Source organism: Ambystoma mexicanum, chromosome 1q, assembly GCF_040938575.1.
Source record: "Ambystoma mexicanum isolate Mex_15411 chromosome 1q, UKY_AmexF1_1, whole genome shotgun sequence".
Classification (NCBI taxonomy): domain Eukaryota; kingdom Metazoa; phylum Chordata; class Amphibia; order Caudata; family Ambystomatidae; genus Ambystoma; species Ambystoma mexicanum.
In genome coordinates this window covers 475,110,951-475,183,039 of record NC_090922.1, presented here as the reverse complement: position 1 = coordinate 475,183,039, position 72,089 = coordinate 475,110,951, and the positions used below count along the sequence as shown (strand labels likewise).

Sequence of the window (72,089 nt, the reverse complement as noted above, 5' to 3'; positions counted from 1 at the left end):
AGATTGTTTGGAGAAAGGCAGATAATTGTTGGAGAAGGTTAAGGGAGATCAGAAGAAGTGGGATGGAGAACCGTTGATAGGGGTTAGGAAAAAGCCAATGGATGAGTTTGAAACTGATTGGTGGAGGCAGAAGAATTGTTGGGGGAGGATAAGAAAAATCAAGAAGAAGGGGTTGGTGGTTGATTGGAGGAGGTTAGATAGTTGTTGGATGAGATTAGGAAAGATCAGAAGGAGGTCGTTGGAGTATTATTGGTGCTTGGGAAAGATCTAAAGGAAAGAGGCAGATTCATGGACCAGGTAGTTGGCCATTATCAGCTGGAGAAAGGATGTGCAGAGAAGGAAGAGGCAGAGCCAAGTGGGAACAGGCTGTGCCACAGCAGGAGGAGGTACAACTACAGGAGGAGAAAGGAGATAAAGACAGGAAAGATGGTGGGGTTAATGGACAGGCAGAAGTGATACAGAAAAAGAGGAGTAACATGAGAGACCAGGAAGGAAGGCACCCAGGAAATGTGGTCGTGGGCTAGGGATTAGACCCCAGACTCAAGGGGGGGACAAGGTGGAAGGAGAACAGAAACAAGGTCACATCCTGGCAACAAGGATGGTAGGTATTTTGTAAGAGTAGAACAATAAATCATAAATTACATCATGTGTTAACAGCACCACACTCTTCAAGAGAATAAATCGTAACAAAATTAGAATATTCTCAAATATTGTACAGTTCAAAAACATATATGTACATGATTATACACAATATTGATATACAATAAATCATTTTTATGAGGGTGGTCCACGAACATTTATTGTTTTCGTGGATCTCACCCAGGCATTCGACCGGGTGGACAGGTCGCTTTTATGGGAAAAACTATCAGCCTGGAATTGCCCATCCTCCTTGTTGGAGCCGATTAAAGCTTTGTATTCAGGCACCAACATGAGAGTTTGTCTCGACCAGCAGGGACTCCTTTCTGCCCAAATCCAGAAGTAAAGGGGGGTCAAACAGGGATGCCCATTGTTTCTGGCGTTACTAGGAGACATCAAAGACCCAGAAATTGACTTCAGAGGTTTCCCTCCTAAAATGGCCAAAACTCAAATAAACAGACTTCTGTATGCAGATGATGTGACACTTCTCGACCAAACGCCTATAGGGCTTCAACGCCACTTAGCAATCTCTAGGCGTATTTGAAAAGAAACAACCTAGAGATCAACGAAGCCAAAACTAAACTGATGATTGTGTCCAAAGGTATAAAAACCAAGGAAAAAATAAACCAAGGAAAAAATAAACCTAGCCCTAGAGGGGAAAGTGATCGAGAAAGTGGTTGAGTTTAAATATCTGGGGGTGATCCTGGATAACACAAAAAAATGAGACAGGAATGCAGAAGTTCTTGAAGGCCAAAATAAGAAAACTGACGGCACAAAGGCATGCAATAGATGATCCCTGTGATTAACTTTTACAAGTCGAAGGTTGTCCCTACACTAACTTATGGAACTGAGGCGATGCCAAATATTCCATCATCTTTTTGGCTTACTTTGGAAGCAAGTTTTTGGAGAAAAATCTTGGGTCTTCCTAACTGCGTCCCGATGGCCTGTATTAGAAAAGAACTAAGCCTACTTTCCCTGCCAGCTTCAGTGAGCTTTAATTCTTTGATGCTCTATCGCAAATGTTTGCTTGCGGAAAATCCTTCCATTTCCAATTTGATTGCACAAGAAATAAAAGACGCCGGCTGCAAGATGCTAAGTAGATGGGCTCAGAAAAAGCAAGAAATTCTCCATGAGGTGGCTTTGGATGAGGAGATTCTTAAGAATAACCCAGTGAAGGTCTTGAAAAAGTTTAAAGAGCTCGACTGGATCAAGACCGGGGAGAAAGCTATGGCAAACAAACTGACGGCTCATCTGCCTTGGTATCCCAAGAAACTGAATGAGATACAACCATTTATCAAACTATTTCCATCAAAAAAAGCTAGAAACTTGTTATTGAGAGCAAGATTAAACCTTTTGCCCACCAACAAAATACTTTTTATACGGGGGCTTGCAACATCAAAGGGCTGTGGATTTTGCAGTTCATTTGGAGTCGTAGAGCCTATTCGCCACCTACTTTTGTCTTGCCCTGGCACTCTCAAGTCTAGATCACTCTACCTGAAGCGCCTATTCTCAGACTTTGTGCTGCAAGATGAAGACCTTTGTTGGTCAAGACTGATGACAGGAGAAAAAACCACTTGGATGCTGGCAACTTACAACATCCTACAAGATATTCAAAAATCCTTCCTGTCACAGATAGAACAGGAGATTGAGTAAACTATTTTACGATACGTTGATCGACAAACTTTTACGTATCGACTTCTGTTCTCCTCTTGTTTCATGAAACCAAGCTACTTTTTCTGATTGTAAAAATCTTAACGATTAAAACACAATTAAATTAAAAAAAAATGTTAAAAAAATTAAAATCATTTCTGGTGCAACTATTCATGCAGCATATGGTACTCCAAAATGGCTTTCCAACTAACATAGTGTGGGATGCTCACCACAATTTTCCTCGTGTTTTTGGAAGACCTTTTGCAGAAGATTAGTGAGTCAGGCATTGTCCTCAGGTTGTTATTCTGAAGCAGATGTTCAGATGGAACAGGAAAGCCATGAATTGGAGAAGTGCACACATTGCTTATTGGAGAGAAGGAGGAGATGGATGGATTTACTCTGATTAAAGGAATTGTTCTATAATAGCAACTCAAAAGACTCCATTAACATGTCCCTGTTCCACTGAAATGTGGGCTACCACTGCTGTTTTTGAAGAGAACTCAACACCAGAGAGAGACAGGAAATGTTTATGATTAAGTCTGTTTGAGGGAACCGAAGGAAAGGTAACAATGTGCCATTAGGGCCTTGCAGAAACAGAACGTATTATGCGAAATGGCAGCTGACTGCAAACAGAGGGGGTTGAACATCAAGTGCAGCAGTCCAACAGTCAACCTGAGATTGAAAGGGAAGACAAAGTCCTCTCCTTGTTTCATTGGCCCATATTCCATAGAGAAGATTAGGAATCCAGTGTAAGTTAGATGGACCTGCCCTGAATCGTATAAGATCCACAAAGCTTTGCATGTCGATAAGGGATTTATAAAGTGCAATCTTTAATAGCATTGCCAAAATAAGGAGAATTGATTGATAAAGTGTAAATCTAACAGGGAAGCGATGGAGCGTTGTACATATGGGATGCACATAGAGGGTAAGTAATGTGTAGTGTTAGCAGAGAAGCTGGGCTGGGCAGGGTATTCAGATGATCATCTATCATGTCCGACAAGTGAATTGTAAGGCTTTCCTTGCTGAACAGGGTGACTTAGCAACAGAAGCTCAGTCTTTCCTCTAAGAGCTCTGAAAGGTGAGATCAGAGCTTTAGGAAGAAGAGGATATCCTGCTGTGGGGCTCCATCTGTTCATCCTTCCAGACCTGATCCCGCAGGTCATGGGCCTAGCGCACACTGGACACCACAGGGTGAGCAAAACAAAGCCCTGCCTGAGGGAAAAGGTATGGTTGTTGAACCTGGAAAAAAGGTGGTCCTGGTGTTATCTCACTGCACCTGTTGCCAGGCATCCCTCACATCAGTAAGCCTGTCCCAATTGAATCTGTGAGGAAAATTCCCTGGCAAGAATTAAGCATTGCCTTTGGGATCATTCTTCAGAACACGCAATTCATGGTGGTGCTGGACAAATTCTCCAGATATCCTGTAGTAAAATATATACCATCCCTAGTGATGGGCTGTGCGATTCCAGTCCCTGAAGAACTATTTGCGGCTCCTGGGATACACCTGTGAGTTAGAACCGACAATGGACCCCCATTACGAGCAGGAAATGTTTCTTTTTCTTGACCTTCTATGGGGTCACACACAAGCTAACGACTCCCTGCTGGCCTTGGGCCTATGGGGAGCTGGAGATATGCATGCAGTCTTTGAACAAGGTCTTTGAAATTGCATACCAAAAGGGGAACCTTTTTCAGGAAACCAACAACCAACAACCAACAACCAACAACCCCACACTCTTCAGCCAGTATGCCCCACTTAATCATTCCTCAGCCATAAGGTTCAGTCAGGATACCAGAACACACAACCATGCTGACCACTCCATAGACACAGAGCTGGTGGCACAGAGATAAAGGGAAGGCAACCAAACAGCAAGCAGAAGGAGAAATGTGGAGGTGATTCCCTTGGCTGTGGGAGGTAAAGTAATTATTTGGAATAAACATCCTGGCTGGACAAAAGTTAAGTCTCCTATTTGAACCAGCACTGTGGACTATTACTTCCATAAATGGATCAATGGAGATGGCAAACCAGAGAAACAGCATCGAATCAAGAAACAGGAGCTGATTGTAGAAGCTGGGAATCAATGTCCCCAATGCTGAAATCGACAAACTTGGGATTGAGCAAAGTCACCTGACAGGGGATTGTCAACCTTCCGATGTGGAGCAAGATGGTCTACTGATAGTCGTAGATGACACTTCTCCAGAATCAGAAGTCAGTCAAGACACCATTTCAGCTATACCTTCCGATCCATCTTTGCGAATGTGTCCCAGTAGACAAGACCGGAGACGATTGATGAGGTAGAGAGACTAAATTATGATAGAATAAACTATATTATATGTCTTAATACTTGTTATGGTAGAACAGGGATGTTATGAAGCTGAACATTTGGGGTGCTGACATGTAGCGTTCATGTGTCACAGGATCAAAGATGATGGATCTGCTGGTATGCCAGCCTATCAGGAAAATCCCAATTTCCTGATGGGATGAACCACAGGTGTTTCCTGTTTCCTCCTCTTCACTTTCTCCTTGACACTTTCCTGAGATGGGGGTTTCAAGGCAGGCGTGCCAAGAACATAGATCTCCTATGGTTCCCGCTGACTGGAGGATACTCTGACAAGTGCACAAATTAGCCCCGCCCCCAGAACAATAAATTAGTCAGGGGTAGGAAGTGTGCTGGCAGTTAGAGCTAGAAATGATGGGGATGAATTCTGATTTTCTAGAAACCAAATGTGGTAGATATACAGGATCAAAGGAGAGGGCCCCTCTATTCTTTGCTGTAGAATATCTTAGTAGTAGGAGCACTGTGGCGCTGGGCAGTTTTGAAAAGAGAGTGGAGAAGCAAGGAAGAGACACACATGGACTAGTAGAAGGCTATACCCTCTAGGTAATTGGGAGTCTATGTTCCATACTAGGGTAAGGTAGGCCGAATGAATTGGCTCAAACAAAATAGAAATCATATTTACATTTGTCGTGCTATTTGTCAAAGCAACCAAAGCTACACTGAAGTAACACAGCTGGCTCACAGGGGAAGCAACACATTTCTGTCTTGTCTCTCTTCAAAGCCTTGCTGTACCATTAATGTCACATGGGTATTGGTCCACGTCTCCATTTTTTGACCACATCTCCCATTTTGACCCACAACTTCCAATTTGACTATGTAATATTCGGAATTATGGGAAAAGCCCATTGCTTTCCTTCAGTATCTGAAAGCAGAAGCTCAAAGTTTTGTCTGTGACAGCACCCTGAGCTTGTGCTCTGTGATTATTAATCCAACGGATAGCAGTTGTGCAGTTAATAAAAAGTATAGTGACAGCACTTGTAGGCATTCAACTTGCCTTAAGCATTTCATGGACTGTTAAAAAGACTGATCAATCTCCAGAGGCTCGCAGGCCAAGTACAGAATATGGTAGACCTGGTGAGAGGCCATGGGGCACAGCAGGGTAGAAAGTGGGCAGTTACTGGTGAATTCCTCACTCTTTACTAACCAGATTGGCTGTCCCATCTCTCTTAGGTGCTAACTTCAAGTAAAATGTGAAAACATCTTCTGAAAAAAACTTTTCTCAATAACACCTTCCGAATAATGTTGGCACAAAACAATATAGTGAAAAAAAGGGAAAAGGTTAAATGGTTAAAAAAAAGTAAAAGGGGGAATAGGCAAGCGACTGGAGGGGAGTAAAACCACTATAAAGGTGAATATTTTTTAAATATGGCAAAAATCAAAAGAGGTTGTTGGGAAAGACATTTTTCAGATATATGTGCGAACAAGATCATCTGGTCACACACAGGAAGCTATCTGGTGCCAGTAGCTCTCTGTGGACCACCTAGCAAGGACACTGCCAAGCTGGGGTATTATGACTGCACCCTTCTCATGATTGGCTAAAGGAATTCACACTAAGACAACCTTTTGTTATGGCCAGCCTTTCTTGCTGCATCTTATTTCATCCCATGAGCTCCTACTCCATCCGTGCAGTCAACACCCATCCCCTCTCTGCATTGTTCTATCAGGAGAGCACTATGAACTTTTTCTACTAGCTGTGAATGTGGGAATCTAACTCATCCTGCAAATACTAAAACAGGAAAAACTTTCTCTAGAAAGGCCAATATTTTTAGAAAATAACAAACTCCTCACCCTTCAAGACATTCAGATCAATTTTAGTCTAGAACAGTGGTATTCAAACATTTCTATGCCAAGCCCCCCTTGAGTAAAAATATTGTTGCTGCTCCCCAGATACCATATTTTCTTGTATTTACTATTAAAATAAGTCACTGTGTTATCATTTTACAGAGCCTTGCGTCCCCCCGCAATCCCTCCAGGCCACGGTTCTAGACAGTGATTACCAGTTCATGGGCTTTTGTTTGCAGTTTATCCCCAGGTAAGTGAAATGATGGATGACTGATAATAGGCTTCGGATGAACCGGATGACACAGAGATCATGCTGGTCTCCACCACTCATTCTCTTCAAAAAACATTGCTACTTATCCAGAGATGCCTCCTTCAGGGTATTTTTTTAAGGTCCATCTTAAGGGCAAACCACTGGGAATAACTAGGGATTCCACTCTTGAAATGCCCTCTCAGGTCAATTGTGTCCATAGTTCCACATATTGTCATTTTATGTTCATAAAACAGCTAATCACCCTACTCTCGGAAGCGCGTTGCACCACCATCGCTAGAGCCAGTATATGCTCTAAATTAGATTTTTGGAAATCTCTGTTTGCCATATCATCTGAATGTATTATTCACTGTCTCAAAGTTTTGCAGAATGCAGCAGCATGAATAGTCCCCAAAACACGTAGACGGCTTAATATATATCTCCATTCGCACCAGGGTAAAGGCGCTCAGCTCATCAGGTGGCTAGAACCGCAGGTTAGGATACACATTCCCCACCTGCTATTCCAGCCACGGTAGGCCCTTCCATGGGAGGCGCCATCTTTTTTTTGTGGAACGTGGGGAGGCATAAAAACAATCCCAATCCCTTCCCCACTTACTGGACGTACGCTCAGGTTCTCTTAGTGATCGTTTCACAAAACATACACTTTATACCACCATAAATACGTCAGAGGTGATGTCATACTATGTGGCAATAATGAAAAACCTACTAAGGGTCGGGATCGGCTTAGGGGGAACATCTAAGTATACTTTCAATAGGAACTAGGATTGTGATTGGCTGCCCACTATCAGGTGGACAACATATGCCTACCTCTAAAACATGTAATCTTCAGAAACATTAGATACACAGTTTCTCATTGGTTTTCAAACTATAAGGTCCTTCGTTATATGGACTACTATAATTGGTTGGCACGCTTGTGCCAAGTCTGTAACATTTGGTTTACTTAGCAGCATGTAAATCCAGACCCAGGTGCAAGGAGATGGGGCATGACACTACCTCCCAACCAATTAGCCCAGCATCTCTCATCGCCCATGCCTTCTGTCATGAAGGTTGCCTTTGAACTTGGCCTTGCAAAGTATCCTTGTCTTTAGAATACATGGGAGTGAGAGCACTCACTATCATGTTCTGGGACTCCAAATTCGAACTCTATTTTCATCCTTGGCTCACATGACAGGAGACCACGATTTGATCCATTTTGCAGGTTTTAAATGCTTTAAATGAATTAATCTTGGCACACTCTTGGTGTTCTTTCTTTGCACCTTAACAAGGGATGATTCATCCTTTACACGTTCTACCATTTCCAGAATAGATAGCTGACCTTGGCTGCTTCAGTCTTGACTCCAGGCCAGACAACCTCATCTTGGAGCTCCACAATTCCACTTATTCTTGCTGTGACACAGCTTTTTCTTCCTGCTTCACGGGTCCTGGCTTACTAAATTCATGATACTGATATCCAGTTTCTATGTAATGGCAGCTTTGTCTGCACTCCATTCACTACGTATAGCCAGCTTCTATGATGACTTAGTCTACCTTGTGTTTCAGCATCTGTACATTTATTGAACGGTTGATTTTCTGCAGCACTTCGTGCACATGTAATCTTCTTTTTCATATTTAAAAGTTCACTTGATTCTTTACTTCGTCATTAGTTTCCTTCAGGTCTATACATCCTCTTTAGTCAGTATATCAGGATGTTGTACATACTTTTTATGACATCACTGGTTCCTTTTCTTTGCTTTCGCTCATATTCCTTCAGGGAGTTCCTCCCTTAGGCTGCCATCCCGTTAGGGATACATTCGGTAGGGTTGTCTCAACGGGTATCTTCTCTTGAATACACGCTGCAGTATTGGCACAACTGCCGGTGTCAAACACGGCACAATCTCAGGTCTCCAACATATGGGAGGAAGGGGGGGCAGGGATTCCTGCAGAGGCATGTAGCTGCTCCTCTACACTCCCTTCCCACTCTGCTGCACCTCCCATACTGGCCACTGCCATTGACATGGAAAATGGGGCTTAGTCCCTTGTCCCTATGGTGGTGGCCATATTGGATTAATTTTTTATTTTATCTTTTTCCTTCGTAGATTGGCGTTGCTTACGGCAGTCAGTCTCCAGAGGGAAGAAAAGAGAGCCATTTGCATCACGGGTGAACCCTAGGGTGTGAATGGCTTTCACACCCCGACGGGGGCACAGACATGGCCGGTCATGGCCCAAAGCCCTCGTCGAGGCACTCGCTTCACTGAAACCATGACTCAGGCTGACGGGCCGTTACCGGTCATGACCGTCCCCCCACTGGGGCATGAAAGCCATAATCCTCTGGAAGCTGCATTGGTTGCCTTGCAAATCGAGGATTACCTGCAAGCTTCTTACCCATGCCAACAAAGCTGTCTAAGGCAAAGGTCCCGCTTTGCAGTGCAGTCTCTCCTTCTATCCTCCATCCTTATCTCTCCACTCTGCTGACATCTGCATCCTCCTTGAAGACATTGACCTTGATGTCCTCGCTCTTACCGAGACGTGGTTCAATGCCAACTCAGTCACTGCTTTTGACTTCAGTCTCCCTGACAGCTGCAAGATCATCTCTAAGCCTCACCCTAACCGTTCTGGCTTTGGGGTTACCCTGATCTTCCCTGAGTGGCTCCCTTCTTTCGTCGTACCCACTAAGCCATACTTCTTCGAGTGCCTGGTCTGCAAGCTGGTCATCTCTCCTACCTCCTCCTTGACCTTTGCCACTATCTGTAGGCCTCCTGTCCCAGCACCCTGTTCGTCTCTAAATGGGCTAATTTCTCCTCATCTCTCTTGACAACTTCTTCTAAACTCCTTCAACTGGATGACTTCAACATCCACCTTGACTCCTTGGGCACAGCGTCCACTCTCTTCCGTGACCTCTGCACGACACTCTCCATCTCCATTCTCCCCTCTGGTCCTATCCACACACCCTTGATGCATCTATGCACACAGATCTTTCGCTCTGCCCCACTCACCACTGTACTCTCCTTGTTAGACCACTCCATCCTCTCCTCCCATCTGGGCCCTCTCAACCCTATGGCTGCAGCTCCACCAGCTCTGCCAGACTCGTTCACAGACATCCACCCAATGAAACGATTGTCAGTTGCTGCCTTTGCATCCACCTTCATCCCACCCTCTCCTCCCACTGCAGACTCTATCTCTGACTCTGCTCTCAGCAACCTCCTTCTTGCCATCTCTAACACTCTCGACATTCTTGCCCCAGTCATGAGGAGACACCTGAAACATGCCACCATGCGTAACACTTGGTACGACCCTGATCTAGCAGAAACGAAGTGCAAATGCAGAGCTGCAGATTGGAAGTGGCAGACCACAGGTGCATCCTCTGACAAACTGGCCTGTCGCCTTCTCCAAAGGCAATATCGTCTCACCATTAATTCTAAGAAGAGGGCCCACATCCAGGCCTGCATCGCTGCAGCATCCAACAACATGGCTGAACTCTCAAAAAATCTGCAAGGAACTAGCCAATCCTTCTGCAGTCTCCACCCCCACCTCTTCCCTCTCAGGCCCCCTACTCTGCACTGGCCACTCACTTCACTGCTAAATCTCAGGACATCCTGAACACTCTTTCTTCCTCCCCTCCCCCCCTCTTCTCCCTCCTCTCCTTTCATCTCCTTGGCCTCCCAACCTCCCTCAGCCTTTCTCTCCTCCTTCTCTCCTATCACTTCGGACGAGGTCACTAGGGTTGTCCACTCTACGAAGGTCTCTCCAAGCAGATCTCCCCCTGTTCTTCGAGAACTATTAAGGACAACATCTGCTCCCTTGCCCTTCGTTTGCTGATTTCTGCAATCCCTCTCTTTCTACTGGGTCTTTCCCCTCTTTCCTCAAGCACTCTCTTACGTGCCCCCTCCTGAAAAAGCCTTCTGCTGATCCCTCATGCCCTGCTTACTACCGTCCCATCTCTATCACTCCCTTTCTTGGGAACCTTCTGGAGAAGCTGGTTTTCCCCTGAATAGGCCAGCATGCTGAGTTTGGTAGTTGCCTACATGACCATCAATCTGGATTCCGAGTATCCAGAGGCACGGAAACTGCTCTTCTGAACACCTGTGAAGAACTGCTTGTATCTCTCAACACTAACTCTCCTCATTCTACTCGATCTTTCCTCTGCATTTAACATGGTCAACCACTCCATCCTCATTAAATGGCTCTATGATACCCTTGGAATCTCAGAACGGGCACTGGACTGGCTGACCTCCTTCCTCATTGACTGTCCCTGCCAAGTCATCCTGGGCTCTTTCTCCTCTCCTACCTCCATCTCCCCCTATAACGTTCCCCACGGCTCTAACCTCTCACCCTGTCTCTTTAACGTCTATCTCGCTCCGCTTACCCGCCTTATCTCCACTTTCTCCCCTCACTTCTGTATTATGCAGATGACACCCAACTCTTTTTCAAACGTCCCTCCGATGCTCTCCCCACATCCTCTACCATTCCCGACTGCCTATCTGCTACCCAGTCCTGGTGTGCCTCCAATGTCCTCTGCCACAATGCCAGCAAGACTGAAATCCTTCCTATTGGGATCCACATTCCCTTTTTCCTCCCTTCACACTGGCCACCCTCTATGGGCTATGCCGCCTCTCCTCCATCTGAAGCCAGAAACCTTGGTGTCATCTTCGACTCCTCTCTCTCTTTCCTCCCTAACATCTTAGACCTTGCCAAGAAGGCCAATTTTCAACTCCACCTTCTCAGGGGTATCCTCCCTTTCCTCACTTTTCCCCAGAAACTCAATGTCTCTAGAGCTCTGGCACTCTCTAGGCTGTAGTACTGCAACAGCCTCTTCCTTAATCTACCCTCTCCCTCTCTCCACCCCCTCCACCTTGTCCAGAATAACACTGCAAGACCTATCCTTGGCCTCAACCCAGGGACCATATCTATCCAGCCCTATAATCCTTCCACTGACTCCTGGTTGCAGCAAGGGTCAAATTTAAATACCTCTGCATCATCCAAAAGGCTCTCTGGGGCTGAGGACCAATCTATCTACAACTTGCTCTCACTAAATACTTTCCTTCCAGATCTTTATGTGCCTACGGCTCCAACACTCTCTGTGTCAGGTGCTTTGCTAAGAAGCGAGCTGGTGGCAGATCTCTCTCTGTGGCTGGCTCCCTCCCCTGGAACAGCCTCCCCCTTCCTATCTGTCTTGAGCTGAACTCCTCAATTTCCACAATCTCCTCAAGACTTTATCTCCTCCTCCCCCCTCTTACTCCCATGCTGATACCCCCCAGTCACTGAGATTGGTAGCCTGGGACCTTATGTGACCTTCTGGTTCCCAGCCTTCCTCTCAATCGCCCTCAGCCTGCCGCCCCATCCCATCACTTGCCTTCGGGCACCCACTGGCCTGTGTTCTCACAGGCCTACACTTATTATTGGCAGGTGATCACTCTGTAAAAAGCGATCTCTGCCAAGCCCTTACAGTTGCACACAACTGACTCCTTGGCACTTCCCTCTGTTGAACCCCTAGCACTTACCACCTTCCCTGTCCCTTCTCTCTCTCCCTGCACTTGCACATTCTGAATGCTCACAGGGCCTAGTAGGATCACTCCTTTCCTGTTAATCAGTTTTCTATTTGCCTTTGTTCCCATGTTCCCTCCCCTTTGCCCTGGGGGCGCTTTGAAGCACAAATTCTTGATGTATAAGCACCTTACAAATGCACAATAAATAAATAAATACCACAAATCCTGTATTAAATGGCATACCTCATCTCGGCCCCCGAGAGTCAACATTTGTCTCAGGATAACCATTCCCTGCTTTAAACGAACTAGAGCTCTTATCAGATCTTATTCAGTTATGGCAGCAAGATCATGGAATGCCCTGCCTAAATGCACCCGCTGCATTGTAGATCTCTCGTCGTTTAGAGGGAAAATTAAGACCTTTGTAGTCTACCTTCACATTTTGGCATCCTTGCTGAAGAAGCCCAGTGCTTTGATATCCCTCCGAGTGGTAGCGCTAAATAACAACATATACAAATGGGTGAAATCTAATTTTAATGGGGGGGGGCAATCATTTAGAGACATTCCATTCCAATGAAGCAGTGTGGGCAATGCTGCATGGGCATCCCACAAGCGAGGCAGGGTAACTGCTGTTACCATCGGCAACTGGGAGAGGGGCAGCCCCAACCTTCTCTGTGCCTGCTCCTCTCCTCCCATCAGCTACGGAAACACGCAGTCTCGGCAGCACAAAGCCACGGAAGGGTAAGGTGCGAACAGTCATCTCACCCTTCCTCCAAACAGCAAGGCGGTAAGCACCATAAGGAAAACAACCATCAGGCAGGGCCCAGGTTCAAAAGATATGCCCCCACCAGGGGGCCAGACAGTCGGCTATCCGGCCGGGGGCTGCGACAATAGCAGCCCCCACCACATACACAACAAAGACCCAGGGCCTCCCTGGGTCCTATAAATATGGGCAGCATGCTCAGAGTAAACACAATCTGTTTGTGGACCCTGAATGGGGACCCAAGCAAACAGGAGGTTCACTGTTTACTCAGTGTCTTCCAAATCTTCTTGCTTCTTTAGCAAATCTTGAAGTTCACTGTACATTGCAGCGTCTTTTTTCTTTCCCGAAAATTGTACTGTTCAAGGCAATTGCATTGCAGCCTTAACGAAGGAAGAAGAGGCAATTGAACAGCCAGCGCGGACGGTGTCAATTTCAACATCTCGGCATAGAAGAAAAGCAAGCGGCGAGCGTGTCCAAAACAAAACAAACAAAGACGAGTGCTGCGGAATTATCCTAAGCCAGTACGAACGAAGGAGAGAGAGGCACCCGAGCAGCCCAGCGCAGACGGCCGCCGATTCAACAACTTACAGGTGAGCCACTGCGCTGGGGCTACGAGGGAAGAAAAATAGACACTTGTGTCCGGGAAGAGATACAATTTGTTATAGTGGACCGGAGCCCCTGCATTATAAGGCAGGCAGGGCAAGATAACACAAGCCAGTTTTAAACTCGGGCACAGCCACAACCAGCCTGGTAGCACGGCGAGCCGGGAGCTTGTTTTTCTTGACATCCACGCAGAGCTTGCGAACGCAATTTCAAGCTCGGCGGGCCCAAATACTGCAGATTAAAAATATTTTCTGTAATTTTGCACAGGCGCCCTCACAGCGAAAACAATTATTTAAATACCAGTGAAACAAGTCTGGGGGCTGCCCATTTATTAAAATAAACACCGCACAAAGTGGACACTAGGAGACAATTTTTCTTTCAACCCTTTCAAGAGGGCACCAGCCAGCGGTTACCCAGCACGGGCAACAAATAAAACAGGCTCAAAGAGCTCGCCGATAGCTACAGTTTCAACTCCTTGATAAAACTTTTTCCTTTTCCTATAACAGGCATAAAAGATCATGGGGCCCAAACGGAAAGCACGGGCACCCTCAACACCAGCGCAAAAGCCAAATCGCCACAATTGTTAGCAGCCATTGAAGCGGCAGAGCACTACGGATGGGCATGGGTTAGAGAAAACATGTACGGGCTACCCAGGGAAGGAATTACCAGCCCACCCAGCCAAGATGAGGTTTCTGCACCATTAAAAAGGAGAAAAATATCTGAAGGCGCCAAAAAAGGTAACAATAAATTGTCAAAACTATGCAAGAATTTAGCGGAATTACAGCAACTAATGGTAGAAGTAAGGGGGAAACAGACACCGCCCACAAGGGAACCTGGGGCCTCAAACCCTACCATCGCAGTAGAACCTACAATAACGGTTGTCAACCCACCCGTAACACTACCTAAAGCAATCCCGCCACAACAAGTACAGCAGTTGCCAGTAGCACGCACAGCTATAAATACAACAGCCTCCACAACTCCAGCAACAGACTCAGCAGCTGCTCTAAAAGCATGGGCAACCCCCAGCGCAGACAACATGGGCGTGACAGGGACACCCGGCAGCAATACAACTGACATTGTAACACTCTGTAATGCACAGTTAGACCAAAACATGAAATCTTTCCAAACAGAGATATTAAATAGATACAAAAGATGCCTGGCATGGAACATTGATACCACAATCAAAGAAGCCATATGGGCCAAGGAATTTATAGAAATCTTTTCCTTAATAGAAGCCCAACGCAAAGGGAAAGACGCTTTCAGAGATCCCAAAAAGATATAAGAAAAAGCTATTGCCAGAAACGCCCAGGTCGAACAAAACTGGGACAACTGGTTACAAGCCTTTGCCATCTTAGCAACAATATATGAAGAAAAATTCCCCATGGATGGTAGGAAGATCTGGGCATACGTTGATAAAATAAGGTAAGTAAAAGTAACCCAGAGGGGAGGACATAGCTAGCATATGACATCAGATTTAGGAGGAGCATGTCAGAAAGGCCAGCCATTGAGTGGGATGAAGTCCAGAACGATTTATACACCCTCAATGCCGAACCTCCCCAGGAAGAAGATACCATGCATTCTTCTTCCAAAAATAGCAAAAATGTGCTAGGAAACAAATCCCATGACAATGATAAATTCAAAAAAGGGGAGCAGCCCTTTTGGAAGAACCAGCCTTGGGCGGCTAAAAATAATGCCCACAGACAGAACAAACAGCAGGCTGCCAAATCCAACATCCCATGCAGAAATTTTGGGAAAAACCAGTGTACATGGGGCAAAGAATGCTGGTACAAACACGCCTGCACAAACTGCAACGGCGACCATGCAGCAAGCAACTGCACCAGACTACCAGCCAAGAAAGATTGATACCCCAATTTTAGAACCAGGACGAACACCCATCAACCCGGGCAACTTTAGGGACGCCCTAAACAACTACCCAGACAAGGAAACCAGCAGGATACTATGGCAGGGTTTCACCAAAGGTTTTTCCATCCCATTTAAGGGCTCTGGATCACACACCATCCCGATGAACCTGAAGTCAGCCAGGGACAACCCCCATATAGTGGAAACCAAAATCAAGAAAGAACTGCAACTAGGGAGGGTAGCAGGTCCCTGGGACGGCATGCCTTTAAAGAACAATTTAATATCTCCACTAGGCCTGGTCCCCAAAAAAGAACCCGGGAAAATGAGACTAATCCATCATCTCTCCTACCCCAAAGGCCAGCCTTTAAACAACGGCATCCCACACACAGAATCCGCCGTATCTTACACACATTTCCAAGAGGCAGTAAGGCTCATACAAGAATGCGGCAGAAACGCCTTGATGGCCAAGCTGGACATCAAATCTGCTTTCAGACTTTTGCCAGTCCACCCAGATTCACAGCAGTGGCTAGGATTCACTTTTAACAACAAATTCTATGTAGATAGATGCCTCCCCATGGGGTGCGCAGTATCCTGTGCTATATTTGAGCAATTCAGTTCCTTTTTCCAATGGGCTTTCCTAAAGCAGAGACCAGGGACAAAAATAGTGCATTACCTAGACGATTTCATGGTCATAGGGCCACCAAACTCCGGGGAATGCGGCAGGGCTTTAGCAAAACTTGAGCTCATGGCCGCACAGTGGGGAATTCCCCTAGCGAAGGAAAAAACCACAAAACCAGACACAAACATAATTTTCCTGGGCATCGAAATAGACACAGCAAAGGGGCTCTGCAGAATCCCCAAAATAAAAATAGCAGAACTCCTGTTTAAAATACAAAACCTGCTAACGAAAGAAAAGGGGACAGTAAAAATACAATCCTTAGCAGGCAGCCTCAATTTCGCATCCAGAATAATACCTCAAGGGAGGATATTTTCCAGAAGCCTAGAGTTCAAAATCAAATCACTCACCAAACCACACTTGCATATCCGGCTAGGCAGAGAGGTGAAACAAGACCTGGAAACATGGGGAAAATTCCTCAGAGATTTCAACGGGTCTTTACTTTGGTGAACGCCCTTAAATACCTGGTCAAACAGGGTCCTATACACCGACGCAGCCGGGAGCAAGGGCTTTGGAGCCATACTAGACTCCGAATGGGTGGCAGAACACTGGCCCAATTCATGGAAAGCAGCAGGGTGGACAAGAAACATCACCCCACTAGAAATATTTCCCATCTTGAGTGTGGAGAGTGTGGAGAGCGGAAGAGTGTGGAGGGCAGATGAGTATGGAGGGCGGATGAGTGTGGAAAGAGGATGAACGGACGCACGTATACACTGGACGAACATTTGGCTAGATGAACATGTAATAACGAACGAGCATGTAGAGAGTACGAGTGTGTGGAGCGGATGAGCGTGGAGAGCGGATGAGGGTGGCGAACGGATAAGCAGATGAGTCTGGAGAGCGGATGAGTCTGGAGAACGAATGAGTCTGTAGACCTGATGAGTCTAGAGAGCACATGAATGTGGAGATCGGATGAATGTGCAGAGCGGATGAGTGTGGAGAGCGAACGAGCATGTAGAGAGGATGAGTGTGTGGAGCGGATGAGCGTGGAGTGCGGATGAGGGTGGAAAACGGATGATCGGATGAGTCTGGAGAGTGAATAAGTTGGAGAGCGGATGAGACTGGAGAGCAGATGAGTATGGAGATCGGATGAGTGTGCAGAGCGGACGAGTGTGGAAAGCAGATGAGTGTGGTAAGCGGATGAGTGTGGAGGACTGATGAGTGTGTAGGCCAGACGAGTGTGAAGGGCAAGTGTGGATGAGTGTGGAGGATGAATGCCGTTGGCGGATGAGTGTGGAGGGCGGATGATTGTGGAGAGCGGATGAGTATAGAGAGCAGATGAGTATGGTGAGCGAATGAGTGTTGACGAGTGTGGAGGAGGGATGAGGGTGGGGGACGGATGAGTGTGGAGAGCAGCTGAGTGTAGAGAGCGGTTAAGTGAGGAGAGCGATTGAATGCAGAGGAGCATGGAGAGCGGCTGAGTGTGGAGAGCGGCTGAGTGTGGAGAGCGGCTGAGTGTGGAGAGCAGCCTGAGTGTGGAGAACGGCCTGAGTGTGGAGAGCGACCTGAGTGTGGAGAGCGACCTGAGTGTGGAGAGCGGCCTGAGTGTGGAGAGCGGCCTGAGTTTGGAGAGCGGCCTGAGTGTGGAGAGCGGCCTGAGTGTGGAGAGCGGCCTGAGTTCGTAGAACCGACTGAGTACGCCGGATGAGCATGCTGAACAAATAATTACATAGAGCGGATGAATAGTACATAAAGCGCATAAGTATGTAGACCAGATGAGTGTGCAGACCGAATGAATGTGTAGATCAGATGAGCATACTGAGCGGACGTGCGTACAGGATGGATTTGCATACACGGCAGACGAGTATACAGAGCAGATGAGTGCGTAGGCAGTCAGGAGCACATGCGCGGGGTCAACTGAAGTGCATGCGCGAGGAGGACAGGAGTGCATGCATATGGTATACTTGAGAGCATGCATGGGGCTCACTAGAGAATGAAGGATAGACTAGAGCACGCAAGGTCAACCAGCGTGCGTGAGTGTGTAGTGCAATCTTGAACTCCTGAAATGAACAAAAATGCATAGAACTGACCTAACCGCTCAGAATTGCGTGTCGTACATAATATGCCTTAGAATGCAGGGAATTTTTACTTCATATCAGACCCCATGCTTACTCTCTCCTTACACCACCACTCAACTAGAACACAGAGATACTATGACACCATTCGGTATAACTGTTCTCATATCAACATCTGCCGCTCACTCCCCATCACTCTAAGTAAACATTGCTGGCTTCACACCCCCAGCTAGGCGTTCCCCTCAGGCCTAACGCTGCCACACTCGGTCTGGATAACTCCAGCCAGAGCGAACACATAGTCCTGACCTCTCAACCACCACACCTACCGCTAAGAAGCAGCTACCACATGAATTCCGCACCAGCTGCACACATACCTGGTGTGCACACGCACCTTTTGACTCTCTCTACTCTCTCTACTGACCTGAATTTCGGTTCCCAAGGGCGTTCAACCTACCAGCGCCTTCAGACCATACTAATGGTATATAAGGCGCTATATAAATGCAAAATAACATAACATAACATAACATCTGGCTAACATTACACATCTGGGGCAGGCGACTAGCGAACACAGAACTTTTGATCTGGTGCGATAACATGGCTGTAGTGGGCTCCATAAACAGAAGGTCTACGAAATGCCCTTTAGTACTGAAAGTATTACGAGCCATTACAACAGTCACAATACAAGAAAACATTGTAGTCAAAGCGAAGCACATTTCAGGGGCAGATAATAACATTGATGATGCCTTATCTCGCTTCCAGTGGACAAGATTCCGAGAGCTAGCGCCGCACGCCCAAGAACAGATGACGCCAATACCAGCAGAATGCTGGGCACTAATGGGAAGACACAAATGACGGCATCAACGCCAGCGCCAGAGAGCACAGGCCGGGATGCCCAACGAATACCAGGCACCTCTAAAACGGGTGCCAACAACACAGTGGCATCAACACCAGCGCCAGAGAGCCCAGGCCGGGATGCCCAACAAGAATCAGGCACATCACCAACGGGTAGAGAGGGCAGTGGCAAGCACTACTGCAACACAGTACAGTAAGTGTTTGCAAACAGTATTTAAGGCCACAGGTGTAAACCACGTAGAATTAATAACAATTAAAGATATAGAAGTATTTTTATAATGGGCTCGGGAACAAGGTTTCAAAAGGGATTGGGCTAAAAGACACCTGGTGGCTATTTCATATTTTACTAAAATACGGGGCGGTTCAGACCCCACCCAGAACGCCCTCATCTCTTATGCAATGAAGGGATGGGGCAGAATAGAGTGTGCCCAATTGGACACCCGCCGACCCCTTGATTTCAGCAAACTGGTGCAGATAGCAAACCAGTTGGAAGCCATATGTTGGCACCCATACGAGATAATGTTATTTAAAACAGCCTTTTTCTAGCCTACTTTGGGGCTTTCCGGGTAGGAGAACTCATTGCTTCCAGCACCAAGGCCACAAATGGCCTGGGTGTCATGGAAGGCAGGGTGAGACAGGAGAGTGTTAACACAGAAATGCAACAGTCGAAAACGGGTGCAAAAAGAACCATCAACATTTGTTGCATTGATGAAGCAACAAACTGTCTGGTTTGCATCACCAACCTCTATTACGCACAACGACCCGAAGTGGGGTGGGGGGGTTTAATCCACAAGGATGCATCGGCTCTAAGCCGCTACAAATTTAAAGGAGTGCTGATAAAAGCAAACAGCAAAGCAGGGTGGGATCCCAAACATTTCGGCACCCATTCCTTCCGGATAGGTGCCGCCACTGCAGCATGGCAGGGAGGCTTAGCACTGCAACAACTAAAAAACATAGGGGGATGGAAGTCAGACTGTTATAAAAGATATATCAGAACACAACTGATATAGCCATCCTCCCTCAAATTTTCTTTTCTTTTCCCTCCCTCCCACCACCACAGAAACAACAGGCGAATCGAGGACCACATTCCGATCAGCATGGATAGTTGGCCACTCATTCGTTTTCAGGACAGGCAGATGGGCAGAAGAGACTAAAGAAGGGCCACCTTTCAGAAACACCATTACTTCATGGTGGGGATACAGAGGCCTATAGTGGGCCGACGTCCACGAAACACTAGCAGAATTGGTGGCATACATGGACCCACCCAGAATTCCTGATCATTCATCTAGGGCGCAACGACCTAGTCAACACGGCTAGACGCCCCCTATGCGAAGAAATCTGCTCCTCCCTAGCAGACATTTCGCACAACTGGAGGGGTACTGAAATATACTTCTCAGCCATCTTACCAAGAAAGAAATGGCTAGGGGCCAACTGCTACAAATCTATAGACATATCCAGAAGAAAAGTGAACAGGGGAATAGAGAGATTCTGTATGACAAGAGGAGTGGGTTTCATAAAACACCCAGCCATTACACTAGGCAACCCAGACCTCTTTTTCCACGATGGCACCCATTTGTCTAACCAGGGCATGGAGCATTTCTTTCAGGAAATCAATGCAACACTTGCTCACAGGGGCTGTCTCTAGGGCATACTCTTGGGGGAACACGGTCAGCCGCACAACCTGCCCGAGTGTGGTGGCACGGGTCAGACGGGGTAACCTCAGGACCCGGTGCCCAAAAGTATGATACCAGCATGATATGTGATATTGTGTATTTGCCATAACTCATATCTGTACAATAAAATCCTACGGCCTTTTATTGCCAACACTTGACACAAGTTGTGAGCCTATCATTACGGAAGAGGGTTTGGGGTTCGGCCAATACTAATGCATGCATGGGGTTCAGCAGTTATGGGCAATGCTGCATGGGCATCCCACAAGCGAGGCAGGGTAACTGCTGTTACCATCGGCAGCTGGGAGAGGGGCAGCCCCAACCTTCTCTGTGCCTGCTCCTCTCCTCCCCACAGCTACGGAGACACGCAGTCTCGGCAGCACAAAGCCACGGAAGGGTAAGGTGCGAACAGTCATCTCACCCTTCCTCCAAACAGCAAGGTGCTAAGCACCATAAGGAAAACAACCATCAGGCAGGGCCCAGGTTCCAAAGATCTGCCCCCACCAGGGGGCCAGACAGTCGGCTATCCGGTCGGGGGCTGCGACAACAGCAGCCCCCACCACATACACAACAAAGACCCAGGGCCTCCCTGGGTCCTATAAATATGAGCAGCATACTCAGAGTAAACACAATCTGTTTGTGGACCCTGAACGGGGACCCAAGCAAACAGGAGGTTCACTGGTTACTCAGTGTCTTCCAAATCTTCTTGCTTCTTTACCACAGAACCCGCCCACCCTACAAAAAAGGGAGAAGAACAAAAAGAAGTACAAGACACTGTACTGTGCCCACCACAAGTTGTGGGACACAAGAAGGCGGCACGGGTCAGAGGGGGTAAACTCAGGACCCGGTGCCCAAAAGTATGATACCAGCATGATATGTGATATTGTGTATTTGCCATAACTCATATCTGTACAATAAAATCCTACGGCCTTTTATTGCCAACACTTGACACAAGTTGTGAGCCTATCATTACGGTAGAGGGTTTTGGGTTCGGCCAATACTAATGCAAGCATATGGGTTCAGCAGTTATGCCTGTCATGTAGGAAATGCACCTTCATGCCTGGGTCTCAAAGCCCTTGCTACACACTGACCCATCAATATAACACTACCCCCGAAATCCAGTAAACAATACATAATTCATATGGGCCTCTTCTTGAGTCTAGATTTATCGCTACCGAAAGGTGGGGTACATTACGAGATAGTGAAAATTGCATGTTCAATAAAACACAGGCTGTATGATGTAATTTTTTTATTCATCTTCCAAAATCAATATGTACAAGATTCAATCCATATCTTTTCCAAGTTCACAATGTGCGAAAGGAACAAAAGTATTGTCTTAGATTGACAATCAACTCCAAAAAGGTACTCAGAAGAGTGATTGCACTATTGCCACAGCCACGAGGATGTAGACGTTAACCACAATGCTAAGCCCTCCATTCTTAGAAGAATCTTCCCCAGCTTTTGTGGTTACCGTGGTCATGGATGTAGACGGGCTTAGGTTGGAGGTCTGGCTCTCATTGTCTCTGAAGTTGAGATCGGAGTGAACTTTGCCATAGTAGGTGGGAGGTGACATGGTCCTGGTCACAGGGCCATGGTCAGAGACATTTCCATTGGCATTTGCAGAGGATGACAACCCAGAGCTGGGCACAGAGTCTGACCCATTGGCACCAGGGAGGCCAGCATGATGGGGGACACTGGTGTTCATTGTTGCAGAGTTAGCAGGGAGATAACTAGGGCCACTCACGTTGCTGTTACTGCTATGATTTCCAAAAGTGGAGAAAACTAGGCCGGTGTGGTTAGGAGCACTGTGGTGACCTGTTAAGGAACTATTTGAGCTGTCATCGCTATTCCCTGATGGCATTGCTGAGTGGAGCACACTGCTGTCATCACTGTTGGAGAGATTGGCGTGGGCAGAGCTGCTGTGGTATAGTGGTGAGGAACTATTGGAAATCAAGTCATTGATGCTTCCTGGGGACATTCCTGAGTGAGAGGTACCAATATCATGACCTAGGGAATCCATGCCTGTGTGGTTAGTGCTGCTGTGGTAAGCTGCTGAGGAGTTCATGGAAATGGTATCATTGTTGCCTCCTAAAGGGTTTACATAATGGGAGATATTGCTAGGATTGCCAATGAAGGGACCGCTGTCACTGTTAATCGCTAAAGAACTATGGGAATCTGATGCATTATGGCCGCCTGAGGACATTCCTAACAGGGAAGAACTGCTGTGATCATCAGGGGACAACTCATGGTGATCAGAGCTGTTAGAAAGGTAGTCGCTGACTGCTGCAGGAATCACTGAGTATGGGGTGCTGCTATGATCATCTGCAGAGGAAGTACCATTGAGGGTGGTGCCACTGTTAACATCTGCTGTTGAGGTATTGTAACTTAAGCCATTGGTTCCTCCTTCACTCATTCCCCAATGGGGTGAGGTGCCGTTATTATCAATGGCAAAGGAAGTTCCATTGTGGACGGTGCCACTGTTAACAGATTCTGTGGAAGTATTGTAACTTAAGCCATTAGTTCCTCCTTCTCTCATTCCCCAATGGGGTGAGGTGCCATTATTATCAACGGCAAAGGAAGTTCCATTGTGGACGGTGCTACTGTTAACAGCTTCTGTGGAGGTATTGTAATTTAAGCCACTGGTTCCTCCTTCATTCATTCCCCAATGGGGTGAGGTGCCGTTATTATCAACGGCAGAGGAAGTTCCATTGTGGGTGGTGCCACTGTTAAAAGCTGCTGTAGAGGTATTGTAACTTAAGCCACTGGTTCCTTCTTCACTCATTGCCCAATGGGGTGAGGTGCCGTTATTATCAACGGCAAAGGAAGTTCCATTGTGGACGGTGCCACTGTTAACAGATTCTGTGGAAGTATTGTAACTTAAGCCATTGGTTCCTCCTTCTCTCATTCCCCAATGGGGTGAGGTGCCGTTATTATCAACGGCAGAGGAAGTTCCATTGTGGACGGTGCCACTGTTAACAGCTTCTGTGGAGGTATTGTAACTTAAGCCACTGGTTCCTCCTTCACTCATTCCCCAATGGGGTGAGGTGCCGTTATTATCAACGGCAGAGGAAGTTCCATTGTGGGCGGTGCCACTGTTAACAGTTTCAGTGGAGGTATTGTAACTTAAGCCACTGGTTCCCCCTTCACTCATTTCCCAATGGGGCGAGGTATCGTTATTATCAACGGCAAAGGAAGTTCCATTGTGGGCGGTGCCACTGTTAACAGCTTCTGTGGAGGTATTGTAACTTAAGCCACTGGTTCCTCCTTCACTCATTCCCCAATGGGGCGACGTGCCGTTATTATCAACAGCAGAGGAAGTTCCATTGTGGGCGGTGCCACTGTTAACAGCTTCTGTGGAGGTATTGTAACTTAAGCCACTAGTTCCTCCTTCACTCATTCCCCAATGGGGTGAGGTTTCGTTATTATCAACGGCAAAGGAAGTTCCATTGTGGGCGGTGCCACTGTTAACAGCTTCAGTGGAGGTATTGTAACTTAAGCCATTGGTTCCCCCTTCACTCATTTCCCAATGGGGCGAGGTTTCGTTATTATCAACGGCAGAGGAGGTTCCATTGTGGGCGGTTCCACTGTTAACAGCTTCAGTGGAAGTATTGTAACTTAAGCCACTGGTTCCTCCTTCACTCATTCCCCAATGGGGTGAGGTGCCGTTATTATCAACGGCAGAGGAAGTTCCATTGTGGGCGGTGCCACTGTTAACAGCTTCAGTGGAGGTATTGTAACTTAAGCCACTGGTTCCCCCTTCACTCATTTCCCAATGGGGCGAGGTATCGTTATTATCAACGGCAAAGGAAGTTCCATTGTGGGCGGTGCCACTGTTAACAGCTTCTGTGGAGGTATTGTAACTTAAGCCACTGGTTCCTCCTTCACTCATTCCCCAATGGGGCGAGGTGCCGTTATTATCAACAGCAGAGGAAGTTCCATTGTGGGCGGTGCCACTGTTAACAGCTTCTGTGGAGGTATTGTAACTTAAGCCATTGGTTCCCCCTTCACTCATTTCCCAATGGGGCGAGGTATCGTTATTATCAACGGCAAAGGAAGTTCCATTGTGGGCGGTGCCACTGTTAACAGCTTCTGTGGAGGTATTGTAACTTAAGCCATTGGTTCCCCCTTCACTCATTTCCCAATGGGGCGAGGTTTCGTTATTATCAACGGCAGAGGAGGTTCCATTGTGGGCGGTTCCACTGTTAACAGCTTCAGTGGAAGTATTGTAACTTAAGCCACTGGTTCCTCCTTCACTCATTCCCCAATGGGGTGAGGTGCCGTTATTATCAACAGCAGAGGAAGTTCCATTGTGGGTGGTGCCACCATTAACAGCAGTTGAGGAATTATTGTAAATTGACCCATTGTGACCTCCAGCACTCATTTCTAAGTGGGACGAGGTGCTATTCACTACTGACTCAATGTTGACTGCTGGAGGAATTTGTGAGTGTGAGGAACTGCTATGATCATCTGCGGAGGAAGTACCATTTGGTGTACTTTCACCATTAACGCCTGATGAAGAGATATTATATATTGTGCCATTACTTTCTCCTGTATGCATGCCTAAGTGGGACACGCTGCTATTCGAAACTGAGTCTGTGTTGACTGCTGGGAGAATTGCCATGTTTGAGAAACTGCTGTGATCAACAGCAGAGGAGGTACCATTTTGTTTGGTGCCTCCGTACATAGCTGACATAGAATTATTATGAATTGTATCATTACCTCCTGCTCCGCTCATTTCTAAGTGGGACAAGGTGCTATTGGAAAGTGAGTCTGTGCCGACTGCTGGAGGAATTAATGAGTGTGAGGTACTGCTATGCTCATCTCCAGAGTAAGTAACATTGTGGGCCATGCCACCATTACCAACAGTTGAAGAAGTATTATAAATGGTGCCATTACCTCCTGATCCGCTCATTCCTAAGTGGGATGAGGTGCTATTGGAAAGTGAGTCTGTTTCGACTGTTGGAGGAATTAACAAGTGTGAGTTATCGCTATGCTCATCTCCAGAGTAAGTAACATTGTGGGCCATGCCACCATTACCAACAGTTGAAGAAGTATTATAAATGGTGCCATTACCTCCTGATCCGCTCATTCCTAAGTGGGATGAGGTGCTATTGGAAAGTAAGGCTGTGTCGACTGCTGGGGGAATTAATGAGTGTGATGTACTGCTATGCTCATCTCCAGAGTAAGTAATATTGTGGGCCATGCCACCATTACCAACAGTTGAATTATTATAAATGGTGCCATTACCATTACCAACAGTTGAAGAAGTATTATAAATGGTGCCATTACCTCCTCCTGCACTCATTACTAAGTGGGACGAGGTGCTATTGGAAAGTGTACCAGTGTCAACTGCTGGAGGAATGATTGAGTCTGAGGTGCTGCTACTCTCATCTGCAAATGAAGTACCATTGTGGGTAGCGCCACCATGAGCAACTATTGAAGAGTTACTGTAAATCGAGTCATTATTTGCTCCAGAAGAGTTCATGTAAATGGATCCTACATTACCACCTGCATTTGATCCTAAGTGGGATGAGGTGCTGTTGGAAAGGGAGTAAGCATCCACTGCTAGAGGTATTGCAGTGTGTGAGGCATTACCGTGGTCACCGGCAGGGGAAGCGGATGTAATATGTGAATGGGAGGCACTGCTGGGATGACCTGAGTAAGAGGTACCAGTAAAGCCAGAGCCACTATGATGAAATGTGGAAGAGTTATTTGGAATTGAGTTGTTGCTGTCTGAATTGTCAGTACGGCTGCCATTACCATCAAAGAAGCCGGTCTGATCTGAGCTACTTTGGATGAGTGTAGAGGAATAATTGGAATGCGATCCGTCATGGCCGCCTGAGACCATACCTGATTGGAAGACATCATTGCGATGATCTAAGGATGTAATGTCTGCCTGCTCAAAGCTGCTGGGGTACACATCTGAGAAAACACTGGTTTGATTACCAGTCAACAGATCAGCAGGGTCAAATACACCATCAGCAATCAATTTTGTAATATTAATAGGTGCATCAGATTCGGCAAATAACATTTCCAATTGGGAGTCACTGTTCTGATCAGCCGAGGAAGAGTTACCAAAGTGGTTAGAGCCGTTATGATGGACTGTGTATGAGTAAATGCCAGAGGAGTCATTGCTGCCCATTTCTAAGTAGGATATACTCGTTTCATTGCCAGTCAACAGATCAGCAGGGTCAAATACACCATCAGCAATCAATTTGGTCATATTGATAGGTGGAATATAGTCCTTGGATCCACTACTGTGATGGCCTGTGGAAAGGCCATCCATGTTGTAAGAGCTGCCATGATGGACTGTGGAGGATGTACTGCCTATTGAGTCATTGCCGCCTCTGGTGGGTATTCCTGAATTGGTAGTAGTGCTGGGATGAGCAGTGGAAGAACTGGTGTGATTGTAGTCACTATGGTGAACTGTTAAGGAACTATTTGAAATCAAGTTGTTTTGGTCACCGGAGGACACTCCTAAGGCACTGCTGTGAGCACCAATGGGTTGGACGCTGGTTTGGTGGTCAGAATTCGACTCATTGTGCTGTTGATCTCCTAACTGCATCAGATCTGAGTTTTCATTTGATGTACCATCATCATAGTAGCTTACACTGGATACATTCTTTTTTGATGTAAAGTCATTATCACTGTGGGAAAAGATTATCGCTGGATTGGCCTGGCTGTCATTAGTGCTTGCAACATTATCACTTCCACTGTAAGTCGCTGAGTCCTGCTTCTGCCCACCGGACGCTTGATCTCTGGTAGAAAAGCCCTCAAACATCTGGTTGTTGCACAAGCTTCCGCTACAGCAATTCACCTGGGAGTCTTGAAAATGCTGGATGAGAGGCAGGAACGACCCATTGCAAGTCTCTGGAGTGGCGCATCCTCGGATGACTCTGCTCGAGGTAGCGCCATCTACAGTCACAAGGGAAAGAGCAGCAGTTAGAGAAAGCAACCAGGGCCTATATAAGCTTTTCACAAGTCGGTCAAGAATCATGATTCAGGGGACAGTCACCAGTTCACAAGAATCTCTGAGTTATTCTAGTAGTAAAGTGAGTAGAATTAGAACTAGTAGCAGTACCGGTAGTAGTTAAGAGCAAACCCCTTTTGCATATGCGTCATCGAGTTTACTAATATCTGTTACTTTTTCCCAAGTTTATAGAAATTCGCTTAGTCGCTGAATTTAGTCGCTTAGCTTTATTTAAATTCTACAGAGCTACTTTTTACAAAACCTGTACCTTTATGATTTTCCAGAATTATCTGCAGATAAACATGAATGGATACACACATGTGTTTATGCAAGTCAACACATCTCCATAATTTTCTTTAAAAAAAAGCTCCCTAACCACAATGGGTGTCAAAGAATACACACAATAATGCATGCATTCAGATGCCCTTCCTCTTCCTCCAAGTCCCCTGCGTGCAACTGCAAAAAAAAAACAGGCAAAAGGGGGCCTTTCCACATACGCCCCGAATCCGCGTGTGATTTGAGAAGCGTGATAGGGGAAAGCTTGCCCTGTAGCTTTCAGGGACAGACACTGGCGCTTGCGCAATGAATCCATCGATGGGGCATGTCTGACCCGTTTAAGGCCCGTCGAGGTGAAATGTGCAGCCAGCTCCCGCGTTGCAGCCTAGGGTACACGTGTGTGTGCACGGGCCAGAGATATACGCAGGTCACCTTTGTGAATACAGTGACCAGGCCGCGCATGTCTCGTAATCACGCGGGTGGACACAGCACACACTCGCCACTTGTGCTTCAGACCCACCATCTTTCAAAAAGGAAAAGCGAGGCCTGCGCTATCACTGAGGATGTATATACAAACAGGGGGGTAGAGGCGCACGTGAGACGGGAGGCTCGTTAGTTGCTGGTGTACCTTGTAGGCCACCATAAACTATAGTGGGGAAGCAGAAGAGGGAGCAGAGAATGTGAGCGATGATCAAAGAATTTTAAAGAGTGTTTGAGGAAAGGGATAGAGGGGAGCCTGGTGCTGTGCTATGTTGTTCACTTAGCACTTTCATAGGGGGGATGAGCGAGAAAGAAATTGGTACTTAGTTCCGCTTTTAATTACTTTTGGTTCGTTTAATTGTCCGTGGATTGAGGGCTTCATTTAAATATTAGAATGACTGATCACTCATGCCCTTTAGCATCACATACCCAGAATTCATTGTCAGGAGCAGGGATCTATAGCGGTTGGCTCTCTGAATGTCTTTGACTACGAACTCCATTCCTCCTCGCCCCTTAACTATGCTGACTAGGGTTGATAGAAGTTGTAGTCCAAAACATCTGGAAATTCAAATATGGAAGCCCCTAGTTTAGCAATTCACTCCAAGTAAAACCAATTTCAAGTCCCATCAAAATGATGCAGTGGGCTTGCTGATATTGTCTGCTGCTCACACACTGCAGATTGCAGACTTCAACGCCTGAGCAGAAAAGGGAGGGGGGCCTGACCAGGGCTCGAGTCGAGGGTACACGTAGGTGGACCACTTTTTTCCAAGGGGGACACCGTCCTCTGAGTATTTTAGAGGTTGTGTGTAAAATTAGAACATTTGACTGCCTTCTTTGAACGTATGCCGACCTGGGACTGTGAGCCACAGTCTGCAGGTTGGCAGGCGGGGCGGTTCACCACTATCACCACAATCTAAGCTGATGAAAAATAACATACAACTAAAGTTGAAATGACATATTTCGGGACTGAATGTTCAAGGACAAACTTTGACAGTGATTCTTGGAGTTTAAAACATTAACACATTTTAACATTTTCAAACACTATTAGAAGAAAATATCCTCTCTTCATTTTGGTGGGTATTGATTTTAGGAAAAGCAAATGCCATTCATCCTGTGCAGTTTGTTTGGTTATGAAGTCAATTGAAGGACATTTGCATATTTCACCGTGGTATGCTAATTTCTGGTGAAGTCACGTCCCACTGCATATGTTAAAGACTCCCCCCACTTTCTTTTGCATGACTTGACCCCTGGCCCTTACTGTCTTCTTTTACCACAAGAAGATCTTCAGATTTGGAAATCTTGCTTTACAGAAGGAGGACTTGATAGAAAGACTTTCTTCCTAGGTGATTATAGTGTTGCTAGTGGCGCAATGCTGCTAGTGGCGCAATTCTGCTAGTGGTGCGATCCTGCTAGTGGTGCAGTGTTGCAAGTGGAGCAATGCTACTAGTGCGACAGTGCTACTAGTGGCACAATGCTGCTCGTGGGACAGTGCTACTAATGGCACAATGCTGCTAGTGGTGCAATACGGCAAATGGCAGAATGATGCTGGTGGCGCATTGTTGCTATTGGGGCAATGCTGCTAGTGGCGCAGTGCTGCTGGTAGAGCATTGCTGCTAGTGGTGCAATGATGCTAGTGGCACAAATGTGTTTGTGGCTAAAAACCTACTTTCAGTAATTAAAAGAGGAAGAATGTTTTTAGGGCAGCCTTTCCAGAATGTGGTTTCGCAGAGGTAAACAGTCTTGCCAAAGTACAGATTCTTAACATCAAACTCTAGATGCCCACAGGCCCAAAAGGGAACAGGGTAGGCTTCTGGGCCTGAATGTTTATTGTGGCTGGGGCAGAGCCAGTTACCTGTTTGCATCGCTGATGGAGCAGGAAGGATAGGATGGAAGAAAGGCTGAGAGTCTAAGAAATTGGAGAGTGAATAGAAGAAAATAAAGTGCTGAGTGAGGGAAGGAGTTAAGAAAGTGGAGAGCTGGGAGGAACCATGGCAGTAAAGCAAGAAAATGCGTTTCTAAGTGTCAATGTAGGGAGGACAGACAGGGCAGTTGGCGCACTGAACCCTGTAGAGCTGACATGATAGAAAGGAATGGGGGAGGGTGGAAAGTAGAGGGAAGTTAGGGATCAGAATAAAGAGTGTAGACAGGGTGAGAACGAGGGAGGAAACGAACAATGGAAAGCGCCCCTCACCTTCTCTGGTCACACCATAGGCCTGCAGGCAGGATGTCAGTCGGCCTGAGCATTGGACCTTGGTCGCTGTCTCAAGAGGACATCCATTCTTCTCATCACCTTCGGTGCAGCTGTAACACTCAGCGCCATTTGGGATAAGGTCACTCTCATTTGGAACTGAAAAGGAAAAAGGCCAAATAACGCACTGTGAGTGAATGGTGGGATGGAAGAGAAACTGGACTTGAGTCAACAGCTGACACAACCCAGTAAATCGATGTAAACAAATGACTACCTCAGTGTAAAGCACCTGCAAAGATAAGGAACTGCTGGGAGTAAATTACAAGCTGAGAAAATGAACTGGCAGTAATCAAATAACAAGTACAATCAAATACTGTAGTGAATGAGCAATTGTCCGGTGCTAGCAATTGACTCTGTGACGGAAAGTAACCACATTAACACAATATTGACATAGAGAAGTAACTTCAATAAGTGAATTGCTTACACCCGGAAGTATATACACTAAATTACAGAATGGTAGAGCCAAGTTAATACACACAAGGATTGACTTTCACAGACATAGACGTTATTATTGTAAGCTAATGACCGGCACAAACAAATTACTGCACCAAGTAAATGGTAAATGGCTTGCAAGGACAAGTACTTCAATGCGGTTAAGTTACATGGCTGGCATAGACAAGAAACTGACAGCTACACTAAACGAATGACTGACGGGGACAAGTAAATGACTCTAGGTGAAGGACTGGGAAGGTGAAGTAACTGACTAGTGAATAAAAGACAAGGAAAAGTAACAGATCAATTTAGAGGGACATATTTTGTGTGGGTGCCCTGGTTTTCTGCTCTCCTTTCTCTCCCAGTCATCCCATCGCATTTCTTCCATCTCCCCAATCCCCCACATCCTTTTGAATCAAAGTGTTGATTAAAAACCTTCAAACATCTCCTTTAAAATGCACTACTTTGCTGAAATATTTTTGGGAGGACACACCCCCCCGCCACCAAACCCTACATAGAGGGGTTGGGCTTCCTCACTGCATTTGCTTGCATGGTGTAATATAGGGCTCACAGTCCACCCCTGGCCACACCACCCCTCCACATCGGCTGGATTATATTATCCTGCTCCCCAGTTGTTCTGCACCGGTCAACGTGTCCCTGAAAATCCATCCATTGCCAAGGCGCTGGTGGCTGTGCAGGATGTGGTTTTGGAAAGAGAGGCATGGGGAGCACGTGCTTTGTCATTTCTGACCTATGATGGTAATCACAGACAAAATAAAAGGTTACTGCACTGAAAAGGCGACTGACCAGACATGAACCTGGACTAGGGTGACCAGACACCCCGGTTTTGCAGGGACTGTGCCGGAATTGGGTGCTCTGTCCCCCGTTCTCAAGCTTATGTTCCCTTTGGAAACTGCAGTGGACCCGGTTTTTGGTAGTAGGTCTGCTTAGCTGGCAGGCAGGAATGCGCAATCTTGCACAGAAGAAATGCTGCATTTTAGGAATTAAGATAGTGGTAGTTTGAGATCAATTAATTATAATACGTGTTTATTCCGCCAGTAACACTTAAACCTCCTTCTTCCCCAACTGCAACTTAAGGGCAGTGGCCTGACAGTCACTTTAAAGAGCTAGTCCTACTTTTATGTTAGTTGCCCTGGCCCGTTTTTTTACTTTTTAAATCTGGTCACCCTAAACTGTACTGAGTGAATGACTGGCCCAGGCAATTGACTGTAGCAAGTGATCGATTAGAACTTGCCCATAACTATACTTAGACAATGATTACCATAGACAATGTACTTCCTTGTGAGGGAATGACTAGCAAGGGCAAGGCACTGTCTATGAGAAAATGAATGGCACACCGAAGTAACAGTCTTGAGTGAATGGCTCTAAACGACAAGTAACCACACTACATGAATCTTCGGCAAAGGCCATTTATTTCCTGCACACATGAGTGTAAAACTGCAATGAGTGAATGACTTGCACTGAACTAAGTGAATGACTTGCTGAGAGAAAAGCGGCACGCACAAACAAGCAACTGCACTGAGCAAATGACAGGCAGATCCTAGAATCAGAGGCCAGTGAATGACTGTCTCAGGCAATTAACTGAAGAGAGTGAATGTCTGCTTAACGTAGGCCGGGTAGAGCCCTGCTAGCAATGGTGGCTAGGGTAACATGTCTATGCAACAAACAAGGGCTCCACCATTGGACATTCTTAGTTTAGTGATTCGTAATGTAATTCAATAAAATGTGGGTATCTGAACATGATATCCCGCTCATCACTTCTGGTATGACAATCCAAGAGACACAAAAATCATGCACAATGATAGTGACAGTTATTGAAAAATAGACCCTATATAGAAAATTAACTCTTAAATCAATAAAGGAGTGTTTAAGACATCCTAAGTGATGTCAAGAAAACGAAATATAAATGGAACAGATACATTAATTGAATGATTTGGTCGAATATCGAATTTCTTTCTTTCTTTACTACAATGAATTTTGGTTACATATGATGTCAATAAAAGCTAAATCCAAATGATTGGATAATATGGATACATTTCTCTAGAAGGAATTGTTGAGAAATAAGGAAACAAGTATGTTTTGTATCTCATTATTCTTGGAGCTTGTTGTTTCTCCATTCCCTTTTTTCTTACATCCCTCGTTTCTTCTTCACTTTTGCACCATTTCGGCACTAAGCGACCCTTGCCGAGTTTGAGGCTTTTACGTTTCTTGAGTCCTCTTTGTCCAAGGTACTGTCCCTTGGCATGATGTCATTTAATTAAGCACTAGGCCCCGAGCAGGGGGGGTGCATTACCACTTCAGGTAATGCCCCAGGGGCAACATAATTTTGTTTTTTAATGTAAATAAAATGGCTGCCAGGGAAGGGAAACGGAGTCCGTTTTTCTTTTTCCATGGCGGCCATTTAAAAGATAGGAAAACAAGTAAAACAAATAAAATGGCCACCATGGGAAGGGAGAAGGGACTACACGTAGTCCCTTCTTCCTTTCCATGACGGCCTGTCAGAGATCGGGAGCGCATGTGCTGGGGACAGAAGTGTTCCCAGCGCGTTCGCGCACGAAAAAGAAACAAAAATGAAGGTAAGTGGGGTTGGGAGGGAAGGGAGGAGATTGTTTGGATGGGGGACGACGGAGGGAGAAAACACTTAGCTGAATCCCCGGTGGGGGAGAATGGCAGCCTCCAGTCGTGTGGTGGCTCGGAGCGGGGATTACCCTGTTCTGAACCTCCTCATTGGCTGAGGGGCTGCCACACCGCCCACCCATTGGGGATATGAAGAAACGTGAGGATTTGAAGGATTCTGCGTCGGGTAAAGCCCCAGTGAGGGCCAATCAGACTGCGTGTAACAATCTAATTGTCTCTCGCAGTATACTAATATTTCATCTAGTTTATATGAATAAATATTTGTTTTAAATAAACTCTGTAAGTGAATACGGTTCTTTTTTATACTTTTCAATAACTGTCACTATAACTTTGCATAATTTGTGTGTTCCTTGGATTGTCATACCAGAGGTGTTGAGCGGGATATCATGCTCAGATTCCCGAATTACATTTAATTAAATTACCAATGAGTAAACTAAGAGTGTCCAATGGTGGAACCCTTTTTTGTTACAGGGAGTGAATGCCTGTCATGATACAATCTCTTACTGAGCTCCTGAGTGCAAGCAATGCGATGAGCCTCTTTTGACAAATTGTGTTGTTTTTTCGCAGCAGTGACTTGCGCTTTTGCCATGAAGGTCCGCTCTTACCTGTGTCTCCGTTGCAGAAATCGGAGTCACAGCAGCGCATGTAAAAGGAGGCATGCGTGCTGGCAAAGCCCATCATCTCCACACATTCCGGCACGTGGGCGCAGCCTCTCATGGAGATGTTGGAAGTGAAACCTGCGCACAAGAAGATGGAAACTTGTTCAAGAGTGGACGTCATGTGTCCCCTATACACACCAGACATTCTGAAAGCTCTCTCTCCTCTCGCAGCATCTGTGCCTGCGTGCCCGGATATAAACAGGCACAGGTCACTGTATTCCTAAACGTGACTTCAAACTTCAACCAGCTACATGGGTGTAATGTGGCGAAAGCCTCGGCATCCAAAAACACACTGGGCCTCATTACGACCCTGGCGCAGACGGAATGAAGGGGGCCGGTACGAGACCGGCCCCCTTCATTCCGTCTGGGCTGATTACGAGGTTCCCTTTGCGGGACCCGGATCAGACGTCTGGTAAAACCAGACTTCTTTTCCGGGTCCCGTGAGGGGAAGAGGGAGGTAACAACGGGACACTTGTAATGTGCCTGTTGTTACCTCCCTCCCCATCCCCATTGAGCCCTATGGGGGCTAAAATGGGTATGGGGAATGGTTCCTGCGAGGAGGATTTACCGGGTCCTCCTATGTCGGAATGACCCGGTAAATCCCCATTGCAGGAACCCGGTAATGGAGCCCGGTTTGGAGGTAGCCATGGTGCTACTAGCACCATGGCTACCTCCAAACTTGTAATGAGGCCCACTGCCAGAAAGAAGGAAGCAGGGCACCTCCGTCAGATAGTGTCACCATCTAGGTAAACCAGCCCCAAAGGGTCTCCCAAGCACCCGGATTTCCAATGCATATTTGCACCTCAAAGCGCAGACAGAATTGCACGAATTGGAACTATGTGCATGGAAGTGCATATTTGCGGTCATCTCGGTGCAATTTATAGGGACGTCATAAATGATACCCTTATTCTGTGGTTGTGATAGACTCTAGACAAACATCCTTTGGCATCCAGGATTAAACAGAAAACACAATCAAATTTAATCAAATAAAAAGATGTTTTTTTATGATCACCCAATTCAGTAGTACCCATGTAAGGCTGGGTTATTCCTGCCATGATGTGAACCTGCGGCCTGCTTGTTTCCTAGCTGCCTTATGCCCGGGAGGCAAATGGTGCACCCTTACAGCAGACACAGTGCTCCAGATAAGATTTTGAAGTGGGAGTATTTTACTCACTATTTTTTAAAGTTGGGAGTAAAATGATTTTTTGGGGATTCAAAGTGTAAGTTCAAAGCCCAATGGAAGTATTTTATGAGCGAGTAAAAGTGTGTTTCAGCTGGGAAGCGGAAATCTTTTTGTAATAAATATTTCTTTGCACCTAGTTATTCATACACATTAAAAGAAACATGTTTACTTCTTCCGGTTAGGGAGTAATAAAAGCAATATCTTTCTGTGGTACTATGTGCACTGCAGGTCCACACATATCCATGGAGCAGTATGGGTGAAAGCAGGGGCACAAGGTTTTATGTGTCTGTTCCATATTTTTTGTTGGGAAGATTTTTACTCCCTATTTTTTATTTTTGGGAGTATTTACCTATTATTAGGGAGTAAAAGTGGCCGATACACCCTTTATATGTAGGGCTGAGCGTGCATTAGTGTTAATACATTATGTCTGCCTAATGAAATCACCTATTGTGGGAGGAGCTAAGGCAAATTTTAAGGTGAGGTGAAATATGAGTGGAATGCGACGTGTAGGTGCGCCTCAGTAGATCAGTGAGGACAAAAAACTAAGAGGTGTGTTGCAAGGTTAGAAAATGTTCCTGTCAGAATCCAGAGAAGAAAAAGGCAGCACAGATGATGACTTCCCAAGGAAGATGAGGCTTGGCTGAAATACTCGAGAACACTGATTACATGCCCGAGACATTACCCAATCCCATGTCCAACTCCATTCCTCCCACTCACTCCTCCATTCCCTCCCACTTCTAGCCATACTCTCAGCTTCAATGACCGTAACACAATAGGTGAGGAAGAGTCTCCTCCATCAACTCACACAGATGACCCGTTATCACTCCCCAAACTCATAGCTAACGCCAAAACATATCCCATTTTAGGGAATGATAGGACGCCCCGCCTAAGAGCACATACTAAAGTACTCTGCCACAGCTCTACTCCCACTACCTTGCCCTCCAGACCAGCCAAACCCGTGGACTACGGGAAAAATAAAAATAAAAAGTCAGCGCCATCTATAGCAATAAACACCAACAGAAATTCTAATACTTCCACTGCTCAAACAACTAATCATGCTCCTATAAAGGACCCCAAACTTCCCATCAGCCTCAAAAATGCCCTCATTAATGCCCGATCCCTAGGAGCCCACGCTATTGAAATACATGACCTAATCATCGAACAAAATCTGGACTTACTAGTAGTCACAGAAACCTGGTTACACCAAGCTTCTGGACCACTGCTAGCACTGGCTATTCCACCAGACTACACCATTCTTAGAACTGACAGAACCATCTCCACAGGAGGGGGTGTTGCCATCATAGCGAAAAATACCATCCAAATCAGATCAAGCTCTATTGAAACTATTGCAGGATATGAACGACTACTCGCCAAACTCGCCATGAATGCAAATAGTACAATCAATATTGTGGTCATCTACAGAACCCCGAGCACTAATAGCCACACTGAAACAGACATCCCGTTATTACTTGCGCCCATTTTAAAACCTAACAGTAAATGCATAATCATTGGGGACTTGAATCTTGGATTCAATGATGACCAAGACCTTAAAGCAGCCGCCCTTCACCTTGCACTCAAAGACATGAACTTCAGCCAACTCGTCAATGCTCCCACCCACATCAAGGGCAGAACCCTTGATTGGATCCTCACCCTCAACACCAAAATCACCTTAGGCCCAATTACTTCACTTAGCTGGACAGACCATTTCTGCATAGAATTCACTCTCATGAGTGATGACCCCTGCCCTTCTAAGGCCAAAATAATGGACAGCATTGAAAGCAGAAACCCCAGGAAGCTCACTATAGAGAACTTTGACCCCACCCTGAACAAAACACTAGAAACCTACTCAATCTTCAGTAACGATCTGACTGCCATTGCTGAGTATTACCACAAATTCTTCTCCATTGCTATCGATGTAGTAGCTCCTATCACAACTAAAACGTGATGTGTCAATAGAAAAACCAACACCTCGTTCAAGATGCACTTGTCTCCAAAATTGCTGTGCTCCAGTACAAAATAATCACCAAAAGACTACTACTAGCAGATAAAAACTCCACCAGCCCTAACCCCTCCCCGCCACCAGCGATAACCCCAATCCATTATTCCATTTCACACCTGTCACCCAAGAACTTGTATTTGACACTATCTCCAAACTAAAAGCCTCTTATTGCAAAGGAGATACCGTCCCTGCCAAACTAATCAAAGCATGTGCCTCCACCTTGACTCCCACCATTACCAAATGTGTCAACTCTTCCTTCAATTCCAATACAGTTCCAGCATGCATTAAAGAAGCCTGGGTTACCCCGCTTCTAAAAAAAACAAATCTAGACCCCACCATTCTGACTAATTATCGCCCCACAACCACGGTCCCTTTCCTACTCAAAATCATTGACAAACTAGCTTATAATCAAATCCAAACTCACCTGGAATCGCATCAGCTCCTCTGCATTAGACAATCAGGCTTTAGGCTGAACCATAGTACAGAAACAGCACTTTTGGACCTTAAAATCCAGATGGGTGCTGTTAGAGATACAGGGAAACTCTGTATACTCCTGCTGCTGGACTTCTCTACAGCATTTGATCTGGTGGACCATGATAAACTATCCACCACACTCGCTCGGAGCTTCAACTTTTCCAGCGAAGTCACTGCATGGGTGAAATCCTTCTTAACTGATCGCACATCCAGAATGTCGATAGGCAAAGAAGCGGCCAACCCCATCCCAGTCCCCATAGGAGTGCCCCAAGGATCATGTCTCTCCCCCACTCTGTACAATGCGTACACCAAACTCCTTTTCTCAGCATTAGACGACATGGGTGTCCTCTACACCAATTTTGCGGATGACACCCAGATCCTCATACCACTCACAGGTAATTATGACCAGGACACCGCAACCATCAACAAAATTTACGTCATCATCCAAAACTGGATGGCACTAAATAGTCTCTGTGCCAATGATGAGAAGACAGAAGTCCTCATCTTAGGATCGCCAACTAAAATAGCGGCTTTCTACCTAGATTACTCAGCTATTAATATCGATGGCACCTGTATTCCAGTGCTGAAGCAAGTGAAAACATTAGGAGTCTACCTCGACACCAGTCTTACTATGACTAAACATATCAACGTGCTAGCTTCCTCAACGGCCTACACTTCCAAACTTATTGCTCTCTGCCGACAATTTCTGACACCAGCAAACTGCCTTACCTTGGCCAGGGCCTTAGTACTATCGAAATTGGATTACTGCAATGTATTACTACTAGGAACATCCAATACCAACCTCTCCAAAATGCAACTTCTGCAAAATAAAGTCCTAAGAGCAGCCTTAGGAATAAAAAAATCAGACCACATTTCCAAGACAAGGAAGGACGCTCACTGGCTTCCCATCAAAGCAAGAATTATCTTTAAAACACTCTGCATTGCACATAAATGTCTGACCAAAAAAGGCCCAATTTACCTTAACAATACTCTTTACCCAAAAGAATACACCATATCACTAAGATCCAATGACAAACTCCTATTGGCACCCCCTCGTTAAAAAAACGACTAGAGCAGGGGGCAGCAGCTTCCCTGTTATAGCCCCTAAACACTGGAACACCCTCACCATTAACATCAAAAAAGAATCTACCTTCCCTCGCTACAAGAAGTTGCTAAAAACCTGGTTATTTAACCAATATTAGGGACATTCCGCCGTGAAAGTGTAACATGCCAGTGAAATCTGTAAACTGTAAATATTGTCTATCTTGTTGTACTAGCTCGCCACCTGTGTTGCAACTTATACTCTGCAACAATGTATGACCAATCTCTAAGCTGTCTTGTAACCCCACGCCGTGCTACCTGAGGGTCTGGGCATGTAACAAATAAAATAAATAAAATAAAAATAAAATAAACAGGTTAATGGGTATTCCTCTCAGTAAGTAATCAGATTTGTGGGATACCTTTAAACTACAGAGGCGGAATGTTGAGATCTGGCTCTGGGCCAGGAGTAGGGCCAATATCACATTCTGCGGGGAGGAGGGTTCGGGAGAGTGTGGGGTTCCGTGATCAGTCCTCAGAGAGTGAATCCACAACATAGAGTCAGACCGGGAGTAGAAACGAGGGCATCCACCAAGGTCGAAGATGCTCATCGCAGCTGGGAAATATGGCTTGTTTATTTGGGCAGCACTCACTGCGTAACTTAATGGCTTCTTGGAGCTTGAGAGCGGACCAGGGTTTACAAAATGCGCGAAGGGCGTGTACTGAACACAGCTAGTGGTGCTTTATGGGCTCAAATGGCGAAATAAAGGATGCACTGTGAAGTTAGAAGTGAGGGAAATGACCTAAGGCTAATGGAATGGAACACCCCTTCTGTATGGAGGAATGAAGCATCCCCAGAGGAGTCCAGGCCGTAGCCCCAGCATGCATCTTGTGAATGGTGTCACTCATCTGTCATCCCCGGGGAACCTGGACCCGTGATGAAAGAGAACTCTGACACTCTTATGAGTCTGCGGAGGTACCACAAAGTAAATGCAAGCCAACGGCAAGGTAAGTGAGGGTGTCCCAGGGCCCTTCTTCTTAGCCGTGGGATGTGGGGGACCCAGACCTCTCAGCCCTGACCTCCCTGCTCTTACCCATGTGGCCTGAGATGGTCAGCTCTGCGCACTGTGTCTGGTTGCCGCGGCAGGCCAGGTTGTCCATGGTAGAGCTGGTGCAGTGGTGATCATGGCAGATGTTCCCGTAGCAGTGGAGGTCATTAGGGTCGGCAGGAGCCAGCTCTGAAAGAGAGAAGCAACACAGTCCATGACACATCTGGCGCAGTGTCAAATCCAGGTGATGGTGGTGCAAGGTGGACAGCCAATGGGGAAATCAGGAGACTTCCCGATAGGCTGGTGCTACTGAAAGCATGATATGGTTGGAGAGGAGTCAGTCATCACCTCACGCCAGCCCCCCTGATCCCCAAGCATATACAACTTAACAAAATAGCCCAAGTGAGCTTTCATTTTGCTACAAGAAAAATAGTAGTTAGCAACCTAGAAGTCTAAAATGGGGCAATTCTTCCAGGCAGATGATTCTGATGGAATATCGGGGTCCGCCTCTCTAGCAGAATCTATGCTCACATTCTAATCTCTGATCCCTGAAGATAGTGGCAATTAACACGCCATAAAAATGCACCCAAATGAAGGAAGGCGGACCAATGTTAGGCAATGAGAAGGACAGAAATGTTTTTTGTATTATGTCTCTGAGCAGTACAAGCTCGAGGTGCGCTCAGAGGCCGCACAAGGGCACCCTCCCCCTCGCCCCCCTTTACATGACAGTTAGCTGGAGGCAAAGTGACCTATATTCAGGGGTGAACTGGGAACCAAAAGAGACCCTTTGAAATAATATTCAATGTGGCCTCCAAGTTACACATTTTCAGCAAGCGCAACCCTGTCCCTATGGGAGCATTTAGAAATACCACATAAAAGAGGCCAGAGTTCCCAATAGGCCAGTCCACCCCTGCCTATATTTCCAATTGGTGCGGTGCCACCCGCGCCTGACACGGTCCTTAAACACACACTACAAGAACAGCCGCAGGCTCCGTTGCTGTGTTTGCTCCTGTCACACAAATAAACACAGCTACTCAACCCCCTGCTGTTCTTGTATTATGTGTTTAAGGGCAGCGCCCAGCGAAGGACAGGGAGAGACGTTTTTTTCGGTGCGCACCCAGAAAAATCTCGCCGGGACGCTGGCAGACCTAAGGCAGGCACTGTCCCTGTGGATGGGGTGACTTAACTCGTGACACAAAGTTAGGAGCAAAGGCCCCCATTATGGCCGCGTTAGGCAATCACGTCTCGAGCTTCATGCTGCTTGAGACACCTGGGGTGGAGATGTGGCACTACAGTACAGGATCAGCGTGTGCGAAGAAGGGGAGCCACCACGGCACGGGCTGGCCTCCACAGTTCCCCTTTTATAACCGCAGGAGGGCCGTGAGCAATGCTGCTTACCGAAGTCGCTCTGGTTATTGCAGGAGTCGCTGTCGCAGTAGGTCTCCTGCAGGGACATGCTCACCATCGAACTGGGAGTGATCTGCGTCACTTTGTCCGGCTTTTGCTCGAGCGCGCATCCCTTTTTCACGTTCTGCGTGCTGAGGAAAGCTGTGGATGGGCACACGGGACAAGAAATGAGAATGCGTTTGCTCACACAGCCAGTCAAGTTAGTCTCTTTATAAAATGTTGGTGTGGCCTATTGGAAAACAGAAGTTTGCTGGCAGGCTGCACATCTGAAAGGCAGGTAGGGCCTGGACACAGCCAGTCACGTGACACAACACATGGCCGGTCAGAAGCACCAGGCTGCTGAAAAATGTACACATTTCCATATCTCAGAGGACCATCAAGCCAATTAGAGATGCACAAAATAAAGCAGCGAGACAGTGAGGAGACAGAAGTTAAAATGTAAGAATTAGTGTACACATTAATTTACTCACCTAGACCGCCCTACTCAGGACAAAGTATGTGCTGTAATGAAATACCGGCATGTATTTGATGCCACACACCTTGCTTGGTTGTGCAGATATTAGCTAATATAATTCCACGATTTCAGCCTTCACACTGTGATGTTACTGATTCACATTTGCAACATGAATAACACCCCTCAGGCTTATGGTTATTTCGGAGAGTACTGCCCATGTGCACGTACGTGCCATTGATTGATGCAAGGCAGACAGAGCATTAGTCCAGGGTCGCCTCACTCATTGGAGTCTTCAGCTTCTCCAGAGGCATAGGCCTTGCTCCACAAAGCAGGGCGGGGCCTCAACAAAAGTTGTACATCAGACTGACCCCGCCGGCTGCTCCTAGAGCCATGATCTCACCGCGGGCCTCAATGTTCATGGCACTTGTTTCTCCTAGTGGTGCAGTTTCTGGCTTTGCGTCGTCTAGCTTATCTTGACCTTCACTGCTTATGAGATCTTCCACGTCGCTCCCCGGTGGCAGGGAATGGGGGATGTGGTGCAAGAAGCCCTTTGTTGTTTAAACCAAGAGAGGATACAGATCACACTCCCACTGTCTCCCCAGGCTGTTATACTGGTGCCCGTTTTGGCAATGATCACTAGGGATCAATTGCGTCTTAAATGGTTTGTGAAATGTACCCCCTGTTTGGCAGTCCTTGATTAGAACCAGGTCTCCTACCGGAAAGTTGTAGGGTTTGGCCCCTCACTCTGTACTGATCTTCCAACTGCTTCCTTGTCTCTTCCGTGCTACCTTTACCAGCTGAGTTCAGACCAGCCTCTATCGAGGATGAGACAGTACAGTAGCACTGACATGTCCAAATACCATTGATGCTGTAGAGCGTTGTTGTATTGACTGGGAGCGCCCCGAGAATTGGTGGATTACCAGTTCAGGATCACTTCACTGCTGGACAGCGATTTACAGTATCTTTTTGATGGTTTGCATGAATCTCTGAATTTCACCATTTGCATGGGATAACGTCTGGACTCTTCGACAGTGTGGGAAGCCTGGTTGTTTTACGTAAAGTAGCAGGTAATTAATCATTTTAAGTTATTTTAGAATTCCATGATTCTATATCACTTTCTTCAGCTTGGGAGGTGCTTCTGATGCTGCTATGGAGGACACGACCTCTACATCCGGGTATCGAGAGTACTCATTCATAATCGCCATGGGATGTCTGCCTCTGGAAATTATCAGAAACTCGCGCATATCGTCTGGCAGGGTACTTTGCTGAAATCTTCTTTAAGGATGCGCAATTTCCTGTCACCACTTCCTGTCAATACCAGGGAGATATTTCTTCCTTTGTTTCGACCACTCTTTGAGGGCCAGCATGAGCAAGGAGCATTGTGTGGTGGCACAAAGCACATGTCTATTATCACGAGTTATTGGGAATTCTTGTCTAATGTTCTTTAGGACTTGTATTACAGTCTTTGCTTTTGGCATTCAGTGGGCATGGTTTGGTAGCCCATACTTCCATTATCCAGTCTGGAGTTCATGTAGGGACACTTGTAGGCATTCATCCTGTTGAAATGTCACTCAAGAGATAGAGCAATCACCGGAGCACTTTCTACGAGTCTGGATGTTCCTCGATCCTTTCAGCCTCCTTGAACTCTTTCTTGGTTGGTGCTTGGGGCTGTCTCGACAAGAGGTTCACCAGATTGTTGACTATTCTACTCTGTAGCACTTTTCCAGCAGCTCTCAAGCAAATTTCTTGATCTTTGGGGGAGATCACTATGCTGTTCCCTTCAATAGTTATACCAATGGTTTGGGATCTGTTACCACACTGAATGAATGCACGTGGAAGTGGCAATAACCCCACAGAATGGCATGGCGTCCTTCTTGGTGTACGAGAAGTGTTGGTTGGTTAAGCTGAAGGTCCGACTGGCATATGCAAGGGCCTGATCATACCTGTGGCATTTTTCTGCAGCAGGACCACACACAGCCTGCATGGGCTTCCATCAACTACTAACTCTGTGTCTTTGCTATAGCCAGAGTAGACTACCACAGTTTCTTCAGGCATGGCCTTTTGATGAGTTGGGAGGCATTTACTTGGGCCGCAGTCCATTTCCATCTGCATGACCCTTTAAGAAAAGCACTCTGAGCTTTCTGAGTTGGTCGGTTACTGTTGCCAGATTTAGTATGAATCTGCCACAGCATGTCACCATTGCCAAGAAGCTGCTCACTTCTGTCCCATTGGTGTGTGCGAATGCTGATTCAATGTCCTGGGCTTTCTTTGTGTCAGCAACTACGTCTCTGGTGGAGACAATGTGGTGAATTCATTCTTGTTTATTCTTGTAGAAACCACCATTTTTCCAATGCAGCATCATTCAAATATCCAGTGAGGGGCTCAGCATAGCTTGTGATCGCTTGTGATGTGGGTTTTTCAGTGGCAGTGAGCAGAAGTTGATCATAGTTTACATTGATGCCCCGCTCGGAGCCCTATTAGTATTTCACTTATTGTGTTTTGGAAAGATTCAGCCACCGCTGACACCCCGAAGCTGAGTCTCTTTTTTTCTTCTCAGACCTGTGTGTTTTAAGAAGGTGGTAATGTATCAGGAACCAGGGAGTAGTGATAGCTGGTGATATCCAGCCTTTAGGTCCAATATTGATAAACATGGAGCTCCAATGAGATCAGGTGTGATGTCATCCAGGGTAAATATTCTGAAGAGTTCTCGCTCGATGGCTAATTTGGGAAGCCTCATGTAGACACATATTCACACATGTTCTGGTTGTTTGACTTTTTTAGTGATTACAACTGGTGAGACCCATGGCATTGGCCTTTGTATGCACTCAATGATGTCGTCCTTTTCTTGTTTTTCCTAGTTCTTTAATGACCTTCTTACTTATGTGGAATGCAGTGCATCTTTGTCTCAGCAGCACCAATTGTACAGTTGTGTGGAGGTACAAGCAAATCTCCTTGCCTCACAAGCAAAGAACACCCTCAAAGAGTGCAGAGAATGTTTTCATAGTCTTCCAGCACACCCACGTATTTGCTGTTCGAAAAATGAATCAGCTGGAGGGTCTTTGTTGTGCTGAAGCTCAACAGAGAGCCTCCACCACTCTTTGCTGCGAACACGTTGGCACACACCACCTATGGACCATGCTGTATATCAGAAGGGTTTCTCAGCTTTGGGCATAATTTTAGGTTTTGGAACCTAGACTGAGCCACAACATTGACACGCTGATGGATTCACCTGTGTCTATCTGTGTCCTGATCTGCGTCATCCTTGTGGTATATACCTGATGATGCTGCTTTTGATGCATTCCAACACTCTTGTTGTAGGGCTCTCTTGGCTTGTGTTTTAGCGGGTTACCAGACAGTTGGTCGAAAAAAATTGGTCGACCAGACAAATGGTCGAACCAATTTGGTCGAAAACCAAATGGTCAAATTTTTATTTATTTTTATTTTCACCCCAACCCCCTTTTTTTTCTAAAAAACCCTTTTTTAAAAAACGAAAAAACCCGAAAAATAAATATATAAATAAATAAAAAAATTCGACCATTTGGTTTTCGACCAAATTGCGTCGACCAAATGTCATTCGACCAGTTTTCAGTCGACCAAATGACTGGACACCGTTTTAGCGTACCCTCTGGCAGCGGATCAGCACACGCATGCAAAGTGACTTGTCTTTCCACACGCCAAGCAAACCTAACCCATGACTGGACTTGGAACGTTGTTTGGGGTTGTGTGGGGGGGCTCTACTGAAGCATCCACATGTCCCGCGTATTTTGGAGGTTTTGTCTTTGTCTTGCTCAGCCTTTTGCTTGGCTTGCTTCTCACCAATATGGTCTATGTTAATGTCAAGCCTATATTTTATGGGGTTGCTTGCCTTGACATTGTGTGTGTGTGTGTTTGTGTGTGTGTCTGTGTGTATGCGTGTCTGCGTGTGTGTGTATCACCAGCACATGTGATTTTTTGCTTTAAGATGTTTTCCAGCATCACACACTTGATTCCCTGAGTGTGAGGCACCTGCGTTTCGTTGAGAGACGCCCTTGCATGATCTGTACCACCACCTCTTAAGTTAGTTCATTCATTTTGCTCCCTCCAGCGCAGGTACAAGGGTTCTAGTGATTTGCCTGCAGCCTGCTGCTCCCGTCACTTCACAAATCTTTCATAGCCTGAGCTTTACTTGCGGTGCTGCACCTATGTATTGAGTGCAGCAAAAAGTGATACATTATCATCTTCTGCCTGCATTGTTCGCCAACGATGAGAACACTTTATGTGCATCGTAGCCTGTCTGGTGCAGTAACATAACCATTTTGCGTCAGTTTCCTTTGAGGCCTTGAAGATGTCAGTCAGCCTCACTTCCTACAGTGTCCGTCTAGGCACATTAGTGGTAACCACAGCACGTGGCAGGGGGGCACTGACACAGCTTCTATTGGTCTGGAAAGGGTGGATTGCACATCCAACCGGCCATGTTTTTCTGTTCTTACTTGCAAAACATTCCTTTCTTGTGGGCGCTAAACCATTAAGTCACTAATGACCCATAATTAGCGGTTTGTGTGCTACATTCTGATTGGAGGGGCTGCTATTGGCTGTAGGGTGACTTGACAGCTCTTCATTGATGTGCGGCAGCATTGATTGCGGCCCTGTGTGTGTGCTGTGCTGGCGGTCACAGCACTGCAGACAGTGCAGAGAAAGTAGCCCAGCTGAGGTGGGGCGGACAAGAGGGGTCCATGATTTCAGAGGAGAGGCCTGGGTCTCCCCCAGCACCCCCTACCCCCTAGCGACACCACTGTTGGCATTCACTAACCAGTTTTTACAAACCTCATTTAGAGGACCAAGCGCAAGACCAGGAGCATACTGATGCAATGTTAATTGTTATGACTAGTGTTTTCTGGTTCTGTATGTTCTTTTGTAGCACGGTGTCATAATCTGTGCTGTGATTGATTATGGCTATGAGTGTTGTGAATGTGGGGATGTCACTAACATTCTAGGTGGAGTGTTGGTGTGGTGATGTCACTGGGACTCTGGTGGAATGTTGATGTATGTTTGGTGTGCAGGGTTCTACTGGTGCCAGTTGGACCTAAGCTGCTGGGCTAGATGGATGTCCCAGTGCCTTCTCTACTTAATAACTAAGAGAATAAACCTACATGTAAACTACTTACCTTCTGGTGTTCTTGATTGGCGAAGGAGACTTTATGTCATAATATGTGCTGGTCATGATGATACACGGTAGGTGTTTCCATCACAAAAGTTAATAAACTCAAGTGTATCATAATGAGAGCGAGGAAAGGATAAATCAGCCTTTCCGCGATTTGGTGCCGTGATCTGGCATATGAACACCGATCTCTGTAATAGGTACAAGACACACTGAACTATATTCTAAATAATTGTGCACTCAACTCATTAACATGCATTTCAAACTTAGTTACTGCATGTGAGCAATATATTAAGCAAAGAAGGGTGAACAATGTGACATCATCTACTATTTGTATTTGATTTGATTTGTAAAGTCCTTTCGCCAAGATAATGGCACAATTCATGAATCAGGCAAAAAGAGTGGTGATAAGAATCAAGTCAAACGAGTTAGGCAGAGTCGTGGAAGTCTACAGAATGTCAAGTGGGAGGTGAGAAGGGAAAAGATGGAGAGTGGAGGGAGCTGATGGTAAGGGGGACTGAGTTCCGTGCTTAGGGGCAAGGAGAGCGAAAGAACGGAAAAAGGCTTGAGCACAGGGTGGCTTCGGGACAGAGAGGAGGAAGCAGGAATCTGATAGAAGAGGAGACGGCGAAGTCTAAGAGGAAAGATACGTGGGGGCCAGACCGTGAGGGCACTTGAAGACAGTACAAGGAAAGTGGAGGAGTATCCAACGTTCAAATGATCGCTAGGAGAGGGGGCAGGGGCGTCATTTGGGGGTTGCCAGGAGTCGCATTTAGAAACCACTGTCTGATGTTTTTCACCTGAAGGTGCGATGTCCCTGTGTAAGACCAGTGGACCATTTCCAAATATTTGCTTCTAGATTCATATGCTCGTATAAGGATATCTGTACACCTGGTGAAACTCTCTAAAGAAAGGTTCTGTGGTGGTTTCTGTACCTCCCTGTGCCCTGAACCAGCACCACTCTCCCTGTCCATGCCTCCCTAGGCCGCGCCCTGCGAGTGACACACTTTGCCACCCTTCTCGCCAGCCTATTTCTCCCAATTCCCCACCACCCTCTTTCTCTCGCTCCTCGCCATGCATGGCAGCGATCTGAGGAAGACTGGAGGCTGCTATGAATCACTCTAAGACATTGTGAACAGATAGACATTATTTTAAACAATAATAGCAAGATCCTGAAAAACACACATGATCAGTGGGCAATAAGGAGAAGTGTTCCTTTTTCTTGCTTAATTGGGTAAAGTATATTGATTTATGAAAAAAAGAGGCTTTCAAGACAGATAATAAAGCGGGAACATTGGTTCTTTCAGGTCTTTGGGAACAGTAAGTGAGACTTCAAAAAAATGGCCAAAACCACCAGACGAGTAAAGATAATGTGCCGTAGTTTTGGGACCAGCAAATCAGAGAATTTTGTGTCAATTCTGCCTGGCGTGACCTACTTCTTCTGAGAGAGGCTCATCTAGACATACACATTCTTTGGACCAGCAAATCAGAGAATTTTGTGTCAAATCTGTCTGGCCTGACCTACGTCTTCCTAGAGAGAGGCTCATCTAGACTGACATATTCTTTGGACATGAGGGAGGTTATATTGTGGTTTTCTGAGGTGTAAAGCTGGTCAAAGAAGCATGAGAATAGCTCTTCCATCTATTCATTGTCATGTATGTATACTATTGACTAATACCACGCTGGTCTTATAAGTCAAAAATGTTCTGAACTCGAATTTGGTTCTTCTCAATTGTTCAAGGACATAGGGGTTACCATAGGCTACAAACTGTTCTTAACCAAATGCTTCTTCGTAAACAGATCCTTATGCTTTGCCTTTCTTGCATGGGCTCTGTAAGGTATGAGAAGCAGTCACTGCAATGACTTTTAGGAGGCCCACACCACCTTAGGAGGGACTGTGCCATTCTCATTCGTAACTCAGTATTCATGGAAGTGTTAGCGCAGAATTGGGCGTATCCCCAGAACGTTCTTCCACATCACTGGCACTGAATTAGCAAAGTCCTGACTGAAATACGGTATAAGCCATGTCATTGAAAAGGGCCAGGTGTTTTGCGGCCTGCATGATTACCCGGGCCTTCTTAAAAGCAGAGCAAATGCACAATGATTCCTCTAGGTTTCTCTGCTCGGACCAAAGGCTTCCTTTTCTCCAATCTGTGGGCTCGTTGGATGTCTAGATGGAATTTAATGTGTTAAACTAACAAATGCAACAGCAACTTGTTGAAAAATTCCACCATATCTGAGCACTTTTTCTTTGTGTATTCTGTATAGACAAATGTTATTCCTACGGCTTTTATTTTCCATATTTTCAATTTGTTTCTTTAGTGTGAGCAACTCCGCTTTCAATTCTTTGGCTTTCCTCACTTCATCTTCTCATCTTCCGACCAAGTCCTCAAGCACTGTCACTCTGGATTAAAATCCATTCAGATCACCCTTGAAGTCTGTAATGTCCAACTGGATCTGGACTATGTTTTTGCACTGAGCCATGTATGATTTGAGTGCGCTTAACTCCACCTTGAGCTCAGTGCGGGTGAGGTCGTCCTTCTTTGTGGTTTTTAAGAAGGATGAAATATTTTTGCCAGCATCTTTGGGGTTCACCCTTGTTGCTTACTGGATCTCCATGAATGGAAGACAATGGAATGGAAGACAAAGGTTCAACCTTGCATGAAGTGTGCACAGGTGATGCGCCATGGACTAGCTTGCCTTGTGCCAGCAGTAGAGCAAATCCGAGTAATAACTCTCTCTCAGCATCTGGCACAGGTGCAATGCCACTCTGGAAAATTAGTATCCAGGAGATCTTTAAAGTGGCACGTTGTGGCTGCATCACACCACAATGCTACCTCTGTCGCTGACTAGTCCCACGCCAAGTTCATAAGTCCCACCATGAGTGGTGGCATTCTGAACCAACAGTTGCAAACTTGAAGCAGATCGTTGCATAAAGACACATACACTAAAAGGTTTGAATTGGCCACTGGAACACATTTGGTGTAATGGTGTATTATGTGTTACCCCTCCAAGCACTGCTTCGGAATTCCCTGCTCAGAAAAACACAGTGACTAACAGGAAGACACCTGTGGTGTGTCCCGCTGCTCTAGTAATGACTCAGTATGGCATTATGGTCATAGTCCAGGGCCAGACTTGGTGAATTTATTTGTCAGTCCCTTAAAACAATGGCTCACTGTCGGACTGTCACAAAATGGTGCCACTCACTCGAGCTGCTCTACGCTCCCAGTGCAGTGGCATGTGCTAATAGCTACTTTGCACATCATGCATGGCTCACGGTGCCTAATGGGCAATTCATGGAGCGCGATCAGCTTTCACACCGGGAGCTGTGGCCAAACACTGGATCCCCTCATTTTCCACACCAGGAAGTATAATCAATCTGATATTTTCTCCACTGGGTGAACAGCCCAGATGGCTGTCTGTCACCATTTATTAGCACCCGGGATGGGTGACCAACCAATCAGGTTGCTCAGAACACGGGCTAAATCTACTGATCGAAGCCTGCCTTCCGAGCCACCTGCTGGCTGTTTCCCCCACCCGCCATCTTTCTACCTGATTTCTGCAGTGGCGGTGGGTGCTGCCGCAGCTGCCTCCTCCCGTTGCCCGCACTGGCCGCCATGGAAATGGAAGAGGGGCTCCTTGTGGAGCCCTGACTTTCAGCTCTGTGGCGGCCATCTTTCTAAAGTATTTTGTTTCAATGTATAGTCGATAACACCAGATCTGGCCTGCCAAATCGGTATGAATGCTTAATGGAAGTGCTCTGGTATGCTGTGCTCTGTCTTTTTAATAACTGTGGGTGATTGGTGAGAGACTTAGCAACAATAAAACCAGCTATAAACATTGAGTTCATTTTGAAGTTGTGAAGATACTCTAAGACAAAAAAGCAACAGTTGACTCACCTAGAATGGGGCACTTTTGTGACTCACACATACTGAAGGATTCCGTACATGACTACACATGTATTAATGTATCCATTTTGAAGTTTTATAGCGTGCATATTTGGCCTTTGGAGGATGCACGTGGCGTAGGCTTGTGCATCTGCTCATGTGGGCTCTTGCACTATGTTTTTATGTGTTTTACTGCAGAAATGTCATTGCAGTAATTTTATATCAAGTTGTGTGGTGTAAAATGCGGGGGGGGGAGACCTCCATCCCCCTCCCCACATCCAGTTCCCACCCTCTCCCCATCGCATAGTGGCTCACCCAAACACCCCTCAACCCCTGCATTTTGCAGCAAAATAATAGATAAAAAAGCAGAGTTAAAAACACCTGCAGTGTAATGTCTGTGGTAAAACGACTGTCTACTCCTCACCCTATGGCGACTATGCCATGGTGTTTTAGGGCATATTTTCTGGGCGTTTGGGGGTGCACTGCATATATGACAGCCAAAACCTATTGGATGAGCCAATAGTTGTTCTCCATATTGGGTCAATAGAGTTCAAAGTGCTGACATGCCAGGAACTGGATCCAAAAGCAAGCCCCTGTTTGTTCACTGGTCAAAGGGACTGTCCACCAGTGTGAATTCAAACTCGTCTTCCAAGCATTTACCACTCAAAAACACCACACTGCAGCACATTTCAACATGTTTTGATTCCTTTGTGTAACTCTGTACTTAAAAAAAAAGGAAAAGAGGAACCTGGAAGTGAAATGCATTCCGGATGTTCACCTGACAGACCGCATATTGCGCTGTCTTTTGTCTGAAGCAGAAATAGTTATGTTGCTTCGACAAAGAGGAAGCGGTGGGAACAAATGTTCCTCTAATTTGTTTAAAAAAAAAACGAGATCTTTCCACCATGTGAGAATAAATACGGGAAATGTCTATTTAAGGTCATTAGTCAATCCCCATTAAAAAGAGTAAAACTTGCAAATATTGTTTCTGATATCTACAGTGCCTTTGGACGCTCAAAACATTAGAATGAAACAAATAAATTTGAGGTTAAAGTAATTTGGGGTACACATTTTTTTAAATATGTTTAGGCAATGATGCCTTTCATGACTGGCTGCACTGGCAATGTTCAGCCAATCAAGTTAATAGGTCCAAGCAGGTGAGTGCTTTTAACAAAGGCGGTGGGTTATTACTACCTGGTACAGCCCATCCCAGAGGGCATTATTGCTATTAGAAAGAAGCCACAGCATGCAGTCAGAAGCTACGGACAACCATTTACTTTTATTTTTTTTAAAAACTCACAAGTGAGCGTTCCTTCATAGATTTCCCATTCCAAAATGGCCAGCAGGTAAAGTGGGAAAGAAGTGACAAATAGAGACACTTTTCCATTTCAATGGCGGCCAATGAGTGCAGAAAATATGCGGATCCAGCATTAAGGTAAGTGCCTATGTTTTTTCAATTAAGTAATTTGTGTGATGGAGAATGGGGGAAAGACAAGACAAAGAGGGTGTGTGGAAGCAGGAAGCAGGGAGATGCCGCAGCACCGGAGCAGCACAGACTGGGGAGCACACTGCTGGTCTGCCTTTATCAGTAAGTACATAATGGCTTCCAAGGGTAGATAAAGGCCCTTGGAAGCCATTAAGGTGTTATGATTAATTAGGTAGCCGAATTAGAGTGAAGAAAAGAAACAAGGACTCATATACATTTTACTTTCCTCGGCCTCTTGGGAGTAGAACCACAATCTCCTTCATGGTCACCAGCACCTGCCACTGCACATGTGATTGCGTTGCACAGCCTCGTCGATGCAAAACACATGAGGGTTCAAAAACGGGCAAAGTGCACCTTAATCGCCCTTTCTCATCTTCACATTGCACATCAGTCCATCAGAATTAGATGCAATTTGGCTGGACAGACGCAGTGCAGATGAGGTGCAGGACAAACACAGAGGTAACATAAAACTGTTATACGACTGAGAGCCTGGAGCTCTTATTCTGGTAAGACTTTTGTCAGATGTTCGTGGAAAGTGCACGATTTTAACATGTAAAGCAAGTGCCCCGCCTATGGGCAGACTTTTAAAATGAAAGCGAGGCGTTGACCACAATGAGCCACCCCGCCAGAATGTGGGTCTAGTCCCTGCTGTGCTGGGGTGGGCTTCTTTCATTGCACTGCTTCTGAGTTGGTTCTAGGAGACAGGACTGGGCTCGCTGACTGTCGGACAGTAAAATCTGGCCCAGTTGCCACCATATCCGCAATGAAAATGGAGGAGAAAGCATTAGATATAACTTATTTTAACAGGGACGTTTTTCCATATTTATTCATGATTTTTAATATCCAAATTGATTTTGGTATTTGGTAGTTTGATGGAGCCACCCTTAGAATAGATGTTGATATATGTTAAGCCAGGCACGACTTGCCTCTTGAATATATAGCTAGCCCACAGTAAGGGGCCCACACTAAGGGGCCGATTCGTAGAATTATTTGCATGCAAAATCGAGGATGTGCAAGCCATTCTGCGTGCAAATCCCAATTTGTCAATTCATGGAATCGACCGTGTGAGACTTTTCCTGGATTTGCGTGGAGGTCGTGCAAGCTCGGCTCGTCTCTGCAAGCCGTCGAGCGCATTGCACGATACAATATGCAGAGCATGGTGTGGCTTGCGCATAGGGCTGGGAAAGGGGCGGAACACAAAATGGGGAAGAACATGCAGGCAATCCCACACACAACCACAATTGCGCAACATGCCACATATTCATGGAACCACCTGGGCAGCCTCTTTGCTTATTACTGGCCATGGAAATCCTTTGATCTCTAAGCCAAAGTCAGGCGTAAGTACTCATGTGCTTAGGAAGCTCAGCATGTAGGTGGGTTTGCATATCGGATATAGGGGTGCGTGTACACAACCAGGGTTCTGATGCAGGTTAGGGGTGAGCATGCGCACTGTAGCGTGGTGCACGAACGGTTCACAGAGGTTCACACGCAGATTTTCAGAGTTTCTACTGAGTTATGATTTTTCATACACATGTTGTCGGAGTGCCGGCAACAGTTACGGGGCACCCTGCGCAGAGATGCAGGCCTAAGTGCAGGTGACCCCCATGCATTGTTTGAAGGGCGTGTGTGTTCGCACCAGGGGAAGCACGCAAAGGGGGCTGTTCTGGTTGTTTATGCTTTGGCTCTGGGCGTGTTGGGGCGTTCCGGGCACGATTTGGAAATACGGTTACTTCGCGCGGTGAATTCCATGATTAAGCGTGGCACGCTTGTTTTATTCTGCGCGCAGCCTCGTGCAGTGTCCTTTTCTCTCTGTGCGGATCTTGCAGGATTTCTGCGCACATTTCCATGAATCTGGCCCTTAGAGTTAAGCATTTAGGAGACAAAAGCAAATGGGCAGATGGACTGATCAGGGGATGGGCTGTGGGATGGAAGGGCAGAATACAAGGGAGGTTTAGGTGCCAAACTTGGTATGAAATGCATCCCCATCGGGATGTTTTAAAATGCATCACATTACCACTCACAGGTTTTAGCCACCAAATATTACAGTATGAGGTTTTTGGTGCAAAGCATTGCCTTTATGAAAATATCAGGCACAACATAATACCACTGTGTATTATTTTAGGTGCAGAATATCACTGTTAATTGATTTTAAAGAACAAAATAGTACTCTTACAATTTCCATGATAGCATATCATCCGTTTAACATTTTAGACCAAATTAATTTAAAATCATTTAGGCCTTTAGAACTTTGACTTTTGGAACTAACAGTGATAGAGACTTGAATTTTTGAAAGTTAAGAGATCCGTTTTTACAATCCAATCTGTACCAGCCCTTAGCACAACATCGCTCCGCTGCTCATGATATCAGACTGATTAATTTGTGCAGCTGTCACACTCTTCAGGAATGGCATATGCCACTCACCCCCGCCCTACTCATAAATACTACCAGTGGGGTGTGCCGGGGCCACAGGGATGGCAGAGCCCCCCACCCCCCCTCCACTCCCCAGCATCTAGTGGACAGTAAGGAGCTACTCACTGTTGGAGACGCTGAGGACAGACGTTTGGCAGGAGGCTTCGGCCCCTTGGCAGGTAATTGGCGAAGGATCACACTCAGTATCTCCTTGGCAGGCGATGCACTGCAGGCCGCTCACTGGAAGAGACAAAGGCACCACAGATCACAATGATTGAACTATCACATGTGAATTTGATTACGTGTTAGCACGCTCATAAGGGCGCCCTGGCTCTTTTATCCTTCAAAGGTTCACGGAACTCGCACCCTTAAGAAAGCACCCAGTTTAAAAGCCATTCACTTCAGTTTATTAAAAAAATCGGTGTCATCGGAAAAGAACCAGGCAAACATCCATGCCGGTGCAACATTTGGAGGGCCACATAATGAGTAACCTTGAAATGGAAGGTGTCATACGCTGACATAGCAGGGATTATATCACTGTGGGTAATATTGGGTAATATTGGGACCCAGAAAGGGCACTGTAGGGCCACAGAACAATAGAGATGATGGATACCATACAGAAAGGCTGGAAGGAAAATGATACTAACACTGCCATATGGGCGAATGATTAGATTACAAACACTTATGTAATATAATAGGCCATGTTCAGAGGTGGTACTTGCATGGTAGGTCAATATCTATAAGTCCAAGTTCCATTTATTGTGGTGTCATGTCATGTTATGTCGTATCATGTACTCTGGACAGAAGGAGCAAGGAATCATAGCCATGTTGCCCCCCCCCGTCCCCCTGCATAGAACTCCATCAACCTCCTCCAGGTGTCATATCTGATACTGTGAAGATAATTCACTGGGGACTTCAGGATGTTTGACAAAAGTAATGAAAATGCCTCATGATTCTAGACCAAAAGACAAGCAAATGACCAAACTCACACCCCACACTGCCCTTACCGCCCCCGCAAGCGGCGCAGCGGACGCAGCACATAATGAGAGCACCAGGGAACTCTTGAAGACATATTTTATATTTGTAGTGTTCCTTCATTCTTGATTTGTACAGTGCCAATATGCAGAATAGCTCTCTTTAATGCGCCAGGCAAAGGGCGAGGATGGGAGAGCAATAGCAATAGGGAGAAGGTCAGGGTACGAGGAGAGGGGGGCACAGAAGCAGACAAAAGAGAAGAAAATAGGGGGATGGTTGGGTAAATTACAATTTCATTCACCATCTAGATTCCTAAAAATGAACATTCAAATGCAGCCTAAGTGCTATTGTGCCTTGTGAAAGTGTACAGAACACTTAGGGCCCGATTAGGAGTTTGGCGGTAGTGGTAAAACATACAGTGTTTTGGAATGCCGGAGTCCCACCTCACCAAATCCTGAGTTTCAGACTTCAGACTGCTTTTGTGCACCAGTAGTTACCAGAGGCATAGACAGGGTAGGGCGTGAACGGGCAAGGCCCACCCAAAATCATCAAATGCCCTCTCAGCAGCGCTGGGTGGGCATTTACAGATTTTGGGCTCAACTACATTAGCTTTGGGACCCACTTATTAGACAATCCTGGCTACGCCTTTGGTAGTTACTGACACACACAGGCATTACTGAATATGGTAATTACCAGATGCAGTAATTACAGCATGTGATCATAAAAAAGTCAGGATATCCTACGGAACCCCGAAATGAGGACTAACTTAAGGGTCTGCATGACTTAGAATCATCCAGTCCCATAAAGTTACTGCGTGCTTACCACATGCAGTAATGCTATTACCGTTTGGCAGTGTTTCCTGACGAAGTACCGCCAAACACGGAACTACGCCCTTATGGCCTGATTCAGTGAGTGTTTTCCAATGGGGTTGGGCCATTTTAAAACACTTCTGTGGACCAGGCCTTTAGTGTCTTAGTTCAAGCCACAATATGGAAAATTAGTCAGCAGCGGGTGTGCTCAAGTAGTTTTCCGGTTCAGCTGTTTCCTACATTTCACAGGGTCTTTAAGGTTCTTCAGGTCAGGTGTCAGGGTGTCCCAAAGATGGGGTCCTTTTGGGGTGAAGAGTCTGCATCCAGTGTGGGATCCAGTGTGGGGATTCTTTGATAGATTGAGCTGAAGATTCTCTACTGAGGCTGAGCAGACCTTTCAGGGTAACAAGGTGTCTGTGAGGTATTTCGACTCTTGTGTTTGATGCTTTGCTCAATAGGCAGCCATCAAAGTGTTTTTAATTCTGACCTGATGTGGTGCAGAAGTATGTCCTGTTGCTTCGATCATTACCAGTGGTATTTAGTTGGTGGTTGTCTTGGCAATGGCTATGCGCGTTTGTTTCATTAGAGTAGTCAACTTTGGATAAGATTAGGGCATGAACCACCTCCATTGTGTGGTTTGTGTAAAGTGGGGAATAGTCTTTCATAAATGGGGAATGTGTAGGCCATAGCAGGCAGCTTTTGATTTAAGGAATGGAAGTAGAATGTCATTTGAGTGTAAATCCTGTGTTTTGGCTTCATCAACCAAATTTGGGGGGGTTGCCAAGTCAGTCCAGCCACTCTCCATTCAAACAGCAGCAATTGTTGGGCATCCGGGTATGAATAGTTGGTAGGTATTAAGAGATAAAGCCACTGCTATTGCTATTATAAGGTTGAAGAATAGCTGAGTGTCATCACTGCAGAGTTGGAATGATGTTCTGAAGCCAGAAATCACATCCAGCATATGGTGTACATATAGCTAGGGGAAGAAAGCCGCCAGGGGTAAAGGGCCGATTCAAGGGGAACAATACCCAAAAGTGCATTGGGTGTTGAGTGAAACTGTACTAGTCTCCCTTGGGGAGATTGGTAATGACTCCACCCATTGATGCCCAGTAACCCTGGGGCCATTCTACGGCATAGGCAATCAGACAGGATTTTATGGTCAATGGTAATATATGCCGGCGTCGGACCCATAGCATCGGAACGGATTGTTGGTACAAATCTGTGGTTTAATGTAACTCTGCCTTTTTGCCAATCAAAGTAGTTTAGGTGCTCCAGATGCGATGGTGCCGTGCTGTTTCTGATGGAATGGGCCTTCTTTTTCTGTAAAACATTGTAGTTGTCGAGTAGGCACCCTTTTGAGGACCTTATCCAAAGTGAGTAAACACAATCTGGGTGGGGGTGGCGTTGACATTTTGGTTGGGTTGTGTTTGGGTTTCTTTAGGAGCGGAAGATGGTGGCTTCCTGCATATGCCATTTGGTAGGGACATGCCTTGAATTTGTTTCTTTGGCACACAACATATCACCATTTTTAAGTGTGCGGAAAAAAGAGAAATTAAGTTACGCAAAGCATAGTCTGTATGGATGTTGTCACTGGTCACACGGTCACAACATGAACCAAGAAATGCAACTGTTTTCGGTCTAATGGATCCTTGCTTCCGATTTTTCTTTTCCATGGTGCTCGTGTGTGTTGCTCTCTGTCTTTCTCCTTTCTTCTGCAGTGGCTTAAGACCCAATCTAAGGTACACAAGGACTAAACGCAACAAAATGTCTAAATAAATATACCACCTGACTAAACTGCTCAGCCTGTTGTCTACGCGCCCATAGACTGACCGCTTTCCAGACTAACCGATGTTGTTGCCTTGTCTGTTTGTCTGTTGTATGTGCGCGCCCTGAGGCCCATGGGCATTTGGCGCGGTATACAAGTATGTTTAATAAATAAATATATAAAAATACATTCGGTCTCGACAAGTAAGGGGTCCCCAAAACTACCAAACCCCTCTCAGATTCCACTAGAGAACCTTTGTTGTCACATAACCTGAAAAGGACTTAACGAATTGACACACAACTAAGACGTTTTTAAAATGTTGCCACAAACACTAGAGAGGTTTCTTTCATTGGGTCTGTGGAAAGCTTGAAATGGGACTCCGTGGACTTGAATGGTGGCTGCCCTTCTCATGGTTTCAGCACCATGCTAAAAGTATATGAGAAACAAATCACTCAATAAAACGCTCTAAAGTGAAGTTAACTCAGACACCACGCCCACACCCTGTAAGGCCCTCAACCACTCAACAACGCATGGCTGCTTAAAAGGAGGCCTGAAAAGGATTTATTAGCAGATCATCACATTTTGCCTCAGCAGTGTTGCAAACACAAACACACACGCGCACACCCAGTGCTAGCCTAGGAAACATAATTTACCCTGAAACATTGCCGCCATGACTATTCAAAAATGCCCGCATAAATTGGTATGAATTATCGCTTGCCAGCACTGACATTTCTGATTGGTTATGATACACTTTAGAGTCCATGAAAACACCTGCGCGTGCACCATTTCCAGAAGCAGGAGAAGTGAATAAGAGAATGGTCAGGTGGGGCGACAGTTGTGGGAGCAGAGGGGAGCAGGGGGAAGATATGAATATGAGGTTGAGAGAGTTTCCTTGGCTGAGTGTTGAGTTGCCAGAGAGAGTGGAGCCAGGGTGGAACTGCTGCACCAAAGACACCTTGGAAAGTTTGGGGCGACTCCTTAGGGTGTCAGGAATATGATCTGAGAGATTTCTGAGGTAGAGGTGAAGATCAGTGAAGAAGAGGCTGAGAGTACCCGGTGGGCGGCCGATGAGGATAATAAGAGGGGCCGGAGCAAGGAGCTTACTCAAAGGAGGATGGAGTGAATCCAGAGAGAGAACGGAAGGTGTGCCAAACGAGTGTCATTTGTGGTTGGGTTGATCATGAGACCAACACAACCACCTTTTTGGAGAGACCAGGGGAGTGACAGAAGATTTGAAATTGGTGTGAAGGGCTGCCAGAGTGGCAGCGTCGGGAGGGGAAGTCCTGGTTTCGGTGATAACTATCACAGAGAGTTTGAGGAGATGATAATAAGTGAGAAAGGAGGATTTCTTCAGAGAGATTTGGCATTCCAGAGACCAAGTGGGAGGTCAGTGGGGGGGTCGCAGAGGTAAAGGAGGTAGTTCATGTTGCACATGGAGCGAGGTCGATAGTATAGATTAAGTTGTAGTGGGTGGGATATAGGAGAGACGAGCAGCCTTAGTGCATTTAGAAAGAAAGCAAAGAATGGGGGATAGGGGATGGGGAAACAGAGGTTGGGGATAAGGGTTTCTATCACAAGTGGGCGGTATCCCAGCAGTAAATCCACCGGGACACCACCTAATGCAAATTACATTACCGCAACTCGGTCCGGCGCTATTAGCGCCATATTTCGAGTTGCGCACGGGGGCAGTAAGTCCCCATTCATATTGGGTACATTGGACCCAATGGGGCCTTCTGGGCGTTATTAGCCTGGCACTAATGGAGCTGCGGTAATATCACCGAAAATGGGTGGAAAGTGGCAAGATTTGCCTGAAGCTCAAAGCTGGAGGTAAATCTACAACTTACCGCCCAACTCATAGTTGGGCACAGCGGTAATGTGGTGGAAATAGAATTACTGACAGATTTTTACCACTCCGCCCACCTTGTGCTGACCCCCAAGGTGGATTGTCAGTAAGAGATGGGGAGTGGGAGGAGGCCATGGGAGAGAGAGAGAGAGAGGGAAAGAAGAAGGAGCAGGATTGACAGAGGTATGGTAGGTAGGTGGCAACTGGGGAGGCTGCAGTGCAGGGGACCACAGAGTCCCAGGTGAGCAAAAATGCAACTTAGAAAAAAAGCGTGGTCTTAAACGAACACAGGATCCTAGGTGATCAGAAATGCAATTTTAAAAAAGGCAAGATATTAGGCAACCAAAAATGCTTACAAAAAAATAGGCTCTGAGGCAGCAAGCATGCAATAAAAAACAAAAATAGAACGCCCAAGGTGACAAAACATTCAACCAAAAAAACACAGGGTCCGAGGCAACCAAAAATGCAATTTGAAAGGTGTAAATGACACTTATATGTGTGGCAGTTCCTAACAGTGATCAAACAGATGTTGGAAGTTTTACTCACACGGTGATTCTGCATGGATGTGAAACTGAATGGACCGGGAAACAGGGCAGAAGACTTTGGTGGGCATTGTTGCAAGGCAATCTTCACAGAAGGCAGAAGCCTGCCACGGATGGCCATTCAGCCATGGGGGCAGAAGGCGTACACAATATTGGACATGGCTGGACGGCAGGGATTTGACATCCACGGAGAGGGTCGGGTTGGACTGGTCATCGATGCATTTACTGCGCGGGATAGACCCACACAGTAACTGCATGCAGAGTAAAGATTTGGAACCGTGGAAAATACATGGGGATTACAATTTTGGAGTTTTTTATTTTAATGAGGTGTGTTAATGTTCAGATTCCAGGACAGAATGTATTTATCAGCGATCAGGGCTGGTGTATTCTACCGACCAAGAACAATGAAGATTTTAAGCTCTATGTCTCAGCTCATCATCCATTACTGAGTGCCACATCAGAACAACACCATTCTACTATTGAATTCCTTCCATAAAATTCTAGATTAGCAGCACTTGACGTCTTGAAATCACCACTGTGGCGAAACTGCCTAGCTTGTTAATTCTGCTTTTACACCAGAAGTGTGTATTGGAATGGAGTGACAGCACATTAACATGTGTTTATGTTTGTAGATTTGACGGTGATTTAACACTGCTTGTAATACAGATATGCCACTTTACTCTACATATTAGTGAATCATGAAAACCTGGCTGAAGGGCTTTGTGCCTAGTAGAGAACAGGAAAGGGAGCTCGGTTGAATTGCTCAGTAATGTGGCGCGTACTCACCAAGAGTCCGTACTTCAGCAACTTTCAGCGGCAAAGCAATCGGATTTGGTGTGAAAAAATACGCAGCCTGACATTGAAAGGTAAACAGCCTACCCGCAGCTGCAGACCCACGTGCCGTCTGAGTCACGTGGCACGCGCCCAACCGCTTTGCAGGCTTCTCCTCTATGCAGCCAGTGAACTGACGCAACCCACGCAGACCTCTCTGGAACCTGCAGCAGGGAGCCTTACCATTGTGCACGTTGCGTACTTTCAAAGGGATAACCTTGCTGGTGCAGGAGCGTGTCAGACTTCTACTGAGACCTCTCAGGTCTGCACCTATTATTAAAAGCAATGGAACGCCTTCTGAGTGACGGCAGTACTCGCACTTTGAGAAAAGGGCAGTTATTGGTATTTTCATAACCAACGACGTCTGGTCCGGAGCAGTGGTCGAAGGGTATGAAAAGAAGTAGTGGAACGAAGTTCCCTGCTGGCCAGCACCCACTGCGCACGAACCCCTTCATCACCCCCCAAAACAAGCGTCTGCCATAGCTCTCAACTCACACGCTTTTGGCGGGTGTCACCCGCCTTGTAAAGGGCTGACTCACCCGCCAAGCCTCCTGCACGCCCATTCATTCCAATGGGCCTCTCACCCGCCAAAAACAAAATCGGGTGATTTCACCCGCCTTTGCAAGACAAATGGTTGAGAGCTGTGGCGCCTGCTATTTAAGGGAATGTTCAGTGCAGTGCATTGAAAGTGCTAGTTTCAACTTCTTACACTTTTATTTTAAAACGAAACCATTCCGGAATGGTTTCTTTTTAAAATAAAAGTATAGGAGCTGTAAAACGTAATTTAAAAAAGTAGAGGAGCACCGTACCCGCTCACTTCGACCACTGATCTGGAGGTTCTCTGTTCGGCTTTGACTTGTTCAAATATAAGATTGCTAGCCATGATTAAACCAGGTGTCCCTTGTTGGACACTATCCTCATTTCAGTCACTAATTTATGGATCTCGGGAACATGGCAGAGTCTCTCCCTTCTAATAGGGCTGCAATCGACCAAGCCTTCGATATCCACCCTATATTTACATATTAATAACCCTGCATAAATTGCCAGAGACCTTCAAAGGTATCAAAGGGAGACAGTGGCAGAACTGGAGTACTCCCTGTGAGAAAGTCAACAGGAAGAGGCATGCAGCCCGATCAAAGGGGAGTAAAGGAGACCTGAGCCTAAGATATGTGATGCAGAGCATATTATTCAGAATTAAATGGTCACCTAAAAGCTAGGACCAAAAGGAGTGGGCCCTTGTTGGTCATGTGGTAGTGCAAGGTGATCACTGGGTCATAGGTTTGGTTCTGTTCAAGAGGGAATGACTTTGGCGAGAGATATTTCAGCCAAGTGAATTCACCAGAGGCCACCGTCTCCTAATGGCACGAGTCAGGCGTGCCTTGAACAGTGTTGTATGGTTAGATGGCCTGAATCTCTGGCACACGCATCGTGGGGGGGCTGGGTGAAGTGCTTAGCCCTAGTGTCATTCAGCGGTGTCTGTAGGAAGGCCGGCAAAATCATAGCATGTGGCTTAACTTTACAGAACTTCATGTCAGAAACTGGGGTCATTTTTATTTCCTCATTTAGTCTCGCTTTGTTATCTGTATCTTGTCTGTATCGCTCGTGCACAGTGTCTTCATGTGTTGCTTTTGTATAGTACTAAAACACTAAAAATATTACTGGATTGTAAAGTCGTGCAATCGGTGACAATGGATGTAACATTGTGTGGCTTAGGTGATGTTGCTTGTGATTGTATGACTCTGTTAAAGCGTGGGTTCCACAGATTGATATTCTTCGACAAAACATGGGATGCCGCGTGAAAGTACCTGACCATTTTAAACACCGGTGACGTCCTTTGGAGTCTTAACCAAGGTCACCTGCTCATCCCAGAATTATTAATGACTATAAAACCACAGCACACAACAAGCTCTGCAATTTGGGCGTTGACTCTTGTGACATCAGCAAATTGCTCACCTTGTTGGAGGTCAACGTGGCATTTGTTGGGATCACCTGCAACAGTCTCTATGCTGTTGCCTATGCCCATGTGACAATGACGACACGCCCTGCTTAGGGGGCCAGGGGTGATCGTGTCAGGCTGGGCCTCCTTAACAGAGGATCATCAACTAACGTATAAATGACCTGATCAAACTCTTGGACCTCGATAAGGGAATTAAATAAAGTCCTCAGGTTTTTGTGGCACCTTCCCGATTAGAATCACATGATTGCACAGACAAAGCTGTTCACTGCGCACCCTCTAAAACAGATAAATACTTCCTGGGCTGCTTTTCTTTTCTTTTTTTACAGATAGGGAAGTCCAGACAGGCTTGCAACTTCTTCCAGAGGTGCCCACCAGGGCTTGAAGGGGTGTTGCAAGTTCTTCCACAAATGTCTGCACCTTGACTTCAGGTCAGGTTTTTTTTGCACGCAAGTAACTGACACCCCCTCCTCATATTTAGAAAGATTAGGGATAGGGTAAGGGACGCAAGCCCCTTTTTCAGGCTTACATCTTTGCAAACATTTGTGTACTCACATTCTAACTATGCAGGCCTTTCCAGAAGGGATAGTCCCAGAATGAGAAATCATTCTCACTTGCAGACAAAAGTGTCATTTTGGAGAGAATTGGTCCGGGGCTCATCTGCCTCTCGAATCCTAGACAAGCGGGATATGAGCATACATGGGCACGTATGAGCTGCACACATTCACCCACAAGGTTAATATCTGGATGTAGGACCTGACAACTGGATCCTAGAGGGGAGTCCAGTAGGCACGCTCACGGCCAATGGTGGAACGGTCACCAGCCAACTAGGCATTGTCAAGGGAAAAATGGGGAACATGATGCAACCTCTGGCCTCTGCAACCCAAGGTCCCCAGGTAGCACATAAGGAATTGTGAATCTTCCAAAGTCTCTGGGGATCAGTGATCAGCATGGAAAGATCAACAGTCATGCCTAGGACCATGATAATATGTGAAGGTGATATGTAGCGTATGGACACATTTGCATGGACCCAAACATGTCACAAAGCTTAGCTCATTCAGCCAACGAAGATGTAACGCAATGGAGGGACAGTGGAGAGCAAATGAGGAAGATGCAGGCTTCACATGTTTAAGGGATCTTCCGAAGGGTTATTAACCTGCCTCAATATGGAATGGAAATTCACGCCCATTTACAAGGTCAACCAGATCTCCAAATAAAGGGAGAAGCAATGTCCAGCTCAATGGAGCAAAAACCCTGATGAGCAGGGACACAGAAACATGGCAACTCTTCAGCAGAAGCATGGACCCATTTCTGTGTATAGCATAAGTAATATAACTGTATCTTGAGTGGTTCATAACACAAGTTCATCAAAATATTCAGACATTAGCATGAGATGTGATTTTATCATGAGCCTTACAATTGTCTTTTTAAGAGGACACCTTATGAAAAATCTATTTCTTGCAGGTCTGTATAGTCATCATCCATAAAAACAGGACTCGGGAATCCCCCCAAAATTAGCATCACACACCAATGATCATAAAACTGAACCAAAGAACAGTGAGCTGCTTACTGTCCTTATTGATACCAGCAACATAGGACCTCCCCATTTTCACCCTGTTGCAGACAAAAAACCAACTCGATTAGTCCAGCACATCAACCACAGACACAGGACTCTTGAAGCGCCTCATGAATTACTTCTCTTTCCCCAAATAACCCACACACCTTTTTAACCTCTGTCACATTGCACTACCTACATAGCACACTGCGGCCATTGCCTGCTTTTACCCCGCTCACCACACTAACCACTGCAGAACCTTGCAGAGCTCCCTCTGCACGACCTGCAATTCCTCCACCACTAGCATATACCCCTTTCACCCCAGACCATTGGCTCGCCTGGGATTCCAATGCATGCAGCTAATCCAAACTGGGTCCTTCCCTGTAGGTCAGGTTTCTATGTCCATGCAGCAGGTGTATCGAGACATAGCCATTGAGGGGGCAGATGTCGGTGTACCACAGGTGAGTCAGGCCAGGAGATGGGGTGCAGGTAACAGAGGCTTAGGTTCAAGGAAGAACGGGGCCTGTGGGGAACAAAGAAAATTGTGACATGCGGGGAAGGCAGTGAGGACCGTAGGGAAAGCAGGTGTTCACCATACACAAAAGCCTGCATTCCTGGCCACCTAATTGGCTGGTGCATCCACCACGGGCTGCAATTCAGATTAGTCACATGGTCTATCCTAGCCATTGTTTGTAAACGTTTTAATCATGCCCCTGTGGACTTAGGAGGAACATGACCTTTGTGCATTTTAATTTATATCAAAAGGTGAACAGCCAGGTCAATACACAAAGAAATACCTGAAGCCATGACAACTTGCAGTCAGCCATCTCTATATTTAAAAAAGGAAAACATGTGTTCCAAAATACACACTAGAGCATTTTCAGATGTTCAGATTGAAAATGTTGCTAGGCCTTTGGAATTTTTGTTTCATGTTTATAATTATTAAAATGAGCCAGAGCCATAAATTGCATGGCACCTTTTTCAATGCAAGTAAATGTTTGGGAAAATGGTTCTGGGGGGATCCATGATCTGAAACAGCTACTCTGAGTGGGCAGGCCTTTTCTTGCCGAGCGGTTTTTAAAGTCTTTAGCGAGGTGAAGGAGGAGTACCGTTTCCATGTGGCTATGATATGATTAGATATTTATAACGCGCTTAATACCCAGAGGTTTCTAAATGCCGATCCGTGTCGTCTTGTTTCTAAGGCGAGCACGTTGCCCCTGAGCTATCCTCCCAAGACCAAAGATGGCAGTCAGATCTCTCTTTAGACCTCTACTAGCAGTGATGAACTGTCTGGTCTGATCCGCTGTCTTGGGGCCCATAGGTGAAGACAGGGTAACATACACCTGAGCGGGCCAGGCCACTCAAACTCTGTCACACACAACGCATCAGGGGCCGATCTCGAGCTGTATCTTTGCGTCTTTCTTTGTGTGTGTATCTCTTTGTGCAGGTCTCTTTGTGTGTATATCTCTGTGTATGTGTAATTTTACTGGTGCTTTTGAGCAAAGTCAACTTAAATGTTATTATGTGAAGTTGGGTTTGAGGTGGGGCGAGGGTAGTACAATGAGACTGACTGGGTAGTACGGTGGCATGGAATTCTGTACTTGCATTAAGGGCAAAGCCAACATGATGAGTGTTCTAACATGGGGGAGGAGATGGCATGTTTCCTTTCTGTGGCATGGGATTGTTCTACTGGGTTTAAGGTCAAAGGCAACACGATAAGTGTTCTTACATGGGCAGCAGGGGTGCATTTGTGCTGCCTGCAAGGCAATGTTTTCTTACTGTGGCATGAAATGTTTTTCTAGCGGTAGGGGTCAACTACAACATGATGAGTTATATGGGGGTGGTGGCGTTTTATAGCAAGCAAGGATATTTTTTTCTTTCTGTGGCATGACTTTATTTTTGTTTACTGGCATTAAGGCAAAGCCAACAGCAGTATATTCTTTCTTAGGGATACTGGCATACATTGGCAGAGTCAACATGCGCATGTTTTGTTATAGTAATACTGGCATTATGGTACTGCTGAAAAGTGACTTTGCACTGCCGACACAAACCCTGATTGATGGAAATGTGCAAAGTATATTTTTGCAGTGCAAAGTGCAAATTCAGTGCATAATCATTTTTGCAGTGCAACATGGCTGTACACGTTTCTATGCCCCTTTCAACCCATGCGCCACACTCAAAGCAGGAGGCCCTGGCAGGGGAGTGTGTCTGTACATTTTAGGTGGCATTCGGTTTGTGAACAACAGATGTGGTTTGAAAAGTTATAGAAAACCAAATATAAGCAGTTACAGCTTGTGGGGGAGGGGAAAATATAAGCAGCTATAGCTTGTGGGAGGGCAGGATAAGAAATAATATTTATACTCAATGGGCACAGAGGTCAGCATAAAAGAGTTTGAATACCACTGCTCTAGGGACATAGCAGACCTCTAGTCTAAAGCGGCACCCCCCTTAATATTTCTCTGAGGAGCAAGTGACAATAACACCCAGGTTAAAGCTGGGTGTGTAGTTCAAGATATTGTGTGAAGGGAAGAGACTCCTACCCAGCCTGGGTTCTCCCTGCTCCTATGTACACTGGCTCCCAGCACTAGAGGCCTTGTCCGCAGATGGTAGGACCAAGCCCCAGACAACAGACCTTATCCCACGACAGGCCCAGTAATGGGGCAGCCTTCACTGGGATAGGTGCAGCCTCACCCACACACACACACACTATGCACCAAGCAATGTACATCAAAAACATCAAGTGAAGTACTAGACATATTACTAATGCACCCACAGATTTCCCCCAAAGAAGACATATGACAATAAATGTGTGATTTCATGGTGTTTGGCGAGCACAGCTGGGTGAGCCCCACGAGCTTGCTGGAGGACATCAGGTGGCGTTCTTATTTTCAGGACATCACACAAAATACCGCCAACTTTATAGACATTCACTAGAAACTACACACAGGTGCCCCCCTGCTTGGAATGGGTATTCCCCTTCTTTGGTGTTCTATAGGTAGAACAGAGCTGTCATTACAACCAGTGAAAAGGAGGCTCGGGCTCATTACATGTTTGGCCGTACAGTAAAATAAAAGTGCTGGTAATTCCATTTTGGTGGTAACACAATTACTACAATTTCTGCCGCCTATCAGATTGGCCTTTTTAGTGGATTTCAACGCCAAAAACCAGTGCATTTACCATAGCTTCTTTACCACCTGCAGTAAATCCACCAAAAACCCATGGAGCCCTTTACACTTCTCAAATGGGGACTAATTCTGCCATACTACCACTCAGAATCCTGTGGTAAATCCACAGCACTGAGTGGCAGTAACAGTAACCAAAGGATGTGGTGCTGAATTGCCACCAAACTCGGAATTCAAAACAGGAAGCGCTCTGCTGTAATTCCCCATTTTGTATTCTGCAAGATGAAGCTACGTTTGAAAAGATGTCCTATTGCAGTGTGCTGCGCTCACAGTGCTGGCATCACTCATATCAGTGCCAAAGTGTAGCTGTTGGAAATGTGGTTGCCTGAAACCAGGTGTCACCGCTTCCATGCTTTGACTGGCATCACTTGGCGTTACTGATGCCTGTGCTGTGCTCTGAAGTGTTGCTATGCGAGTGAGCCTGTTGTCAATGGTTGGCTTATTCGATTTGAAGCAGAATGGCTCTTTATCAAATCGCTGGCAGTATACAGTTTCGAAGAAGACCCTTTCATTACTACAGTGTTGGCCCCGTACACCCCATTCCCTTCATTAAACAGACTCTCACTGAGCCACCTACCCCAAATATCTCATGGGATCTTTCCACCAGGGGTGTTGCTAGGTATGGAAAAGATCCATGGCTACTTAATGTCGAGACTGTCAGGAATCAGGGCTATCTAGTCTTTTGGTTGTAACCCCTGAGCTTCATTCCGGGGTTACAACCAAAATACCCAGGGCTATTGCCCCCCGCAGCCCTCCTAGCAACGCCTCTGCTACCCACCATGGAACACAGTGCCCCCCCCATCCAAATGACTGCTTAGCGAGGCACCCAGAGACAGATGTTTCGGTCTCACTCCCAGCGTGCTTCCAGAGGGGAGTGGGCGCTTCCTTGAGACGTCACGGTCAATCTCTTCACGGTCACGCAATCCAATCTAGGTAAACATGTCTTCTCAAGGCTTGCATCCCCCTAATCAAGAGGAACTGCATCCAAAATAGGGCAATACATCCACTTTGGGACAATACAGTGTGGGCCAGACCCCGCCCCCTTACACCCTGGAAAAGGAGAAGGTCTAGCTTGGGAGATGTTTACAAGTGAAGCACCAGTACTGTGCCACACCCATGAATGATCTACACAGGACGGGCGTCTAGGTTCATGGTAACACGTGTTAATGACACAAGCCCGTGCATGAAGACTGGAAAGGGATACAGAGCAATGCGAGGAGGCCAGATGCCTCAGGCAATTCTAATGATCTGGGATGAACGCCATCTCAGATCAGGGAGATGTAAAGTCATGCACCAATGAATCGTTATACACTGTGGGGCCCATTAGACCAGAAAATAGCCCACTCCCACATTCTGCATTGCCTCCTTGCCTTCTTTTCATCATTTCCCTCCCTCCTCACTCAGGCCCTCCACGGTTTCCTAATCATATGTTCCACATTATGCAAGTGATAGTTTCAAAGTAAACTTTTTTCCTACTGCACCCTACTCTTCATTTGCTTTGTAAACATTAGAGCCGCCCTTTACACTACTCGCAGGTATTGCATGGTTATAAACTTCTACACTGTGTACTAACAGCCTCATAAATCTTAGCTGAGCTCATTATTACACTGAATTATTTTCCATTTTTCTTCGGGCAATAACTTGGGGTGGGCAATTATCTTGTGATAATTACCCATCCTGGCGGTCTACATGGTCTAAATACATATGTTCCACATTGCTGGGTTTACACAACTCTGAGAACAATGGGGTGCAAAGGTAGATGGCAGAGTGAATCCCCACTTTGATTGAATAGCAAAAAAGCCAACTTGGGTAGTGGTAAAACCACAGCTTTAAACGTTATATTATTTGCCATGTGAAAGGACCTTGAAAAATCCGAGAAAGAAGGGTGATAAACTATATGACTGAGCTAGAGGTTTTAACACTTCAAGAAAAATATTTTGAATGGGGCAGAATCGAAATGATAAAATGCGTTATTAAAAGTAAAACGTAGAAATATAGGAGAAAATGGTTTATTACCATAAATGAAACACTACTTTAAGATACGAGAAAACGTTCTAGCCATCAGAGCATTTAACTACTGGAGTAGACTCCAAGGCGAAGGGGCTTGAAGCTCATGACTGCACAGCATATCTTTACTTAAGTAATGAGGGCATTAATACAGTGACGTCCCTAAACTACCCTACTGTCGGTGGTCAAGCCCCCAAAAACAAAAAATGGGGGGCCTATTAACATATCAAATGAATGTGGCATCACCAGAAATTAGCATATCAAGGTGCCCTCTGAAAAAAGTGGGGGGACTCTGTCCACTCGAGTGAACCCTCGAATTGAGCCCTGCCTACTGGAGACAGCTGGGAACAATGGTCCACTGGACACCCACAACTCTACAGTTAAAGAACTCTACGCCTGCTAAAGGGATTGATGCTTCTCTCCATGTATGTATAAAGCGCTGTAAATCAGGAACTCTTTTTTTCTATCCCAGTGGGCAATGACTAGACAATAGAACTTTCCAACAGATGCTGTCCCACAAAGCTTGCTCAATGTCTGAAGTGCTTTATCACAACTGGACTCACAATGCTTCTCGTTTGGCTTTTACTCTGCTCTACTCCCGCTCCCTACCCTACCTTAACACACACAAAGGGTCCTCTCTAAATTCAAATAGACTTTTACCACCATGATACTGTTTCAGGCAGCCACCGTAATACCTAGTAAGAGATGTCTCTACATATTTGCCTTGAAATATGCCTCCTTCACACGTGTCATGACCAGAGTTATCCGCAGCCCAATATGCGCCCCTACCACAAGGTTTACTTCCACTGTCTGCTTCGTGTCTCTGAAGACCTTCGTTTTGTTGGTCCATAACACTACGGTAGCAGTAACATCTACTAAGAAATATCCGACCATATCTGCGAAGACTGTGAAATTAGCAGAGCGCTGCTTGCATGATGGAACATCCTACTCTCTGAAATTTATAATAAAACCTACTTGTTTAATAAACAATTGACAGATTGGGGTTCTGTAATTTCGTGGCAAGTGTGGATACTCTAAATAAAATATAGATTGAAGAAATCACAGGAGTGCCAGAAAAGTATTGCAATGTCTATGAGGATTCAGCAATATCAAAATAAAGGGTACCTGAGATACTACTGGTCCTCCAGGTAAGAGTAAGATATGTACAACAAAATGGACCGTAGCGTCGAGGATGGCAATAATTAAATTACAAAAATGACAAACATACACAATCAATCAAACACATCTAATCTTATTCCACATTAGGTTTTGGTTTCATAATATATATAACAATTTATGATTGAGTGTGTATGTTTGATTGAGGGAATTGTATGGATCTTGATTTATATCTTAATGAAAGTATCCAATGTAAACCTATGTGGGTTTAGTACCACTAAATTGTTTGCTATGACTTCAAATACATTTTTTTGTAATTTTTTGTGATTAGCCTCTTGCCATCCTCGACGCTACGGTCCATTTTGTTGTACATATGAGGATTTAGCTACAAATTCAAGAATTTCATTTTGGAGTAATTCAGCTTTTTTAGTTTTGGTGATTAGGTGGCGCTGAAAGCGCTACCTATAAAGCTGAAGCTATTGTCATTAAAATAAGAGCTTTAATATGAGAGCTTGAAATAGGGGCTAAGAATGCAGGTTTGTAATGCTTTTCAATGCAGGTTGGCATATGAGGATGGATTATGTTGTTTGGCTATATGTCCCACCCATTTAACGCCCATCACCAAGTGAAATCTATAGGTTTTTCTGCCCATTCCCTCCCATCTCCACCCAAAACACACCTCTTTTTGCACTCT

The 72,089-nt window shown here is 45.9% G+C and overlaps 1 protein-coding gene across 1 annotated transcript; it reads right to left on the bottom strand.

Moving 5' to 3' along the window:
• Window positions 1-21,804: 21,804 nt before the first annotated feature.
• LOC138529010 (serine-rich adhesin for platelets-like) lies at window positions 21,805-61,636 on the bottom strand. The gene is made up of 7 exons (XM_069640808.1): window positions 61,537-61,636; window positions 54,943-55,056; window positions 41,435-41,584; window positions 40,082-40,225; window positions 34,240-34,371; window positions 30,488-30,643; window positions 21,805-27,485 (listed from the first exon to the last, which is right to left on the bottom strand). Exons 3-7 carry the CDS (start codon window positions 41,499-41,501, stop codon window positions 21,937-21,939), a joined length of 6,048 nt encoding a protein of 2,015 aa, XP_069496909.1. The 5' UTR covers window positions 41,502-41,584; window positions 54,943-55,056; window positions 61,537-61,636; the 3' UTR covers window positions 21,805-21,936.
• Between the last annotated feature and the right edge of the window lie 10,453 nt (window positions 61,637-72,089).

Bases quoted from the DNA above. Each gene is read 5' to 3' on its own strand.
- LOC138529010 (XM_069640808.1), bottom strand. From the start codon at position 41,501: ATGGTGAGCATGTCCCTGCAGGAGACCTACTGCGACAGCGACTCCTGC. The intron at 40,226-41,434 runs GTAAGCAGCATT...TCTCTCTTTCAG, and splicing joins CAATAACCAGAGCGACTTCG to AGCTGGCTCCTGCCGACCCT. The intron at 27,486-30,487 runs GTGAGGGGCGCT...TTGTGACTGTAG, and splicing joins CTATGGTGTGACCAGAGAAG to ATGGCGCTACCTCGAGCAGA.